We start from the raw sequence: 60948 nt of genomic DNA on the forward strand, positions 1-60948 counted from the left end.
GTCCTAAAACTCAAGCGATCAAAATATCAAATCCTGAGGTTCATTTTCGGATTTACGTCAAATTTTTGAAAATTCAACAAATCTAAAAAAAAACTTAAGGGTGATTTTAAACTTTTTCATGAAATATGTACCTATGTAAATTATAGTCCTAAACAGAATACCAACAACCACTAGTTTTAGGCTATATTTCGGAGCCTCCTGCGATTTTTACATTTTCTCCAAGGACTTCCAATTACTCTGTAAAGTTCAAAAATGAACTTTGTGAATCTCCCGAGGTCTCATAATAAGCTCCTGAAATCGGAAAAAATTGAAAGAGTAGTGTAACTGATGGCTTTTGCAAGGCTTTATTCGGTTTTTTTCTTCTTTTTTGCCTCTCAAATCAAAATGTTCAAAAGCTTTCATTGTTGCTTCGCTCGGGCTTATTTTCTCAACTTTTCGAATTTTGAAATTACGATGAACAGTAAAAAACATTGAAAACACATTGACTCCTCACATCAAAAATAATGTTGTTTTTCTTCTAAGAAATTATTGTGATTTTTCGAGAGCTTTCCCCTTGGCTCCTCTCGGGCTTATTTACTCAAACTTTCAAGTTTTGAAAATGCTAAAGGGTAAAAAATATCGAAAAAGTGAAAAAATTTAGTCCTCACATCAAAAATACTAATTACTTAATGTTGTTTTTTTTCTGAAAAATTGTCAATTTTTCGATAGCTTTCGCCCTCTTTCTGCTCAGGCCAATTTGACTAATGATTTTACAAAATAAGTAGGTACCATAAGTAGGTACATATATTTAGAATTTTCTGAAAATTATTTTTGAAATAATTTTAAAATGTTGAAAGTGTAAAAATCAGCTTCTTGAATCAAGATCATACAAGGATTTTGTTTTACACTCCAAATTATTAATTTTTCAAAGCTTAATTGCCTTCGATTCGCTCGGACTGATCTGAATGAATTATTGTACCAATTTTTTAAAATTTCTGAAGAGGGAAATATTAACATGAAAAATTCCAGAAACATGGCCATTTCAACACAAAAATAAAATTCTGATAACTCAAGATTATTCCACTTTTTTTAGTATTTTGTATATTCAGTGTTTTTGGAATTTTTATTTCCATCCCCACCCCCCTCCCCCTCCAAAAAGAGTGAAAAAATTCTCTGAAAAATTCAAGTTCTAGATTTAAGGGTTGCTTATTTTGAATTTTTGCTTACTCTAATGACACGAGCCTCGTAAAACCCCCACCAGAGTCTCTAAATTTCATACGAGTAACATTTAGGTATATTCTTGTGACCTATGTATTGCAGGGTTTTCAGAAGGTGCTGATTTTAAATTACGTATTTCAAATTCGTTCATTGATCTAACAATCCTCTCCCTCTTCTCTCCATATATCCACCATTCAACAATTCAATTTTATGAAATTAGGAGAGCGTATTGTGAAGTCCGGATATATGTAGCTTGTAAGGTACTTGATCAAACCAAATTCAAAATATAGCGAATCTTCGATGGGACACCTTGTATACGAGTATATATGACTCACGATGGTAACTTTTTTCTCCTGTTTCCGCCAAGTAACTACCTATTTTTAGTGTGCGTAGCACACTATTGGTTTCGCTTTGAGAAATGAAATTTCATTATACATGAATGTTCTCTTAAACTATCCAACTGTTTTTTGTACCTATTGGACACCATTTGAGAATCATTAAGGCGGAGGGAATAGATTATTTTTCATTCAATTCGGATGGGTAATTGCTGAGTAATTGCAATTTTAGTTCATTATTTTAATGCATAAATTCCTAAAAAAGGAGAAAGGGGACTTGCAAAACACCTGCCGCTCATTGTACCCTGCTATACCCCCAGTCTATTCCACCTCCGCTTTTCAAATCAGCTGTCTCATTGTACCCTGTTACACCCCTCATCTGTTAGCTGCAGTATATTCCAAGTGGGAGTGGTTTGGTGGGGCGTTTACCCAACAAATATATTCTTTTAATGCCCAAACCCCCCATGTGAACTCGTAGTCGAATGGTTAGGGCATGTAGGTAGGAATAGGAATTGTAGGGTCACAGGTTCGAATCCCCATCAGGTAGGTAGGTATAGGTGACGGATTTTTCGTTGGAAATATTGGATAGGTAAATGCTGTGGAGTGAGTACATGATGCTGGTGCAAAAAAAAACTAATTTTGAACCCTGTAGCCCCCTTATTTTAATTTATAAAAACAAAGTTATGAAATATGATGATATCATTTTGCTAAATGAATTTTCATTTCATTTATTCAAATACTTTTTACTAAACCTATAGCGCCATAAGTACAGTAAAAATTACCTTAAGATGAGTAATTTTTACTTTTTATGATATAAAAATTACTTTAAAATGAATAATTTTTACACAATTTGGTTTATGTAATTTTTATTATCATGCTTTAGTAAAAATTATTAAAACAAAATCATTTTTACTAATGTTATAGTAAAATTTATTAAAATGATGATTTTTACTATAAGATTACAGTAAAAATTATTATTGTAACTGAACAGTTAGAAATTACTGATTTTCAAAACAAATTTTATCATACTTATATTATGTATTTTTGAATGGGATCCGGTTATTGTGCTAAATATGTAGTCAACATTTTTTGTAAAAATTACCCATATTTTTTTTGTGCAATTTAGAGGCAATGCGAATTCTTAACATATTATATATGATTTAATAATTTTAGAATCAAAGGCAAATTCTGAAAATTGGTTTGAAATTTTATAAATTTGAAGACAATGGAAATTCTAAACAAAATATGAAAATTTGTTATTTAGAGACACTGAGAATTCCAAAAATTGATTAAAAGTTCTATAAGTTGTAGATAATGTGAACTTGAAAATGATATGAATTATTGTATGTAATATATATGAAGATAATGAGAATTCTGAAAAATTAGAGGCATGCACTACTTAGATATGTACGAGTAATAGCGGTTATAGCTGTAGAAAAGGCAGCTAGCTACGCACACTTTGCAGCTAAGCTTTGCTTAGCTGTCTAGTTTTTAATCACTTTACGGTGGTAAAATTAATTAAACGAAAATTTCCTACACTTTGGTCAATCTCAATTTGTACCTACAGGACAGGTGTAACACTGGCACGAATTAATCATCTCGTCGAGACCTAGGTATCCCACATATGAACGGTTTATTATTTTATGGTTTTTATTCGCGAGTAAGAAAAATGGAAACATTTCTTTTTACGATCTGTACGTGTTCGCGTTTGCATCACATCTTCATCTTCATCTTTAATACTTAGTACCTATTTTTCTTCTTCTTCTATACATTTTCTTCTTTATTTTTACGTGTACTTAGGCTGCAGTATGTCGTTAAACCTCGTATAAATGATGTAAACTTTCGTGAAAAAATTACCTACCTTGGGTCGTTTGATTTCGAAAAATTGTGCAAGTTTTGCAGAATATTTGCGTATTATCGTACTGGTGTATTTTAATTCGACGATCGACGATCGACGAGACGCGATGATGATGAAGATGACACGATGCAAACGCATTTCTTCTTAATGGCGTAAAAATCACACTCTAATTAGCGATTCTATTTCGAATATTGTAACGGCCATTATTATCATTGGTGTTGAACTCTTTGATTAAACTTGTGTATGTATTATCAGTATGCTTTTGTAACCTTACTTTATCGACATATTGTATCTAGGTATACCGAAGAAGTAGGTAGAGGTACATACACCTAATCGGTTTGACTGTATGTCAAGTCGAAACAATAAAACGTATGTACAAGTAGGACGATAAATCATACAGCTTACGTTATTTTGCGTGAATATATTCATTTTTTTTCTTTCTTTATTTTTCGCGTTGTCATAGGTAGGTAAACACATGTTCGTACACGTTGTAAACTGTTATATTATCACTATCAGACGACACGTCTAGAGTTTTGACTTGTGATAAAACTTTACGAGACGGGTGAAGGCGAACGAGGTAAATTTCCGATCAAATTAACCTAACGTAATTGGGGTAAATGTGCAGATTCGTATTTTAAACATATGTACAGTTGTGGAATATTTGCAGAAGGTAAACAAAATTGCGATATTCTCCATAATTATTATTTGAATTCTCTCTAGATCAACACGCATAATCTACACAAGTTTCCAAGAACTAAGGTCTTTTAGTTTTAAAACGATTTCTCGGATTTCAAACAAATATTTACTCGAAGAACGCTGATAAAGCTGATGGAAAACTTACCTATTGAAAATATCGGTGCAAATATCGGAATATTCCTGATTGATCCAGTTGCTCAAAATAATCAGAAAATTGACAAAATAGACATAGAAATGGCTGAAAATTAAGAAAACATTTTTTTAAAACACGAATTACGCTGTAAAAATTTTAGCAGAAACTCCATTAGTAAAAAGTGATGAATTAAATTTAAGGATTGCGGAAAATATAATGATTTTTTTTTTGAAATCAAAGAAACTTCAAAAAAGTTTCAATACTTAGCCATTGAAATTGAAATTTGAAAAGTGAAAATTGAAACAATGTAATCAACATTTAGACCTGATGAAGTTAAATTGAAAAAGCGTCCAAAATACACCTCTATAGACTAAATTTTAGGTGCTCAAATACGTTTTATGTTTTTTTGACGATTCTTTTAAAATTCAAATTTGACTCATTTTTCATGAAAAATTCCAAATTTGATCAAACTGAGGAAGGAAACTGAAATTTGGTTTATGTATTATTTTTAACCCCCGAAATTGATTTGCGATGGTTTCGAGGTGCACTAAAACCCTCTAGTGGATTTTCGAATTTTTCAGTTTTAAAAAAGACTGCAAGAAAATTCAATTTCCATAAACTTGAATACACTGCTAGTGTGACCTTATACATAGATTGATATTAGGGTAAAAATTTTCGAAAATAATTTATGCTGGTTCAAACACAAAATTCAAATATTTACTAGAGGCTTCAGAATCAGACTGCACGTTCAAGAATTGCCATCAATCTATTGCTAGAGAAAATGTTCTGATTCGAGCCAACAGAAACAGATTTTGAAACTTTAGCCCTTTTTAGGTATGGCAATTTTTCCAAAATTGGTAAATTCAAATACATTTATTAAGGGAGGCTCCAAAACAGCTCAAAACCATCATCAATCAATTTTGAAGGTCAAAGAAGGGTATGAATCAAATTTAAGCTTTCGACCTCGAAATTATTTCTTTTTTTTTTTCGTGAAGAATTGAGTTAATTTGAATTTCAAAATTCGCCAAAGTTGAAAACTGAAATTAAACGCTTAAAAAGCCTATTTATGTACCTTTGGGTGCTCTTTTTGTTTTCAACATCTCCAGCTAGTTTGCATAAAAATGGTTGGAAATTGAGAATAAGTTATCGAAATATTATTAAAATTGAGTGAAGTGATGAAAAACTCATAAAAAATTAACCATTGAAAATTATTTAAACATTCATTAAACACGAGAAGTGCGCAGAACGCCAAAAAAAAATTATACAAAACAATCATGAACATACAAAAATTTTCGAATTTCGCTCATCTTAATCTGATTCCATTGCCTGGCCAAAAACCTACTCAAATGTTTGAGTTTCACCAGCATTTACCTACCTACTGATAAAGAAATTCTTGGGGCATCAATGATATTAAAAAATAATAATTAATTCATATTTTTATCAACATTTTGTTTGCGCAGATTTGTATTTTTTTTTAATTTTCTAAAATTTATAAATCGGTTAAAAAATATTTACCTACATCTGAACTAGAACTCCTAGAATTTCGCGAGTGACTACCTACAACAGTCAAGAAGATGCCAATAAGCGCTGCGACTGAAGTTATAGATTCCAAAGATCATTTTTAGCTTTTCCAATGAGTGATTCAAAAGTTCCAGGAGAAAATAGAAAATCGCTCGAAGCTCCAAAATGGCCCAAAACTAGTAATAGATTTATGTGTGGTAGTTGAATCGAAGGGATTATTTATATTGGTTCACTTTGCTCCCAAAAATTTATAGATACTTGATAAAAAAGTTTGATAATTCGAGTTTTTTTGAATTTTCAAAAATTCGCCAAAAATCCAAAAATGAACTTTAGGACCTGAAATTTTTGTTACCAGAGTTTTAAGACATGCACTTTCGATTTAGCTTGATCTCGTTTAAATTTGGGAATTCAAAAAGGTTCCTTTATAAGGAATGAAATCGGTAAAAAAAATCTCCTTCGGATTTCATTGATTTATTTTTAATTTCATTTGAATTTCCGTTTTTTCATTCAAAATCTTTTTTTATTACAAAATTAAATGAATTAAATTCAAAAAAAAAAAAAATGAGAAATAATTTTAATACTTAAGAGTGCAAGGTAAAACACGATTCACTCGAGGCGTAAAATCGCGTCAATTAAATAAACGACTACATAATGAGGTGTAATCATTAAATGAAACGATTACCTGACACAGGTACCTAGACCTACGCATTCATCTGTACGCAAGTCTGCCTGCCTCGTTACTCGTTTCTTCTCGTATACAATGTACACCAACTCTAAAAAAAAAAGGACGGATACACTTACGAAGTTTAAAAAAAAAAAGTCAGTAATTTCATCCAATAAGTAAGCAGCGTACAAAAATATTTCGAAAACTCAACTATTTTACACGTTGCTAGAAAAACGCCTAAGTATATCTACCTATATCGACAAAAAATTCGTTATCTTTCATCGACGAAGTAAAAAAAAAAAATTAAAAGAGGAAAAAATGTAATTAAAATTTAATAACTCATTACACAACGCTCCCTTAGGGACTAAAAATTAGAAAACTTTTGAAAAACTTTTCGTAAAAGTCGTTAGATTTTTATTTAGTGTATACGACAACCGGTAACGATTCAGAACAGGGTCGAGTAGGGTTCGCAGAGGTACACGAGGATGTATTAGGAAAAAAAGCTGTATTAAAAATTAAACAAGCTCGATTCATTTTTTTTTTTGCACGCTTTCGCTTGTTATTCGGTAGATTAATGCGTTTTTAATTCGGCTTCCGTTAATTAATTCGTAAACGAAAGAATTAAAAACTGGTAATCCTTATTGGGAATTTGTTGAGTATAAATTGATCGACGTGTACCTAGTTGGATTTTTTAGAGGACTGCCGATGTGGATAGGTAGGTACCTTTCTATACCGGTGTTGTTTGTGGAACAATAGACGATTGTAAAATTCAATATGGAAGATTGCGCGATACACGCGGATCCTGTAAATGATTTAATAAAGAAGTTTAATTTATTTACATTGATTAGAATATACGCTACTGCGAAATCGTAAAGGTAATTTATTTCGGGTTCTTCGTTAAGTACCCCGAGAGTAATGTACTTAAGTTGCGTCATTTTTCCCCATCTTTATTTTTTACGAGTGCACTATTGCTTATTTCGGAACGATTTTATGCATTAGGAATCGCAACGACGACGATGGTAATTTAACGAATAAGAGTGTTAAAATTTGAAACTTTTCTATCTTTTTGCGACAATCTGATTCACGTAGCTACTGTTTATTTTCCATAAGCCCGCAGAATACCGTTCATCTGCCATTATGCTCACAGGGCACGTAATACCGACTTACTCTGAATGTAGTGTTCAAAAAATTTACCAGGGTAGAAGTTCATAATTGTTTCACCTTCGGCTGCTGCGAAAGTCGTCATCGTCGTGCCACTGACAGCATTGCATGTTCATTGCATCTATTGCCTATCTTTACTCCTTACACATTCGTGTATCCTTCAACTTGTCAAACATCGTTGGTAGGTACGTATGTTTATGTACGCGATGCGATGGATAGATTAGTTTTGAATTTATAACCTATCTGCTTATTCACCTAATAGTTGAAGTATTTGATTATTCTCATTCTTGCCCCATTCGCTATAGTAAAATTTGAATAAACAAATTTAGGCTACTTGGATATTTAGGTGAACTCCCTTCCATCTCGAGAATTTTTTTATAGTTCGATCGTATATAAATTGCATAAGCTGATTTGAACATTTTCGAATGCGTATGTGTGAGATGAATAGAGGTGTGTTATACCATTTTTTCTATAACGTACTTACCACGTTAAAGTTGTCGATACTTTCGTACGATAAAACGAATTACATTTGAAACACATCGAAAATGATCAAATTCTATTGCTTTCTAACGTCTTTTGTGATTGATGTGCTGATAAAAAAAAGTCTGTGTTAAGTAATCGTAGGGTTTTGTAAAATTTATTTGTATAGGTATGACATGTTTTTACACTCAGAATGATGTCAGGTGGATCATAGGTATTTGGCATTGAGATATTTGAAAATATTGGCAAATTGAAACGTCCGGATGGAAATTTATTGACGTGAAGTGCAGTGAACTTGAATGTATAAATGAAACGTAGGTACTCGTGTTCGTCAAATCGCTATAATTATTGGATCTGTCTCGACAGAAGAGCAAATTTATCTACGTTTTTCTTAATTTTATTAATCTAGTCTGACTGGAGATTAGATATTTAAAATACCTACCGATTTTCAAAGTAGGTATTCGTAGTTGAAGAATCGAGTAAAAGAATTTTTAAGGTGATAAAAATGAAGATTGAAAACGAACCTTGAAGAGAAAAAATACCTATTTTCGTCAAATCAGTAAACATTTTTATTGCAAAGAATTTTGATGCTCAGCTATTTTGCACTTGAACCTTCAATGTTATAAAAAGTTGAAAAAACTCAATTTTAGTCTCTCATCATTTGAAATAAAGAGGAAGACACTTCAAATTGGTGAACTGGCTAAATCCAATCGCTGTAGAATAAACACCCCCCCCTCCCCACCTTTGTACTCAAGTATTTTGACTCAATCGTAAGAATTAAACGATTAATTTTTAAAAAATTCGCGTTCGCATTTAAAATTGTTATTTTTAAATATCACCTCAATTTTTTTTTCAAGTTTCGGAAACTGAATTAGGTACCTAGGTACATCTTATTAGATGAGCAGATATTTTTTTTTGAAAAAATTTCTGTAGATATATGATGACGATATGTATTTTATTCAAATGCATGAATATCACTGAAACGAGATGGTTTTGACTTTGAGGATGAACATGATTGAACATCCTATGAAATTACGAATTACCACCGAATTGTTGCTCTTCTTCCTCTTGTTTCTTTTTTTCTTCCTCTTCTTTTTTCTTTTTCTCTTCTTTCTTCTTCTTCTCCTCTGCTTCCTTTTTCTTCTTTTCTTCATCCTTTTTCTTCTTTTCTTCCTCCTTTTTCTTCTTTTCTTCTTGTTCCTTTTTTTTCTTTTCCTTTTGCTTATTACCGGATGAGCCACCGCCAGATCCATGAGTCCCAGCAGCCATAGCCATTGCAGGTACATGTCCTCCTGTGGAAGCAGTAGGTGAAGGCGAACTAGGACTTTTCACTCCACCTCCACCACCCGAAAAACTACTTGTAGTATGTGAAGTGCCGTGTGAACCGCCGCCGCCGTGCGAGCTACCATGGCCACCACCACCGCCACCACCACCCCCACCTCCATGACCACCTCTCAATTCAGCTTCATTAATCTAAAAAATAGATCAACAGTTGAAAATTGTTGACATTGTTGAAGTTGATTTTTTTCTTTTTAATTACTTAATACCTACGTTCAAAAGACACTGTGAGTGCAGGTAAGCCTCACCCCCTACCCCAACAGAATCATGATCCGTTCAGCAGGTTATTTCGGAAATTAAGTTACTTTTCTGACCATGTACTTGTACTTGTACTTGTATGTACCTACTTACCTTAAATGTTGAATTACCCATGCCCTTTATATTTTTTAAAAACTAATTTTAAGACAAAAATGAACCCAGTAATACCTACGATTTTCCATCCACAAGAACCAAAAATGAGTGAAAATATTTTTAAAATGTAATTTTATACATAAAGAAATCACACATTTTATGTTTTGCTCTTTGTAGTGCTAAGTTTTTGAAATTTGAAATAAGTACGTAATAAATATTCATTTTCAAAGGATATTCCAACTTGTTTGAACTACATAGTATAGGTAGATTAGGTACCTACCTACTTATTTGCTTTTAAATAGAAAAAAAAAATCATCAGATTCGGAATAAATAAAGTACCTACAAAATACGAATTTATGTGCCTACTCTCATAGAGTACCTACCTACCTACCTAATGTTTCTCATATTTTACTACATATTTTTGTAATGAACAAAAAAAACTTACCAATATACTAAATGGAATCATAATCACAGGCAGTATCATGAACCACGAAATCATCATGGTAGATTTTAAAAATCGTCAACTGCACTTGTACGATACTATGTCCAAATTTCTACCATGGCAGTGCAGATGTGATTTTTGAATTAAAGCATGCTTAGCCAAACAATTACGACCCACGATGTGAAAGCTCTGACGTTAAAATTCATTATGTATACCTATCTGCATAGGTAATGAACGATACAGTCAAATTCATCATCTGTGTAAATACATACATAATACACACTCATGCATTTGCAAATTGTACCAATGTGTAAGCATTATAGTTAATCAAAATGTGGTTCCGATTATGACAAATTTTGTTTGTATAAATTGTTTTGGCCTTATGTTATGGACTGAAAGACCGAGCCAACATGAATGATAGATTCCTAGTCAATAATTATGACGACATTGTGTTTCATTCAATGAATCAAGGATAACATAAGGTAATTTCTGTGGCAAGAAAAAGAAATTTCAAATGCTCATAATTAATATTTTGTTACAAGCTCAACTCGAATTTTAGCTGCCCAAATTAATTTCCACAGCTTTTAATGAAATTCCGAAATTTTGGAACGTTACCCAAAGCATTTTGTGGAATTTGACCCTTTCGAGGGGAGGGGGTGCTGGGGGATTCAGATGACGCGCAATCGAAAAACCAAAGTGATATTCGTGTTCAGCACTTCCGAAAACATAGCAGTTTGTAGAGGTAAATTAGGTTTCTACCTTGCCTCCCCAGGTAGAACAAGATAGAAACTGGCAACCTCCCTTCCGCCTCCGCCGAAGGGCATAAAATTCCCTAGTATGGCGAGTACTTTCGGTCCTCGAATACCCTCTACAAGTTGATATGCTACACGCCCATACTTTTTTTTTGAAATTTGGCCCCAGATTTGAGGTGAGCAAATCCTCTCCCTCCCCAGTTGAAAGTGCCCATTTTGAAAACAATATATTTTGAAACAGCACAAAAAGTTACATCTACGATGATTTTTGCGTAATTTTAAATTATAGCTTGCATTGCCATTTTGAAATTTCATTGAAAGTTCAACTTTGAACTTTTGAAAACTTTTATGAACGTTTTTGAGTCAGCTTTGAATGCCCTTTGAACTGTGAAATTAGTTTTGAGCCAAGTTTCATAGCGACAAAGATTACCATACGTATTATATAAGAAGCAAAATGAAATATTCCAAAATTATTGACATGCTGGCCTATAACCTTACCTATTGTATTTTCCAAAATCCAAATTTTGGAGCTTCAAAGGCCCCGGGTCATAATGTGTGAGGCATTGTTAGACAGGGGAGAGAGTGGAGATTTGAAACCAGTAAAAAAAAAAAAAAAAAAAAAAAATACTTACCTACGAGTATGTTCTCAAAAATCTACTATTTGCTCCAAAAGTTTCGAACAAAATTTACATTTTTTCTGACCCCCCCTTTCAATTCCCCAAAAAGGGTTGATAGCTTAGTTTTCCCTCAATGTGCCTCAATTTTTGAATTCTTTGAACTTCCAGTTTTTCAAAAAGTATAAAATCATCAATTTTGTATTAGCCGATAATTATTTATGATTTTTTTCCAAAACCTATATCTTTAAAATATTCAATTGATAGAAAATTCACGCGGTATTTAAGGCATAGAAAAGTAAATCGATAAAGTACCAGATGGGTTAAATTATGTAATAACCTAGCAACCCATAGCTTTTTTTGGAAGATTGGGGGAGAGGGGTAGAGAGAGGTAAAATGCTTAGTTTTTTATGAAATTTTGAGTTGTCGAAAAAAATGAGGAAAAAATAAAAACTTTGAACTCATCTTCCTCAAAAGTTAATTTTTTCAAAACTTAACTTTAAAAAATGTATACCTTTTTAGTGTGCGTAGCACACTATTGGTTTCGCTTTGAGAAATGAAATTTCATTATACATGAATGTTCTCTTAAACTATCCAACCGTTTTTTGTACCTATTGGACACCATTTGAGAATCATTAAGGCGGAGGGAATAGATTATTTTTCATTCAATTCGGATGGGTAATTGCTGAGTAATTGCAATTTTAGTTCATTATTTTAATGCATTAAATCCTAAAAAAGGGAAAAGGGGACTTGCAAAACACCTGCCGCTCATTGTACCCTGCTATACCCCCAGTCTATTCCATCTCCGCTTTTCAAATCAGCTGTCTCATTGTACCCTGTTACACCCCTCATCTGTTAGCTGTATGTTCCAAGTGGGAGTGGTTTGGTGGGGCGTTTATTACCCAACAAATATATTCTTTTAATGCCCTAACCCACCATATGAACTCGTAGTCGAATGGTTAGGGCATGTAGGTAGGAATAGGAATTGTAGGGTCCCAGGTTCGAATCCCCATCAGGTAGGTAGGTATAGGTGACGGATTTTTCGTTGGAAATATTGGATAGGTAAATGCTGTGGAGTGAGTACATGATGCTGGTGCAAAAAAAAACGAATTTTGAACCCTGTAGCCCCCTCATTTTGATTTATAAAAACAAAGTTATGAAATATGATGATATCATTTTGCTAAATGAATTTTCATTTCACTTATTCAAATACTTTTTACTATACCTATAGCGCCGTAAGTACAGTAAAAATTACCTTGAGATGAGTAATTTTTACTTTTTATGATATAAAAATTACTTTAAAATGAGTAATTTTTACACAACTTGGTTAATGTAATTTTTATTATCATGCTTTAGTAAAAATTATTAAAACAAAATGATTTTTACTAATGTTATAGCAAAATTTATTAAAATGATGATTTTTACTATAAGATTACAGTAAAAATTATTGTTGTAACTGAACAGTTGAAAATTGCTGATTTTCAAAACAAATTTTATCATACTTATATTATGTATTTTTGTATGGGATCTGGTTATTGTGCTAAATATGTAGTCAACATTTTTTGTAAAAATTACCCATTTTTTTTTCGTGTTATTTAGAGGCAATGCGAATTCTTAACATATTTTATATGATTTAATAATTTTAGAATCAAAGGCAAATTCTGAAAATTGGTTTGAAATTTTATAAATTTGAAGACAATGGAAATTCTAAAAAAAATATGAAAATTTGTCATTTAGAGACACTGAGAATTCCAAAAATTGATTAAAAGTTCTATAAGTTGTAGATAATGTGAACTTGAAAATGATATGAATAATTGAAGAGCTCTATTCCAAAGTGGGTTAAGGGTACACTTTACAGGCCGATTTTAAGGTTCCATCTATGCAACCTTCAATGATGTGAAAACATCTACGTCACTATGAGCAACGGAATCATTATATGAACGACTTGAAATCACGAACTGGTGGTGCATAGTGCTTTTTTTTCCACCCCAAAAAAATGTATTGTTCTCCTAGTACTTAACTATTCTATTATACCCGTCGATGTCTATACCTAACAAGGGATACAATGGTCAGGTTTTTTTTGCATGTATTTTAGAAAATGTTCTCGTAGTACACACACTATACACGACATATGAGTACTCCTACAACGCGACGTTACATTCTTGCTCACTGCACAAGAACTGGTTTCTGTTTTACCACTACAACCCTCTACACTATCATTGATTTGATTTCGAGTCTGCAGATAATAGATAATGTATAGGTCCGTATAACACATTCACCCACATGACTGCATCATAGGGTATTTCCTATGTCTGGAAACTCAGCTGATTGAGAGTCTACCTAGTTTTTCATAGTCGCAAGCACCCGAAGGAATTTTCATAACTACTGTATTATAGGGCTAATTTTATTATCTTGCTCTTAGAGGTAATATTTGTCTCACAAGGGAACCAAACCCTCTGGAGGTGTCACACTCCGATTAGAACGGGACCGCGATTTTTGGAAAGGGCATAGTCTAAAACCCTCAACACCAAATTTTCAGCTGCCCAAGTTTATTTTTCGATTTTTGGCGGATTTTTGAAAATTCAAAGTTGACTGTTTTTGGCGACTTATGCTTTTTTTTAAAAAGTATGTACTTGATCAATAAAAATGGTCAAAATAAGTCCCAAAACTAATATTAATAATCCAAATTTCACCATTTCCAGCTATTCTGGAGCCACCAGCGCGATTTTTCAATTTCTCCAGAAGGCGTGAATATGAAGTTGGGCAGCTAAAAATCGAGTTGTACATATATTACACTCGACCTGTTTAACGAGTTTATCCACATTTGAGCCGATTTTGAGAAAGACACCTCAAAAGTGGCTTTTTGACCAGATTTTTTCAAATTAAAAAATCCCAAAAATCAAAAGTTTCCCTTTTGTGTGGAAATTTTTGAAATTCACGCGAATCGGTGTATTTTGTCCAAAACTAACCCCCCAAATCCAAATTTCACAATTTCCAGTCATTCTGTAGCCTCCAGCGCGATTTTCAATTTCTCCAGAACTTTGAATTTTCTCCAGAAGGCGTGATAAATATGCAGTTGGGCAGCTAAAAATCGAGTTGTGTATTATACTCGACCTGTTTAACGAGTTTATCTACATTTGAGCCGATTTTGGGAGTGACACCTCAAGAGTGGTTTTTTTACCAGCTTTTTTCAAAATTAAAAAATCAAAAAAATCAAAAGATAACCGTCCGTGAGGAACTATTTTTGAAATTTGCGCGAATCGCTGTATTTTGTCCGTAACTAACCCCCCAAATCCAAAATTTCACATTTTCCAGCCATTCTGGAGCCTCCAGCGCGATTTTCAATTTCTCCAGAATTTTGAATTTTCTTCAGAAGGCGTGAATATGAAGTTAGGCAGCTAAAAATCGAGTTGTATATTACACTCGACCTGTTTAACGAGTTTATTCACATTTGAGCCGATTATGAGAATGACCCCTCAATAGTGATTTTTGAGGTGTCATTCTCGCTCCAGAATGGCTGGAAATGGTAGAATTAGCGCTCCGGGAATTAGTTCTTGAAGAAATACAGCGATTCGCGCAAATTTCTAAAAATTTCCTCACAAACGGTTATCTTTTGATTTTTTTGATTTTTTAATTTTGAAAAAAGCTGGTAAAAAAACCACTCTTGAGGTGTCACTCCCAAAATCGGCTCAAATGTAGATAAACTCGTTAAACAGGTCGAGTATAATACACAACTCGATTTTTAGCTGCCCAACTGCATATTCATCACGCCTTCTGGAGAAAATTCAAAGTTCTGGAGAAATTGAAAATCGCGCTGGAGGCTCCAGAATGACTGGAAATTGTGAAATTTGGATTTGGGGGGTTAGTTTTGGACAAAATACACCGATTCGCGTGAATTTCAAAAATTTCCACACAAAAGGGAAACTTTTGATTTTTGGGATTTTTTAATTTGAAAAAATCTGGTCAAAAAGCCACTTTTGAGGTGTCACTCTCAAAATCGGCTCTAATGTGGATAAACTCGTTAAACAGGTCGAGTGTAATATATGTACAACTCGATTTTTAGCTGCCCAACTTCATATTCACGCCTTCTGGAGCAAATTGAAAATTCTGGAGAAATTGAAAAATCGCGCTGGAGGCTCCAGAATGGCTGGAAATGATAAAATTAGATTTGAGTAATTAATATTAGTTTTGGGACTTATTTTGATCATTTTTACTGATCAAGTACGTACCTTTTTTTTAAAAAAAGCATAAATCACCAAAAACAGTAAATTTTGAATTTTCAAAAATTCGCCAAAAATCGAAAAATGTACTTGGGCCTCTGAAAATTTGGTTTTGGGGGTTTTAGACTATGCTCTTTCCAAAAATCGCGGTCCTGTTCAAATCGGAGTGTGACACCTCAAGAGGTTCCCTTGTCACTTGTCAGGGTGGTTATTGGGAAATTTTTTGAATTTTTTTGGCTCCTACTACCAAAGTAATGTAGGTAGGTAGATACCTAGGTAGTTGAGTTTTACGTAAAACAGCGAGTGGTTTTTCAAAGCTTTCAAAATGGTAACATAGACAATAGACATACCTACTCGTATAATATGAAAAATTCAATAATTTTTGTTTCAAGGTTTCAAAAGTCAGCATAATAATGCGGATCAACGTTTCACAATTTTCGAAAATTTCGGAAATCCCTCCGGCGCAAAAAACATACCTAATTCATGTCAAAATTACATCCCCTCAGCCTAAACATTCAAAAAGTAGGTACCTAATCTCAATAATTGTCAAATGAAACTTCAAAATTGCCAAAAAAAAAAACTCAGGTTTCTTACCAAATTGTCAAAGTCTTATTTTTGTAAACATTGTCAAAATACTTACTACAAGTTTTTTTTGAATCGTGAGAAATTCACATTTTTCAACAAAATTGTTAAAGAGGTCCTGCTTTTTTGTTAAAGTTGATAGAAAATAAAGTTTCGGCATTTTTTGTCAAAATCGTCAATAAGTTTCATTTCTTTTTGGAAAAATTGTAAAAAATCCCAATTTTTACCAAAATTGTTAAAAAGTTGAATTTTTATGCCAATAAAGTTGTCAAGATGCTCCAAGTTTTTCCAAAATCGTGAAGAATCTCATTGTTGGACAGGTCCTGTTTTTTTTTGACAAAGGAATTTTTTGTGAAAAAACGAAAATATTTTGTCAATAAAAAGTAAGACATAGACATAATTGTAGCAGAAGACCGGACTTTTTGGAAATTATTGGCGCAAAATTGAAAAAATAGGTATATAGTTTTGCAGTCTTTGTCTAGAAAAATAAGACTTTTTTGAAAATCGAAAGTTTGGCTCAATTTCAGCAAATCAATAATTTTTTTCAAGTGGGTACCCACTTAGAAATTGAGATTTGATACCTATCTTGGTCCATTTCAATGCCAGTAAAATGATCAAAATTTGGTTTGATTTTCGCATTGGTTTGATTAGAATAAAAATACCTATCTGAGTTATATACATACATAATTACATATTTACAAAAATCTGAATTTAAAGTTTTTTGCACTCCTAATTTTGAAATTTGAGGGAATCGAGGGCTTAAATCAAAGTTTTCCTAATAAGTAACTAAAAACATTCTAAAGCTTTCAGCGCATAACGTCTTCTGTTTAAAATTTTTTCATTAGGTACATATTTTATCTATGTAAAGTCATAGGTAAAGAGAAACCTCTTTTGGAAAAGGAATAATCGAAGACATTAGACCTTTTACATAAACCATGTGTAAAAATCAGGTAAAAATGCGAAAATACCGTATGTATACAAATAATTGAGTAAGGAACGATTTTGCACAAACTCAACTGGAATTCCTATAACCATGCGCTCTACATATTTTTGCCTGAACTGCACGTCCGCAAATAACGTCGTCACTCCTACCTCGTTCTTCCGCGCCCGCCCATCAAGTATCTAAATTTACAAGGTAAATATCTCGATGAGTTTTAAATTTTCTTCAATTTTTTTTTCACCAACGTTTTCAGAGTAAAAAACTCAAGCAATGACTTTTTCAACTTTTCCAATATTGTGATCCGATAGTAAGTTATGCTTGAAAACGGATTCCTACAGAAAAACCATTTTCACGGATTTTCTGATCGATTAATACGAAAAATCTCAAAAGTCATTGCTTAAAAAATGGATTATCTTTCGAATAAAAAAAAAATTAGCAAAATCCATTGAATATTTGCCGAGAAATTTACCTTGTAAGTTGACTATCTTAAGCGTAAAAAAACGTTACTGATCAAAGCTGTAAAGTGTACCCTTAAGTCATTTTTTCCTCCAAAAAATGCGTTTAAAGTTTTTGATACTGAAATTTGTTCTGTTTCCAAAGGTCGGCGCACCTTTCCTTTCTTTGGACATAGAACAATCACTTGTAGAAAAATTTACTTTGAAAAATCCATCCCACTTTGGAATACAGCTCTTCAATTATTGTATGTAATATATATGAAGATAATGAGAATTCTGAAAACTTAGAGGCAAGCACTACTTAGCTATGTAATAGCGGTTATAGCTGAAGAAAAGGCAGCTAGCTACGCACACTTTGCAGCTAAGCTTTGCTTAGCTGTCTAGTTTTATCTCATTTTCAGCAGAACTTCATCTAGAAATAATTACCCCACGTTTTGTGGATACTTTTTTTCAAGTTGAAGGTCATCTTACGAGTTGAAAAAACAATTTAGCTGCGCAAGTTTCACTGAATGGGAGATATTGGTCTTCAAACAGAGGGAATTTTCGAACAAATCGTGGTTTCTTCGCTCTAGCTCTTACCCAACCTGTTTTGGAAAAAATGACCCAATTCTACAACATTATATTTGAGATTCTGTGCCGATCTAGGCTATTGCCACCAATATCCAGACCACTTTTGGGCTTCTACTGAGCGGCTGAAAATTCGCAAATCACTTATTTTAACGTAAATTCGTGTTTTGAAAATATTTTTTCTTCAAATATTTTGCATTAATTATGACACAACTTCAAAACACATAAATAAGTAGGTATCGTTTTTCAAGCTGTGGGAATATTTTGGAATACCTATACAGTGATGTTAATTTTTGGGCATTAGGTATATACAAATTTCCAATTCAATTTAAAAGACTAGACCAAAAAAGCTCTAAAACGATGCAATGTTTTAAAAAAGTGATCAGTGAGCATTGAGTCAAGTTCTCCTTTGTTTTCTGTTTTGAGAAGGGTCGAAAAAAATTTCGCCATTGAAGCAAATTCAATGCGTAAGAAGTTGAAAGATCTGCGATGGACTTTTCTTAATTTACTTACCTACCTACCTACCTACCTGTTAAAAATGTCAATGTGAAGTTTATAAGCTGAAAAATTAGAAAAATGCTTCTTCAATGTTGCACCGAATTACGTGGATAAATGACACATTTAAGATTAGATTAGAACATTTCATTTCACTGTGTAGGGTATACGAGAAAAGAATTTTCATACCTAAGTGTTTGGAGGCTGAAGATTGATCATTGTTTGCTCTCTTCTTGGTCAAGTACTATGTCAAGTATAAATAGCCATTCATCAATTGTATAAACATATGGTCGTCGAAGAGAAATAGTAGGTACCATATACCTTAATGAATGATGAAAAATTCTGATTTCTCAAAATTCCGTACCTATTTGAAAATATATTTCTTCTAATTGTTATACATAAATATTCTAAACATTATTTTAAAATTAAAACAATTTGATTGTTGAAAAATCGATAAATATTGGAACCGATCAAAGTTAAATCTCAAAATACACTCATCGTACATCTGTAATTCCTACTTAACTACATGCTCACGGAATCAATAATCGATTACGTAACCGATCATCAACGTCAATCTTGATCAAAAATAGATCTTCCAACTTCCTTTTCATGATAGGCGGTAAACTCCTGGAAGATCAAATCTGTATACACTTTACAACTAAAAGTATCTAAGTCTACCTATTTATCTGAACATCAGTAAACACTCTGTAGCTGTACAGCACTCGAGTATTCGAACACATTAACGAGCCTGAAAAATTCTTGCCATCAGCTAATTAGAGTAATTTTATCCATCCATAATCGTACTAATTTATCATTATAATTTCGCATCATCGCGATATTATTAGCAATTGTGAAAAATTATAATTTACCTACATCCGAGACGTCCGCGTCCGTCAAATATAATTTTCCAGCTGTTTAAAACGATGAAGAAGAAGAAGAAATAAAAAAACCATTTAAACAAACAGACGAAACGTAGCACGATATACATAGCTCGCGAACAGGGTACACGATGATGCATTTAATCGTGCATTTAGTGCAACCTTGAAGTGTCATTTACATTGTAATTTCGTCCAGAATGAAATAAAAGAGATGAGACTCCGTTATTGAGTTCTCGTTGAGTTACTATACCTACTATGTAGATGTACATGGCAATGTAAACCTTTTCAATCATGTCATTACAAATGGAAAATTTTTCTACGAAAATATTTACCTTAAACACTCGACAATAAAAATACATATAAAAAAACCATGTATACACAATGAAACGTTAATATTTTATCATCCTGTCAACGCTATTCTGCAACTAAACGTACACGAGTCCGATAAAGTGCATTTTTTTTCGTCCATCCCCGCTTCGTTGCCTTTCCCCAAATAAATCTCGCCGATAAAAAAGTGCATCTTGTAAACGTCACGTTAATAATCGTGGGAATACCGACAATTATTATGCACAAGCTTCGAACGTGCTCGCTCGATTTAATTATCAATTCCGAATAGGCGGCTCGACACGGTCATTAATAATTGAAATTAATACAATTAGTCTTTTCGCTAAATCTCTCGCGTTTGACTAATCTGTAACATCACCTCCACATACCCTCCTTCCTGCCCTCATAGTCATGATCGTGTTATGAATCTCGCCTACGCGAAGATAGGTACACATTTGTCTCAATCCTCACATCTGTTCCGAACCGGTTCACAGTTCACACATTACAAAGTGTATAGCACTAGGATCTTTTTGAACAAGATGTTTCATCGTTAACGAGCCATCAAAATATGTACCTATATTATGACGATTACAATGATTGTCGTCATTTTTTATTAAACGATGCCGTTACTACATAAATTTCTACTTAAGTCTTTAACCTGGCTACTATGTGTATTTTAAATATTATTATTATTAGGTATTATTGTCGTTGTTAAGTAATTTTCTTCTTTTCGTTCGTGTTCACCTTATATTTGACTTATTCATGTTTGAAGAAATTCTAGTTCAAGTGTAAGTATACGAGTATGTCCAAGAGGTACCTTTTTTCTGTAAGCTCGTGTCCTTGTTCGATTTTTTTTTTTTTTTTGTACCCGGCTACCTAAATTTGTCCGTGAACTGAGCGTGTTAATTTTCTTAATATAAATAGAAATGGTAAAATTTTGTAATTTTCGGCAACCGTTGCGTCGTTTACACACTATACCTACCTATGCGTATTTCTACGCACAATGTTTTACTCCAGGGCCAAATTTTATTCTTCTAAAAACAATAATTGTGGTTTTAGTAATTCACGAAATTACTTTACCTATCTACCTACCTACCTACCTACCTACCTACCTACAGTTGGAGAAAATTATAAGCAGACTACTAGTTTACACTTAAGTCGTATCTAGGTAGCTTATTGAATTGACCAAACTTTAAGTAAATAAAAATGTATTTGTGGTCCCTTATTTTGAGCACTCACAAGGTTATTGAACTCGAGCATTTTCATTTAATTTGGAAGACTGACAATCTGTCCGAGGTTTGCTTTAAAATTGGAATTTTACCATTTCCTCCTCCTCCGCCGAGTTGTGATTTTGAAGATCGATGTCATCTGCTCTCAAAGTTTTGCAATTTTCTCCTTTAGATGAATATTTATTCGTTGACTTGAGAGGTAAATCAAGGCTGCTCCAAGTCATATCCTTTTTGTGAATCTATTGTAACTACTTTCAAGTCCATAACTTTTTCTGGTGGTTCCAAATCGATAATGTGAAAGTGGTTGTAATCGATTCAAGGAGTCAGTCGAGGTAGAAAACCCCATTTTTAAATTTTCATGTTAAAATTTGCGTTTTTTGCAAAAAAAAAAATAGGTAGTACTTTTGAAATGAGTGGGGAAAAATGTATATGAATTTTTCAAAACCTAATTATTTATTTTTGAAGAATGTCCCAAAATCTCGTAGTGCACGATTGGTCATTTGAAACTGGAAATATTTCTTCCTGGCAGCTAGACTAAAACGTGTTTTGAGGGTCATTTTCGACGTGAATGAAAAAAGTGTATTTTTTAACCCAAATTCTCACAAAAAAATTCGCTGAAATTTCAAAACCTGTGACTGTATGGCTAAAACTCTATAAAACTTCTTCTTAGGCCATTACAAACTACGTACTAACGCATTTTCAAGGCCACACTTCCGACACAAATGAGGAAAAAAATGCATTTTTGAGCCCAAATTTTTTAGAAAAAATTTTCAAAACGTTTTGAAATGTGCAATTAAACAGCTGCAACTCCAGAAATCATCTTATCAGTATGAGTTTATATACTTATTTCAACTATTTTATTATTCAAAAGTAGAAACATTTGGGTTAAAAAGTGTTTAGGTACCTATTTATCTCTTACCTTTATACTTTGTACGTTGAAAATGAGCATTTAAACTTGAATGCTATATTCAAAGTGATTTTCAGGGATAGGATCATTTTGGAAAATCCACAAATTTTAGGGCCCTCAATTATTTGTTTGGGTTAGATTGGCCTTTCACCCAATAACCTTTCTATGTTTCAACAAAAATTTGAAGTAATTTCCAACATATGTATTACGGCCTTCCAAAATGACTGATGAAGCACAAAAGAACCATTTGAAGTTCTCTCATCTTTGATTTCAGCATTTTTTTAAAATAGCGTTTTTTAAAACTAAGTATCATGACCGTAAGCTCAATAACCAAATTTCAATTTTTGTCAAGCTTCACCAAATTGGAAATCGCTGCCAATGGGTACTTTTTTTATTGTTTATTGATGAGGGTCATTTTTTAACGAGAATGTAATGAGCAAAAGTTTTGGAACATCAATAATATTCTGAAGTTTATAAAAAAAACTTGATTTTTTTCATGTAAGGGACAAATTTTCGAAATTCTATGAAGTGGAAATAGACTTGAGCTGCTGAAAATACCCAGCTGCTGTCGAGGTCCTGAACACAACAGGACTCATATATTACCATTTCCTCAAATTTCAGTTCAAGATCTCCCGGATGAGTTTTGACTACTTTAAAAATTTTGGAAAAAATTAAATATATTAAAAATAGATTCAGATTTTTGCCTTTTTTTTTTTTTTTTTTTTTTTTTTTTTTTGAAAAAGGTTGAAATTCAATTTTAGAGCTTTACAGCTCAAGTAGGTAGATAGGTCTTACAAGGGAATGTTTCAAACTAGCATTGTCCAAGTTGAACGAAACCAAGCTAGCTCAAGGGAGTTTATCCGAAAGCCCTCATAACCAATATTTCAGGTTCCAAAGTTTATTTTTAAAATTTTAGTGAATTGTTGAAAATTTAAAAAAAAAAATTCAAAAAAGCTGCTTTAAATACGATTTTTTTTATGAAATATAAATTTCTTTAAAAATGGTGAATTGGTTCACTTTGCTCTAAAAAATTTATACTTCATGAAAAAGCTCAAAATTTCCCTCAAACCTGCTTTTTTTAATTTTTTTAATTTTCAAAAGTTCATTGAAAGTCCAAAAATGAACTTGAAGACCTTATATTTTGGTTACGAAGGTCTCAGGACATGCTCTTTTGACCCAGTTTGGCTTCGACAAATTAGAGTGTCAGCTTAACAGATTTCTCTGTTAGATGCAAAGATTTTGTGTAGAATGGCCCCCGGATTTAACCATCATCGGGGAAAGTCCGACTTAATTCTGCAAATTCGGTGCATTTTCGATCGAGTAAGTATTTGCAAAGAAGATGGAAAGTCAGTTTTTATCCAGCCAAGTTCATTCTCACATTTCAGCTAAAATTAAGATGCTAAAAATATTTAATGAGGAAAAATTATCGACTCGTAAAACTCACTTGGTGGATCAAGATCGACCACAAATAACGACATTCTCTATTAAAAGATCAATTTCGGTATAAAGGGGATTAATTTACATAAAAAGTAGGATTTTTGCCTTTTAAAGAAAAGGATAGATTGTTTTTTCAAAAATTATCTCAAAATCTAAATTAATTGAAATAGGTAGCTCAAATTTTTTCATATTATAAATGTTATTGAATTTTTCTCTTGATTTACCTCCATTTTAAGAAATATTAAATTTTTTTCAATGGAATTAATATTTTTAATAACTTGATATATTTGAACAAAAATTCACTATTACGATTTTTCCAGTCATTGCTTTCAAAACGAATTTATTTTACCTTGTTTTCTAATATAATAATAGACACATACACGCTAGAAATTGGAAATTTTTCAAGTTGAAAAAAAAACTCAAAAACCTCTGAAGACAGGTAAGGTTAAATCCGACCTAAATTCACAATAGAAAAAATCTCATCCAAATACAACAAAGAACTGCCTATTCCAATAACGCGGACCATCTTATACATGTTCCTATACCTACCCTCTCATACACCAACTCGTCCGCACACATTCTCGAAATTTTTTCCAATATACATGTTCACCTATAGGACCACGTACACATACATAAGTTACAAGAAAATAAGAAAGAAAAAAGCTGCGAACGATGAAGCGGAATGAGAAAAAAAGCCTCATCTCGTACCACACGCCAGCCATGCCACACACACAACCTAATCATCTGTTGTGAAAATCATTATTATTACGGAACCCCTCGAAAAACGAAACTCGTTCGTATCTTTTCCAACAAATAATCAACGACACACTAATGAAAAGGAAACGGCGAAATTGAAAAAGAGCCTACTCTAACGCAATTCCCATTCTCGTGCCATCTTATCTTACAGCACGCATTTCACGCTCAACCACCATCAAAGTCCCCCCCAAATACTCACCCAACCAACCGAATCGTCCGCGGAATCGTAATATACCAGCCATTAGTATCTCCATAAATGGAATTTTTTTTCTCCCCGAATACCGGACAAATTTAGGTATACCGTATTGCATCGAATCTTGGATCTTATTTCACTCGCGCTCGCGTTACACAATTCGTCGCCAAAAAAATTGATTCTCTAGTAATAAAAATCTAATCAGATGTACAGATTACTTCCTTCGGGATGACGATAGACGTATAGAAGTACTTGTTGTATGCAACCGAAGCATGGTACTTCACAACGACGACGACGATAGACGATGGGTCATAATGAGAGCGCATAACGGCCAAGTGGTACCCCTCCCCCGCAATCAATGCCCCTGTCCAGCCGTTTATTAGGTAAGAAAAGAAAAATAAACGCTAACTATGTATACATTGGTATACCTACCTCTACCTCTACTGAAGAGCCACACATACATATATCGTAATACTTTAGGAACAAGACCCTCTTCTACTTGTACATCTGCATTACAAGGTAATAGCATCAATTTTATCATAATTCACACACCGATCCTCTCCTCGGCTCTCTTTACCTCTCACACGTCCGCGGCACCTTTCTCCTCTTGTATGTACTCTCGCATTGCACCTCCTTATCATTTACCTACCCGAACATCATCCTCCGAATACCATCCGTATATAAAAGTAAAACCGTTATAAAAAACCAGCCATTCGCATTTTATGATACTCTCAGATACAGGTATACTGAAAATTCACCAAATCTAACTCGTGAATTAAAAATTCTTCCCCGAGATATCTAGATCACTTTCGAGCCGCAGTACCTAGACCTAGACGGAGATATAAATCGTGTTCGTTGAATTTGTTTGCGCGATATATTGTTTCGATTTTAGCCATTTATTATATTATTTCAGTGATCGTGCTCGGTGTTTAATTTATATTTCATTGTTGTTTTATGAAAGTGAGAGCCTTTCCGGGCCACAGTTCACTTTTTAGTTGAAATTTTTTACTCGAGTGGTGGTTTTGTACTTCAACCTGTGCTCTGGAGGTTCGTATATTATCTGTATTCACTATTATTCGTAATTCTATCTTTCCACCCTTACTTGATAATCTAAGCACCTACTTTAATATTTTTAAAACCCGTTAGCCTTTACTTTGCTCAAAAATATTCTTACGATGTCACCTGCTTTGCATTAAGTACTCGAGCCCCAAATCGAAGCCTTGGCTTCATGTTGATTTAAAATCCTACGTAAACGTTTTTTTAGACATAATTGACATCCACCCTTTGATACCTAATGTACTCACATGAAAGGCATTTTTCTGTCTTTCTTTCTATTTTTCCCCTCAAAATTACGTAAAAAAATATGTTTTTTTTAATTCTCATAAGTTTTTTGAAATGGTAATGATCTAATGAATATTAGATATTTTTTTTTGAAACGTGGATCCTTATTTTGGCCCAAAATAACGAAAGGAAAAAGGGGTCAATCCAAGACTAAAAATATCAGAATACTGTTGACAAATTTATAATATTTGATTGATACCTTGATATGGAAGTGGGTACCTATTTGAAAGATATTATTCAAAAGAGTTGAAAATATCTGATTTTTTAATGAAAATATCATAAATTAGGCACATTTTCGAGCTACCAGTCTATTCGTAAATATGACATAGACAGAGAGCTAAACCTAGGACCCAAACATGAGAACACTGTTGACAAAATTTCCATTATTTTATGAAGTTTTTATAGAAAGGTCATATTATTGGATATAAACTGGGGTCTGCTTGGGGAAAAACGGGTAGAGGGGAAGGTAGTTTCATTTGAGGCGATAGTGACTTTGACACACTGTGCAGCAAAATGCTGGAGAAAAAGGAATAAGAAATTCTATCCAATGTTTTATGGATTTCTGTTGAAAGGACGAAGGTTTATTACGAGTATTTTTATGACTTGATTCAACTAAATATTAATTTTTTACAATTACTATTTTTGATTTGAATCTTCCTTTCACGAAGAGACCTGAACTGCTTCTTTAAAAATAAGTTTCATTTCCTTAAAACATTTGATTAGGACCTTCTTAACACAAATATCTTTTTCAAAATCGAAAAAAAACCTCAAAAACAAAACATTTTGAAAATTAGTTTCAAGATAGATACTTCAGTTGAATTTTAATTTTTTCTGGGGGGGGGGGGTAGTCAAAATTTCTGTTTTATGATAATTTCTCACAAAACAGAGGCAATTTTTGGAAATTCTAACAAGTTTTTATAGTGAGAAGTCTTTTTTGAAAAAATGAAATGAAAAATCGATTCAAAGTATATTTTATAATTGGAATTTGATTTGTTTTTTCAGTCTTCGTTTCAATTTTCAAATTTTATTGAAAAAAGTGTGAAATTCAAATCCTATTAAAGAGTATAATGTTTTATAATCAGTATTAGTTTGGGGGATGAGGGGGGTGTTCGAAATTATTGCATTCCAAAATTGCAAATAATGCGATTGAAAAAATACTTTAAAAACAAAATAAAATTCTATCTGATAAACGATGAAATTTTTTTAAAAAATTGAGAGGAAAACAACGTATCTACTTTTTTAAAAATTCAAAATGTTTACTTAATTCACAAAATTATTACAGAACGTTTAAAAAATCATCCTCATTTTTTGACATAATAAATAAGATTTCAACACTTTTTTATGTAGGGACTAAAATAAATTGCAAGTCAAAACCCAAAAATGAAAAATTTTCTACCTAAAAAAAATTTGAAATCATACACACCTATCTACTTATTATTTTTCGAATTGAGTAGGGATCATTTCGAAAAAACATAAACAATTTTACTTGATTTGAAGTTGCATAAATTTTTTTAAAAATTGTACCTATGCAAATTATCTTGTTTGTTGAATTCTTTCTGAAATGTTCAGATTTTACAAAAAAAAGCTCTTGAAAAAATATCGTAGGTAATGATTTCGAACTTGATATAATATATTTAATATATGTTGACAAGCAACGAAATTTGTGAGCCCCCCCCCTTTCCAATAAACTGAGAAAATCCCTGAAATCAATCGAATTTTGTCAAAAGATCTTTTGAAAAATCCTAAGAAATTCAAAAAAAGAAAAAAAAATCATTGAACTTGGTGATATATTCAATGTACATAACTTGACAAGAATTGATAATCAACGACCCCCCCCCCCCCACCACCAAAAAAAGAGAAAGAAAATTCCAAAGTTTTTACAAAATATTTACCTCTCTTCTCTCTTTCCAAAAACTGAGAAAATACCTGAAATCATTCAAATTTTATCAAAAGATCTTTTGAAAAATCCTAAGAAATTCAAATAAAGAAAAAAAAATCATTGAACTTGTTGACATATGCCACGTAATTTGACAATCGACAATCAACGACCCCCCCCCCCCAAAAAAAAAAAGAGAACGAAAATTCCAAAGCTTTTACAAAATATTTACAACAAACATGAAAAAATATCATCTTGTAAAATACATTTTGTACCTATCAATAAAAATTAGATCATAAAAACCAAATTTTAAAAAATTTGAAAAATTATTTGAAATGTGAGAAAAAACAGACTATTATGGCATGAAAATTCATGGAACTTTATGATCTTATAGACAATAGACCTAGGTACTTATTTAAATAATTTTGACTGAATTTTTCAAAAATGCTCATGAGTGATTTTTTTGTCAACCCCTCCCCCCTTCCTCCTTCCCACTGTAATTCCAAAGTTTCTTCTTTTTTTTCTAAAAATGTATTTTCGCCTTCAACTATCCATAGCGCCGAATTCTACGATCATCATGCCTTCGACCAACCCAACAATCCGGGCCATGAAACCGGAGTTAAAGGAAACAAGTGAATCGTGATATGAGAGTAGGCTACTTACGCTGGGCAAGTTCGTTCGGTCGGGTCAAAATGAAAATAATCCTATTACGAAATCGCAGCTGAACCAAACGTAACGATGTAATTACACGTTTTAGATTTATTACAGGAAAAAATTCCCAACTAGGAAAATACCACTAAAAGTCCATTTAGATAGCATCAATTATAAATTCTTAGTCAATTTTGCGAGATCTGCGCGCCAAAAAAAAAAATGCCGAAGGGTCACTAGTGGGGAAAAATTTTTCGAATTTTCTTTAGCTCTCGTCGCATTGTCGATTGAAAAAAAAAGTGAGCAAAATCAAGACTGTAGGTACCTGGTTCTGTCGACTTTTAAACGCAGCAGCAACAAGAGACACTCGCGAAATAAAATTAATTGCGAAGCGTTTGCTATTAAAATGAACAAGTAAAATACACTGACAAATGTAAAGCCTTTATAAAGGGCAACTTCAAAAGACAATTTAGGGGACAGTTAATGAGGTTAGTTTCGCAGCAGGTATTGTGAGAAGTTTCTTGCTTGAAAATTCTTATACTGTTAGACAATTCTCAGGCGCTTTTAAGAACATCATTATGGTCTTGGCTTTTTGCTGGCCGACGATGATGCTCACCGGTAGCTTGTTATTTCATTAAAATTCATCCTTTATTTTTTTTCAACGTCTTCTGTTGTTCCCATATGGTTCACGTAGTTATAATATTTCTCCCTTCTTTTTATTTTAAATAAAATTATAATCCGATTACAACGTCTGGTAGAAAATATATACGTACTTTTAATGGGCTTTTTCTCTCTCTTTCGCGCGAACGTGTACCTAAGGAAGATTTTAATCTTAACTACGCAGGCATGCGATAATACATTTTAAAATACTCGTTTACCTTCTCATAATTTTTAGAACTTTTCTTCTTCACAACATCGCGCGCGTCTATTTAGCATCCTTTTTATCTTGATCGCGAATCGCACCATCAATGAAATGTAGGAGGAGATCGAACAGCGTTTAGCCTATTGCTCCATGAATGCATAGTGTCTGAGACTGTGTCCGCATCTATGTAGGCTCTATAGGCAACACACTGTACTGCGTTGGGTGAAAATTCTCCGGCACTTGGTAGTTATACGAGCCTGTAAATCGATATGCAAATTATGTAATTGAAAGATGTAAACATTGATAATGCCGCATTTCAGTTGATGTATTTGTTTTTCGACATCTTCGTCTCCATTTGTACTTGTATTCTATAGTTTAATTTGATGTTACGTAGTATTGGGCCATTTTGAACCATTAAGCAAATCGTAATAATCTTCGGAATAATTTCACGTGCCATGTGGTTTCAAGGGTTTTGAATCGGGTTAATTGATATTACTTTTTTCTGCTTCGATTAAAATGCGATTGAATGGGTTCTATTGAAGATGTTGGGGTGCAAAAAAATACGGAGTAGCGATAAAGTGAATGGAATATTTGTTTAAGAATTGGAACTATGAATTTTTTAAATATTTAAAATGGTTATTTGAAATGAAAAAAGAAACAAACTTGCCACGAACCCATTATAGGTGTTTGTAAATAATTATTCAGTCTGCCATTTTCTCGGAGGGGGGGGATTTAGTTCAGTATTTTAATCTACAAGAGTATTTTTCTGGGCACTAATTTAACCCCATTTTTTGTTTCATACATACATCCATGTTCATACTTACATTCTCTGTACAAAAATCAAGTAGGTAGGTACCAAACTGAAACATTCAATGAAGCATTCAAATTGGGTAGGCACTTTCTTCAATCTTCATAGGTACCTTTTTTTTTTTAGAAAATTCGGAGGATTTTTCTCAATTCAATTTTTTTTAGGATTTAATGTTTCAATCCAAGTTTTTTTTCATCGCGCCACCTGCCAACTAAGTTTTTAAATGACTCTAAATTAATTTCTCAATTATTTTTTTTTACTTTTGTAAATTTTTCAAAAGGTGTAAAATCCCTTGAAATGTTGATCTGTAGTTAGAAAATATTCTCCGAAAGTACATAGCTCTGTAATAAACAAAGTTTCAGCCAAGCTAATAAAATAAAATTCCAAAAAAAATATTTTTTTTTGCAATTCACTTTATTTGATATTATTTTAAATTATTGCTTTTTTGAGATATGGTAGGTACACATTCATGTTGCAAACTGATTTTTGGCAGAATTGCCTATTTAAGTAATGGTTCTGTCGATTCCATTCAATTTCCCAGTTGATCTATTGTTTAATGATTTGTACCTATGTATTTTGAATTCTGGTCAATTCAGTCTAATGATGAACTCTTAAAAAATTGATCCCCCTCCCAGAAAAAACACGAAGATAACCGGTAAAGAATTATTCAATTTTGAAAAATTGATTTTTTTTAAAGATAAGTAAAAAACAAATCTATTTTAGAAAATTGGAGTTGAAGAATAAAACGTTTTGAACATTGTTCGTTCTTTTCTCGATGTTCAAAACACTGTTTTGAATATTAAACATTTTTCGTAATGTTTAAAACTGTCAAAACGCTAACTCTGAGAATCCTCTTTCACGATCACATTCCAAATCCCTTCGGTTTTTTGGACTACTTTCAAATTGAGTGACAAAAAATTGTGAGTACTTACCTATTTTTGGGTATTATGGAGATGGAAAGCCGAAATTCATTCTGCAAACTAATTTTACTACCCTACGAAGTCGACTGCTGCTGGATTTCAAGTCGTTTTGGAGCCTCCAGCAACTTTTTGAAAGGTTGTATGGCGTTTTTGGGAAAATTGAAATTTCCAAAAAGTAGCTGGAAGCTTCAAAACCATTTTGAAACCACCATGCAGTCCACTTCATATCGTATTGAAATTAGTTTGCGGAATGAATTTTGGATTTCCATCTCCATTTGATGAAATTTCGGAAAATTTCAAGTTTCAAAAATCTACTGGAGGCTCCAGTAATTTTCAAAAAGTTGCTCGAGGCTCCAAAACGACTTGAAATCCATCTGCGGTTGACTTCGTAGCGTACCTATTGAAATTAGTTTGCAGAATGAATTTCGGCTTCGAGTTTCAAAAATCCACTGGAGGCTCCAGAACTGCTCAAAACGGTTTGAAACTTTTTGTAATCAATTTGCCATGTCGAAAACAGAGTATATCCCAAATTTCAGCTTTCTAGGTCAATTTGGTAAAATTTTGATTTTTTCCCTCATTTTTGGCCTGACTACTTTTTTTGAAAAAAAATCCAAGATCTCTGAAAAATACTACAATTTTTCCCAATTTTGTCAAACTGGGCCTCCAAAACGTCATTCAATTTGAATGTGACTTGAAATGATGTTTTCTGGAATAATGCTTTCAGCCATTTGATTTTATATCATCAATTTGTGCCATTTATGAACAATTTCGAAACATTCAAACCACCTAAAAGACTTTCAATTTTCTATTTGAGCTATTGAAATTTTATGAGAGCCATATACTGAAATATTTCCATGCTCTAGTTGAAATAAAATGATGTGGAGCAAAACCAGTGCCTCTATAGAGTCTAAATTGTCAAAAAATTCTCAATTTTTTATCATTTCGATATTGCTTTTTGCTTTATCTATTCAGACGTAATGCAACGAAATATTACTCAAACTTCTTACTTTTTTCTTGCCCCTCTATCCTTCGATGAAAAACGTGACTTCGGTTTTTTTTTCCTTTCAAATTTGGCTCATTTCTTGAAAGAAGAAAAACAATCCATCTGCATTGATGTCAATTCTTTCTATGTATCAGTTGGTAATGAAAAATAAGGATACTTAAACATTGTACACGGAAAAAAAAATTATGGATAATTTTTACTATTTCATACAGTAACCGGATCCCATTCAAAAATATTGTGATTTTTACTATGAGATTAGTAAATTTTACTATGAAGAGTAATAAATTTCACGTAATTCTAGGTAAAATGTATTTTTTTGGCTGAGTGAAAATCACTATTATTTTTGAATGGGATCCTGTTACTATACTTAAATAGTAATTTTTATTAATTTTTTTTCCGTGTAGGTACCTACCTACTCAATTTTAATCTCAACTGATGGCTTTTACATTTGCCTTTTTATTCTTCACATGCTTTACCATCAAATTTTGACGCATCTTATCGTTAGGAAAAGTTAGAATTATTTCAGAATGTTTCGATCACACATTTTAAAGTGTTATGGTGCAGACCTCCAAATATATTTTAGTGTATAGGGAGATTTTGCAGACAATTTAGAATAACGAATGGATCGATATTCGAGATGGAAGTTCGCGTGACTTTTGAGACCTTGAATGAGCTGTTATTTAGAGTAGGTAACCTACCTCTCTATAGTGGTGTATTGTAATTGGAAATCTCTTTTGATTTGATTATCAAACGTGTGCGATTGTTGGCGGTTTCGTAAGTATAAATTTTGCAAAATACGAGTACCTATCTCTGTAATTCGGAACATACTATACCTACTCGTATACCCTTCTATACCTGCCTATACACTCTTAGATATCTTTTCGTATAATTGTGCGCGATCACGTAAGGGATAAAATTTGCTTTAATTCGAGCATCCAGTGTTTCGAAAGCACAGCACATGATACGAATACACACTATAATAAGTAAAGTTACACGTGTAAACGATACAGGATTCCTTTATACCTATCTTTCCCCGGTATATACTCGTACAAAGCATGTACAATATGTAGATTGACGTCGTCGATGACGAGTAATCCGCCGAGATCAAGCATTTATAAACAGAAAGCATCAACAAAGTCTACCAAAAGAGAGACGAGGGCAACAGAGACGAGTCAAATTAAAAGCTGGGAAATAGTATACTAAGTATAAGGAAATCTCGGGCTACGTAAACGCGTTACTTTAAACGTAATTATCATATTTAAGCAGTCGAGTATAAAAACGAGATCAAAACGGTGTTTAATTTTCGTCGTCGTCGACGTCGCCGCCGCCGCCACCACCACCCTCCATGTACAAAAATATTATACGTAAAATGTCTAAGCAACTTTTCGTTTAACCGACTCCGACGTATATACGAGGCGAATAACTATGGTGGAATTTTGTAAACTTTTACAACCTTTTGAGCTTCAATCCTCTGGCTAGAATAATTTACGATGCTATTATTCGACGCACGAATAACGCTTCAGGTTTTTTTCTCTTCTTATTTAAAAAAAAAAAAGAAGAGTAAAATCTAACAAAAAACAACAAGGAACTGGAAAAAAGTTTATATAAATTCGGAGTAACGACATTATGGCTCAAAGATCGGATTTCGATTTACCGAAATGTCGTTGCATTTCGTATCATAAAACCAGACTTTACCTATCTTCTCACAAAACTTCAATTTAGTCCGTTAAATTGACAATCGAAAAGGATTTATTCAAATTAAAATGGCAAAAGTTGTTATATCCTATATACCAGGATGAGTTTCTAGCGGCAGCAAACTCGCGAACAAAAACTTCGTCTATTGCCACCGCACCCTCTTCCATTGCCTTCGCCATTTCTCGTATTGATCAATTTTTGTTTACCTTGTTTGTTTGTCAATAGAGAGAGAGAGAGAGAGACGAGCTCTGAGCAAATTCGCGTGTTGAAAAATTTTCCCTCTGGTAGTTCGAAAAGGCCAACTGTGCTGAGTTTTGCAACTTTCCAATGAAATATACTTGGCTGGCTATGTACTCGTAGTTGGATTCGTTTGCACGACCAAGAATTAAAAGTTTTTTTCAGCGGATTTGGCGAGAGACTCGACGCGACGAACGACCTGACGTTTGTTTTAATTAAACCGAAATATACACAAAGAGATTTTATCGCGGATTTGAATTTTCTGCCTGTAATCGAGTTTACAGCTCTGGTTATAAGGCCGGCGCGGCTCTCTCATTTTGCAACGTGTTGAATCGATGCGATGATTAATGTCCATCGTATCAGCGTCGAGTAGCGATGGTATTTCGATACACGTCGTGTTCACTTCCGCCATTACTTACCCGATGAAAATTACGCTTATATCCTGAAATTAAGCATTTTTCATCTTCGTGTCTTCTCGCCTCATCTAAATCTCCTCTCTTTGTCCGTTTTCGAGACATTATTATACGATACGAAGTTTGATTTATAGCTTATGGTATGCGAGAGAGGGAGAGAGATGTGTAGACGTACCTATACGTCCTATACAGAGAGACGACGCGACGTGGAGATTCTCGTCTTATTATAATTCTTCAAACGTGTATATTCGCAACGTTATGAGAAAAATTAGAAATGAATGAATTAATTATGCAATAATTTTCCTAACATCTCTGTTTCGTACGAGGCAACGCACCAGTATACCCCCGGCCCGCCTCACCCGCCGTAACAGGTAGACTAGACGCATCGCGAGTTGATAATTAGTGTGAATGAAGTGATACTACAATCAAAACATGATGATATACATAGTTAATCATGAATTCGTGTGAAACAATACACACAATATGGTCGTCTATTGCAAATTTGATCGAATATTTCAAATATCTCGCGTATTAGAATTATGAGAAATTTCGCGTTAGCTCGCTTCTATATTTTCTCTGTGTGCTGTGTGTGCAAACAAAGGCAGACCAAATGGAGTAAGGATTGACATTGAAAACAGGTCATGAAGTAATTCGCGCCCCATTATTGATGTAGGTAGGTACTATAGTCGCGGATTTGTTGTGCGAGTTCGATATTTCAATACCTACCTACAGATGTTGAAGTACCATTTTTTTCCATCGTTGGATTAAAATCGGACTAGATGTTGAAATTTTTCCGTTTGTTGATTCAAATGTATCGCGTTGTTTGTGTGAAATGAAGCGATGGATTTGGGATGGTTTTTTAAATGTATTTTTGAGTGAAAGGAGGGGAGATGAGGGGAACGTGTGAAACCTTGAAAATGAATTTAGAAATAGGTAGGTCAAGAATTCACTTCTGAACTCTCACTCCTGGAGTCCTGAAATTTCATAGTGACTCTCTAATACGGTGGAGAGGGTGTTCAATAAGTACTGATCAAAGTTAACGGTATTTAAGCTCGCTTTTGTCCCTTCCTTCCAGAACAATTCGAACTTCCTGAAGAAATTTGAAAACTCGCTGGAAGCGTCAAGAAGATCAAATTACAATTTGTTATCGAGTTGGGTGATCGTGTAGACACACCAGACGATATTGTGCTAAAAAACTTGCTTATCTTGTACCTTCTTTGAAAATTTGATTTTCTTAAATTGAGTAGGTACCTATTTCTGGAATTTAAAATTCTAGTTACAAATTTATTTTTGAACTCACACTCTTGGAATTTCGTGAAAACAACCGAAAAGGGTTGAGAGGGTTTCCAAAATAAGCATTGACTGAAATTAAAGGTGTTTAAGTGCATTTTTGCCAATTTCAGGGCGTTTAAAGATGTTTTGGAGAAACTTAAAAAATCGCCGGGGGCTCCAGAATGGCTCGAAATGAGTAGGATACCTTGTTGATTAAAGAAATTATTCACATTGGTTTACTTTTCTCAAACAATTTGTTTCATGAAAAAGTTTCAAAATCACTCTTGAAACAGCTTTTTTAATTTTTTTAAATGTTCAAAAATTCACCAAAAATCCAAAAAAAATTATCTTCAATTCCTGAAATTTTGACTACGGGTGTCTGAGAGCATGCTCTTTTTATCCAGTTTGGTTTTGTTCAATTTTTGGAGTGTAAGTCAAAGAGCTATTGCTACAGAAATGAGAAGAGTAAACTTTGTCATGAAGCTCCAGATCAACTCCAAATGGCGGGGAATCTATTGGGGAGCATCAACTTTGGGAGGTACAAAAATTTTTGAGTGAATTTTTGCAAAAATTGGCAATATGATCATCATTGAACTTTGACCCAGGTCGAGCTGTTCAGCCTATCTGGGAAACTGTAGAAGAATTGCTAGCTGCGGCGCGATGAGTCATCAAGTTTTTTCTTCAGTCTTCCTCTGCTCCTACTGCCAGTTGGAGTGTATTCTTTGAGTTTTTGAGGGGGCCATTCGTTAGGCATTCTATCAACGTGTGTTCGCCATTTCTTTCTGTAATCTTTCACCCATCCAATGATTGGCTCTGCTCTTAGCTCCTTCAGGATGTCTTCATTCCTTTTCTTATTGTGTCTCATACCCTATTGACAAAAATTGTGTGTACAACATGCTGAAATGCATGCTTTTTTGCATATCACGCGTATGCTTGAGCGTGAATTTGGACTTTTTTAAAAAATCGCATGCTATTCAGCCAGTGAATAGCATTAGCATGCTTAAAAGTAAACCAAAAGTATGTACAAAAAGTGCCAAAATTTTCGCAGAAAAATTGCTCAAACTCACAGGCAAATACTATCTACTGATTAATCATGAATTTTAAGACATTCTAATAGATTAAATAGATAATTTTTTTAAAAAAATTTAAAAATTTCCGACGGGTGCGGGGATTGATCTCAGGTACCTGCAATGTGCGACTGCTTTACTCACTCGGCCACCTCGCAGCTTAATAGACTAGAGGTTATTTTTGCATAAATCAATTTTTGGACTTGAAAAAATTTTTACTCACTGGCGAATTTTAGAAAATACATGGTTGCTAGATTGCTTCTGTTTAGCATGCGAAAATGTATATTTTTAACGCGATAATGCACGCTTTTACACCAGTGTACAATCACGCACTGTTATGCATGCTTTTCAGCATAATTTTGTCAATAGGGTATATCCTGCCATGGCTTGCATGAATCTGATTTCCACTGTGGTTACTCTACTTTTTATATCCTTTCTCATCGTCCATGTATTGCTTCCATACAGTAGCATTGACCTTGCCAGCATATTGTAGATTCTTATTTGAGTTTTGGCTCTGACTTTTCATGGAGGGATGACTCGGTTTATCACCCCACTTACCCTCAGGAATTCGTTGATCTTAAGTTGTGAGTCGACCTCTCCTTCATAAGATAGTTTGCACCCGAGATATTTAAAGCTTTTGTGACTTGTTCCACTGGCAGTCCATTTACAACAATTTCTTTCCCCTCAATGACCATCACCTTTGTTTTTGACAACGAGATTCTCATTCTGTATATTTATCCAATACTTTCTGAAGGTTGTACCCTACTGACAAGAAATATGCAGTTAATCACGTAAATCTGAGACAGCATTTTTTGGTGCGTTTAAGCCCGGTGTAATCCTGTAAACGCAGTGTGGAGTTGTATTTATGAGAGACCCCCTGGAGTGTGAGATGGCACAAACGCAGTGCGGATGCAGTAAAAAAACGCGGCCTACTTCAACAAAACCAGTTTCAGGTAGAACATCGTGACAGTGGATTTGAAAAAACGTGGGCGTAATCGCTGAAATGTGAGACTAAAACGTGTATTTCTTTTCAATAGGGTATATACATCACTCTCTGCAAGTCATCTTCATTTTCAGTGAAGACCACCTGATCATCAGGGAATAGCAGGGTATTGACTTAGGTGTCATTGATGTCTAGTCCTATTGGCTTGGTTTTCAGCCATTCCTTAACCATGTTGTCAAAGTAGATGTTGAACAGGCTTCACAACATTGGGCATCCCTGTCTTACTCCTCTTCCTATCTTCTTCACTTCCGACATGTTTCCGGATCTTACTCTTATTACATACATTATCTGTGCATATTTCTTCAATTAAGTGTACTACTTGTTCATTCACTTCAATTTTCGCAAAAATTGGCAATTTTTCATTTTTTTAATGATGAAAATTTTTCAGGAAATTTATAGGCCTAAAGATTATATCAGTTAGCATTAGCAATGACATAAATAGATACTTATTCAGATAAATTTCATTAGAAGTGTAAAATAGGTAATCAGCAAAATTTGTAATTGTTTACCATTACTGAATATTAATAAAGAACTTGAGTTCTTCTAGTAAAATATTTTAGAGTGTTTAAAAAGTTCCATGTGATTATTTTAAAAAAGGAGCCTCCTAGAAAAAAACAATGACCAACTAACGCATGAAAATGTGATTTTAAAAACGTTTGTCATCTTCATTTTTGTCCTAAAATCGTCCACTCAGTCTCCAGAGAGCCTTTTGAAGTTTTGAACGTTTCATTTTCCAAATAGCCCTACAGTAAAACATGAAAATTCACATGATTTTGGCCAAAATCAATGAAAGTTGAGTTTAAAAAATAAGAAAATTGATTACGGATTTAAATTTTTTCCCCATAAAATGTAATTTTTCTGAATGAGTTGGCCTAATAACTTGGAATTAACATGTAGGTAAATGAAGAGAAATATTGATGATTTGGAAAATATTATCTGGATATAATAAATCGTTCAAAACTTTTTTAAACACTTTTTAACGCCTAAAATAAATTCAAGCGATAAATTTTGAGAATCTTCATGAGAAGTTGGACGTGAACAGTCAGATTTCGATACCTACCTATTTCAAACCAAAAGAAAGTGAATTTGAGTTGATCTCTCGATCATTCTGAAAATTGAGGATCTTCTTCAATGTTCTCCTAAAGAGTAATTATTGTTCATTTCCTGAGAGCTATTTTGCCCGGAAAATCGAAGTAATACTGACACAAATTGAGTTGCACATAATATGATGAATAAGGTCTTCAAGTATTCGAAAAAATTACCTAATGAAATTCATTGCTGCTGGCAATTTTCTACATCTTGTCTGCCTCCCTCCATCATCATTACAGAAATAATGATATTGATTTCCATTAGACTACCTATCTACTTTTGGAAAAATCATTCACAAAGTCATCATCAAAACAAGCATCTTAATTCTTATCGCGGAAAAAAATCAGAATTCGATAATTCATTAATTTTTCGATAAGTAGCTGTAAAGATGTTTCGAGTATCGTGACGCTGAAAAAATCTCGCTAACAAATAATCGTAATTTTTAATGCGACTTTTTTTTCACGCGTAACTGGAAAAAAATATATATAAAACGAGTCGAAAATAACCATTATAAAAGAAAAGATTAAAATTTAAAAAGCTAGGTTTTTTTTTCAAATTACAAAGGAGTACAATATGCTCTAAGGCGTGGGTTTCTTTTGCCTTTGGCTTAAAGTAGGTACATAGCTCGTTGTGTATTTATATGTATTCGACACAGCTGATCGAGAAACAGGTCACGTAATAGTGAAAAATTTCAATTGAACGTTTAGTCTTGCTCGCAGGTGGAGGAATTTAGCTGTTGAGAAATATTCATTTGTATTGGTACATCGAAGTTGAGATGGAAGAGCTAATGGCCTGTATGTGTATTTAACCATGCGGATTACACGATGAGGATGATGAGGTAGAAGAACTATACGAGAAGAGAGGAGCGACTTGAGAAGAGAGAAATCGAGGAGGAAACAGGACGAATTGTAAGTTGAAAAAAGTTTACGAACGTTGAAAGCGGATTTAGGGTACGTTTGGTAATGACAATACATCGGAAAATTGCAAAAGCAACTGAAGAATTATCGTCTAAATTCCATTAACGTTTTAATCCCCGGTGATATTTTAAAACATGGCATCGAATTTTAAACGTGAACTTGCGGTTAAAATGAAAAAGAAAATTTTCCATCGTCGTATAAAATGTGAACACCAGCCATCTCTTATGCCACAGAGGAAAAAACTTATAAATGAATTTTTGCCTCGGAAAATTGATTTTTTTTCTTTCCTCTCTCGAATCTCGATGTAATCGAAGGAGAAATTTAATCAATAGAAATTACTTTTTTATTGATAAGTATCTATCGAAATGGAAACGGAATGGTTTATAGAGGTAGAATAGTAAACTTGTCCTAGATTATGATTTGTTCTTCTCGACTTTAATTAATGTTTAAGTTGTGTACGGAAGACAGAAACATTGGCAAACTTAATCAAACTACAAGACGTTTCCTTCATGCTAATTCAGATTCGTTCAAAATGTAATTAATGAATTTTACCAACAATATCTATCCCTGAAGCGGCGCTACCTACTCCAAACACAGGGGGTGAAATTCCACGCCAGCGTGTCTACTGAACGGCGTAATGAAGCAGGGAAATACAATGTCGGCTAAGTGCCAATCACGTTTTTTACGGGAGAGCGTAAACGAGTTCGCATAACAGGTACATCTTATAGAAAGTGCTATCTCTCGGTGTTCCATAGTACAACTTGGAGTCCAAGTTGTACTATGGAACACCGAGAGATAGCGCTTTCTATAAGATGTACCTGTTATGCGAACTCGTTTACGCTCTCCCGTAAAAAACGTGATTGGCACTTAGCCGACATTGTATTTCCCTGCTTCATTAATTTTTGAAAAATGATATTCGATGGTGTTAATTTTTCGTTTGTTTATACAAATTCGCTAAGATAAGTCTACGTGTATACAACCGTCACGCTGCGAGATTAACTATAAGTAGGTATACCAGACGAGAGAAGCTTTTTGCATTTGTCATCTTATCGTACCCTTCTATTTATAACTAAGTGTATAACTTGGTACTGTTATTATACATAGAAAAGGTGACGCTTGTCTCGTCTCTTTGAAGTAGTTACCCTAGCTCCTATACCTAGATATAAAATTTTGCCATTCAACTTCGTGGACTGTACAGTACAACGTATCAAAAACTTTCTTCGGCTTTGTGCAAGACGATGTCTTTGAACCCTAAGGAGTAATGACTTATTAAAGTAGGTATTCGATTTATAGTCCAAAGAAAAGTTCAAACGAGATTGTGTTATTTTGTAGATTCGCGTGCTGTGATTATTATTATTCGTCGATGTTAACGAGTTGAAGTTGGGTCGGGTATTATTGCTCATTATAAGTTAAGAATATATTATAAGTATGATACCGGAATGAGAAAAATATTTTATGTGAAATTTCTCTCGGTGTTTTTCCATTTGTATGAGATGGTTGGGTGGTTTGCACAAGTGTCTCTGGGAATGGTGAAATTCTTCGAAAATATTTGTGGCGCGGGCGAGGTTGAAATTTGTAATGTTCATTGCATTAGGAAGGGCCATTTGAGAATGAAAGTTTTGAATTTTAAAAACCTTCTTTCATCCTTTGAAATTCCTGTTTACATTTCGGCAGATAAAAATTTTGAATACAAGCTACTGAGAAGCTGTTCTAATAAACCTTCATCGAAAATGTTATTCAGAGTTCTTATCTAATAAAAAAATGTATTAGCTGAAAAATGCTGACTACTTGAAGAAAAAAATTTTTAAATGAGAAACGTTTCCCTTTCAATGCTCCATAAGTTTTGTTTTCGTTTGAACAGGTTTTTCGAAATTTATGTTTTAGAGGAGTTACAATTATTGGTTTGAACAAATCAAAATATTTTCAGGAGAAGCCCTACCCCCCTTCTCCTACACTTCTAATTGCCATTTTTCGAACTTTTTTCCTGGTTACTGAATTCATGAATCTGATTTCCTGAATCGATATTTCCGGAATGATCATTCCTCAAAAATAACCCCCCACCCATGCAAAAAAAACGTAATTTCCTTTCCAAATAATAATTATAAGAATTTCTTGCAGTTTTACTCGTAGCAACAAAATGAAACTACGCAATTTTAACAAAAAACGATTCTTCAAACCTGTGATTTTGATAAGGTCAAGCGGGATTTTTTCGTAATTTTTTGGGACAAAAAGGAAAACTTTTTTGTCAAGACAAAACAGCTCTTTCAGACAATTTTTTCAAAAAACGAACTTTTATATATGTAGTAAATGACAAAAAATATGTCTTTTTCACAGTTTTTTTTATAAAAAAATAATATTTTTTGAAAATTTCAATCCAAAAAATGTTTTTTTTTGCGATTTGGCCAGAAAAGGTGAAATTTTTCGATAACTTTGTTTGAAATTTCAACAAAAAAGCAGATTATTTTTTTGTGACAAAATAAAGTTTTTTGGAAACTTTGGCCCAAAAAACTTTTTTCATGCAATCGTTTGAAAAAAAAACAATACCTAGGTATGTTTTGACGATTTTGACAGAACAAAGTTTTTACAATTTCTAGCAAAAAGTCGAATTCTTCACAACTTCACCAAAAAAGTATTTACCAAAGTTTTTTTTGCTCATTTTAATTTTTTCAACTGTTTTTTTTTTTAGCAAACTTGAGTTTAATAAAAAAAGCAAGACTTTTTGGAAGCTTTGAGCAAAAAAAGAGGTTTCTGCAATTTTGAAATTTTTGATAATTTAGCAAGATTTTTTAGAAATTTTGACCAAATAAGAAATTGAGATTTTTTATCTGCAGTTTGGGAGAAAAAAATTAACACCTTTTTAACGCCAATTCTTACAAGAAAAATCAAATTTTTTGATATTATGACAAAAAAAAAGTAAGTAAGCAGATTTTTTGTGACAAAAAAAAGACTTTCTGAAATTTTTTTGACAAATTTGGATTTTTCTTTGCCATTTTCATTTATAGAAGGATTTTTTGCAATTTTGACCAAAAAACTGAACTTTTTATTTCATTTTTGTGCATTTGGGATATTGAGTTTGGGAAAAGAAGATTCGGAAGAATAGTCATTCGGAAAAATGGCAATTCTGGGGTTTTTCTTTCGGGAAAACGTATTCGGAGGAACATCCGGAAAACCCATTTTTTTACAGAAGAACTAAGAAGCCTATACCCCTGAAAAGTTCTTCACCGTTGAATAAAAAAATCAAAGAATGAAACGGAAGGGCAAGAGAAGTGAGGAAGAGAACCAAAAGCTATCAGAAAACACCGTGGACTAAGCCCTTTGAACATCGTTCATGTTCACACTCACACCTCGATGTTTAACGATTTGGAATCCCGATTTACCTCCTTCAAAAATCACATTCCCCCTCCCCTCTCCTCGTTCCCTCCATTTTTCTAGGGCAATGTTCAGAATATCAGTCCAACTTCACTGTCTCTCGTTTCTTTTCTGCTCGAAAAGTACCATAAAATATTAAAATATTCATCCAGCTGCAGGTTTTACAGTTTCAATGTAATATCTAAGGATTACATTTTTTTTTTTTTTTTTTTTTAAAGAAAAATTAATTCACTCGTAATATTTCAAGTCGTCTATTTTTTTTTACGATTCACTTGCGTAACAAATTATACCAACAGAAGAACAAAAATACGTTAAAATCATCCCCTTGTATTAAAAACATTTCCATTTCTCTAATTACTTTCAAAAATTGTTTTTCCTTCCATAATTAAGTCCAAGCCTGAAAAATTCTCCAAAAAAGGGGTAAAAAAATCGCACCTTTTCGCGTATCTATATGTACGTAAGTACTAGAATAATTTGACGTTGACTAATACTATTCGTTTTATTTTACAGATTCATGCGGGTAACATGAAACCGCACCCTATCGGCCTATGTAAGTAAATTATTATTTATTACTGTTAATTTTCAATTTGAACTTGAGCAAATGCCAATGAGCAAGCTGCTTTATTAATTAATCTAACCCTAAGTACTTGGATGACTCGAGCTCCGGCGAATGTAAGAGAAAAAGAGAGATGCGAAACGAAATAAATCATTTTGATAAATGTACGCAACCTTCTACGCTACATATTCAAGCTTGAATCGAACAGAGAAAGAGAGAAAATGTGAGTAGAGAAAAAAAAAGAAGTATAAATTCCAAACTCGGTTATCTTCTTGACATAAGGGGGAAAAAAGCAGTACGAAAATTTCAAATAGTATAAAAGTTCTATATTTTAAATACTTGGCCAGTAAATTTAACTTTTAACTTTTTAATTTTTTTTTCTACCCCGTTACCAGTTCAATAAAACCATTTCAGCGAAAAAGGTAAAAGGCGCACCGTGCACCGTGACGCAAAACCCAGCAACCGTTTCAGCTTGAAATTCATATAGAAATCTCGATATATTGAAATTTTCTGCGATTTGAGTGGCCCGTAAAATACCCAAACATAAATATTATTTAAGACCATAATAACACGTATAATTTTATTTGCCTCGCATAAGTTACTCCCTCATATAGCTTATACGTTATAATGGTGGCAAAAAAATATAAAAAAAGGAGTACCCCTGGCGCGAATATATACGTTCGAAGTCGATGATACTAAAAATCGATAGATACTTGGGAAATGATATATGTATTTTCACGTTTTCTATATCTTGGCGCGAATAAATCTCGCTGAGAAGTCGGCATATGTCGTATTTTATTCTATAAAAAGACAAAGCAGCACCCCCGTCCAACCTTACCAAATGTAACTCGAATAACGTAAAAATTTTTACGATAATAATAAAGATCAAAATTCGCCCAAGAATACAGACAGCAATTTTGCACCCATTAAATGTCACATGAGGAGCAATAAGAGGGGTAAAAAGGTAAACTGATATACCAACCGAGCCAACAAATAAAAATTCGTCTATAAAAAAAAACAAAAAAAAAAACAGAGTACGACTATAATACTTATTCCAGATCAGATTTCTACCATGAAATGAATTTTCCATCTAAATGATTTATTAACCTTATAGTCGAGTTTTCTAGAAAAGCCACCACGTGTTAAGGCCGTGATTATACCTTGGTCTATATATCATATTTTTTCTTCTCTTGCCTATACCCCTTTACTCTGTTCATAATTTAGTTCCGAAATTTGGCTCGTTTTGTTAAAAATATTCCTATATCTTATAAATTTTGCAGCTTTTTTCGATACCTACCTATACTAAAACTACCTACAATAAATCATACCGTACGCGGAAATGCACTCGGTACAATTTTTCAAACTTTCTTCTGTTTCTTTTTATTTTTTTTTCTCTTTTTTTTGGAGGAAAAATAAAAAAAACACACACGATAATCGTTTTGTTCGAGGTAGATACACGAGTTGAATTTTTATTAAAATATTTTGAGATTATGGCAGTGGTTTTCAGACATTTTTATGAAAATAGAGCCCCGGAAGACTTGCTACTTTACCTCCACCTCCACCTCCAATCCAAACTGCATTTGTGTATGAGTTTCGCCGAATTATGCTCCCTCTTCTGGTTCTAAAAAACAGACTACAAGCCTTCAATACGTCTTTTACACCTTTAGAGAAGTATCCATTGAGACGTAAACTTCTTTAATTAAATTTAGTTGCCTTAAATTTTTTAGAAATGTGTTTTTAGGACCTTTTTTTTTATTCAATCTGAATTTCAAACCTTGAAAATATAGTAACCCAGATTCAAAAATTGGAAAGTCATTTCATTTTTTATCAATTTTTTTAACCTTTTTTGAGAGTGTTATGTACTTTTTGAAATGTCTATTGACGGATATGTGCCTGCCTATATCTTCTACTCGTATGCTTTTTTTCAATCCTTCAAACTAATTTCTAGAGGCAACCAATTTTTCCCCATTTTAAAAGGAAGTTATAAAATTGAACTCTTCATATTTTTCCATTTGCTGTGCAAAATTTTGAGATGGTGGTCAATATTTGGAAAAATTTTAAAGAATACTCATCTGAATAATTGAAAATCAGTATCAAATTTGTCAATTTTGCTGTTGAAGAGGGGGGGTACGAAAAAATATCACAAAGGCCATGGTGGGGTAAAATTAACAAATCTTCACTGATAGGGGCGTGATCTAATAACATGGAATTTGCGAACTTTTCATCTAGCAGAAGAGTGAGCCTCTGAGTTCAACTTTTGTATTCATCAGAGTCAAAACTTTTTTGTGCTTTTCCCAATAAAAAATCAGCTCAAAGTCTATTACACTCATCTAAAATTTTAACGTTTTTCTTGGTAAAAAAAAATCGAAGGTGAAGGTCGAATCATGTTTACCATCACGACTTCAGATCATTAAAATTTTCCCAACATTTTGGAATTTTTGATTTTTTGAAAAGTGCAATTTCTGCAGCTACTTCGCTCAAACAATTAATAACGGTGATTAAGAGCTTTCAGAATCTTCTTGAAAAAGAGTAAATTTTGACTTTGAATTTTTTAAAGAGTTTTACTTGTTTTGCGAGGAAAATTCCAAACAAAAACGTCTATATATTGGTAAAATATTTCAAAAATATTCATTTTTTAGGTGTCTGCTTTTTATCTATAATGGCGGCGACATTTTTTCAATGTTTCACTCTTAAAATTGTAGCATGTAAAATGGTATTTCTCGTCAATTGTCAATTGGTTGACAAATTGAGGGGGAGGGGGAATTTTTCACATGTTCACACATTGGTAAAAAATCTCAAAAATGCAAAAATTTTCATTTTTTAGGTTAATTTCTGATGGTATTTTTGCAATATGTAAATGTAAAACTTGTAATTTTTTTCTCAAAAATGAAAAAAATGCCAGTCCAATTTTTTGATAATGTTGTTCTACATAAAATGGACTAAAACTGTGAATTTTTTCATAATTTTTACTCGTGAAGATCATGGTTATATTTAAATTGTAAGTTTTTGAATCGATTTTTTAGGTTTTTGAAAAAGGCAACACTGATTTTGACATTCGTCAATTATCCTCTCAAAGTACTACAATTTGAAAAAAAGTTCAAAATTCTATACCACGTATAACCGGAGCAATTTTCAATTGAAATTTTCCATTTTCGGCCATTTTAAAAAACTTTGAAACCCCACAGCTCCGCAAAAAAAAAATCGAAAAAATGTCCGGTTTCCGTCATTCGCCATCGTTTGATGACCTCTACACATGATCTGATTTTGAGAAAAATCGAAGACCCCTCGTGCAAAAATCCGTCGATTTGGCATGGAATGACTCCTCCCCCCCCCCCCCGTTTTAAGCTGAATTCTTCTGCTTCTTCAGCACGATTGCTCAATTTTTCCCTTTCCATTGAATTTTCAAAAATCAGAAAAATCTATTTGCTCGTAAATGTTTGAGAGTTTTCATTTCAAAAATGCAGAAAAATAATGCGTATTAAAATGAAAACTTGGAAAAAATGTTGGGAAAGCATGAAATACTTGACATTAAGTATTTAACAAAAAAAAAAAAATGAATTTTGAAAGAAAAATAAATGAAGTCAAAATAAAAAAATTTTAAAATGAGAAACTTTTGCCAAATACCTAAAAAAATAAAAAGCCCTAGAAAAAAAACTAATGACCTTGTAATCGATTGGAAATTTAATTTTCTACAACTTTGATTGCTATGATTTTTGTTGTGTGCTCCTAGCCTCCAAAGTGTTTCAAAGTTTGCAGCGTTTCATTTATCCGTCACACTTTCTTTCGTAGGTACTTACTCGTAAATTATTAATTTTTAAAAAATGTGTTTCAAGTTTCTAGATTTTTTTATGACATGGCGTAGGCCTATTAATCAAATCGACAAAAAAAAGTTGTACTCTGTAGAAGGCAATGAACCAAAATTCACACTTGTTTATCCACGCCATCGGTAATTTTTCCTACCGGAGCGTTAACATCATAAGTACATACAGTAGCATCAGGTGAATTCATTAAAAAACCATCAAGTCTGCCCGCCTTCTAATCCCACGTCTTCCATTAATCACTATAGTGGCAACATTTCCATAGAGTACAACACTAATGTAGTACTTATAGGCTTACGTCCACCTATAGCACCTACCAGTTGCAACCGAATAAATTTTTTCGGCAAAGCTCTATAAAAACCATACGCGATGCTCGTTGCAGATTGATAAATCCGCAACCGCAGCCGTGGTAAGTTTCAAGGTTATTAAATGGAACCGTGGAAAGACTCTCACAGACGTACAAGTTTATTACCAGCCCCTTCCGACCCCTTCGGCCCAACGTACAACATCTGAACATCTCCGCAGATCTTGTTTAAACAACGTGTATAACAATGCGTTAATTACCTTTATATTTAAACTAATTTAACTAGGTCTTAAAAAAATTATTAACAATGGTGTTTTTTCTATCTCTGTTTCTCTCTTTTTCTGTTTCAGATTTATTATGCGTGTTATTGGCCGGCTATGCGTCAGTAAGTATATTCGAATTTTGTAATTTGTTCGAAAATTTATAAAACTACTTACCTAATGGAAATAAGGAAGTTGAAATACGAGATGATTGACATTTAAGATGAGAAGGAATATAAATAATTATATCGTCTCGACTTGCTGATACGAAGTTTAGATAACTAGATATTGGTCGAGAAGAGAGTCTCGAACGAGTGAGTGGTGTCTGGTGTAAAATGGGTTGTAGAGTTTATGGTTATACTATACGTATACACGTTAATTTAGGACCTATATAGCTAACGTAATGAGAAGTTATAGCCTTATAGCGTTGAATCATCGAACATTGTCGGTTGAATATACTCGCCTATAAGGTGAAATGATAACGACTTTTCTTATTAATTAATTTATTTTAACGAGCATTACGCGAACAACGTTTGCCCCGAGTGGAATTCTCATCTTAGAAAAGGCTCCCTGTATCTAACCTTTCTATACATGACATAGAATACATACTTCAGCATATGAAGATATGTTTTATACGACTATATATTATGTTCTTTTACATACGTACAACCGAACACTCTTCCTTTCCTTTTAGAGTTGCAATTTCATGAGATTCGTGTATACAATAATAATCCTCTTCGAGCAATTAAAATAGATTATTTAACAAGCGTCGAATCGTCGATATAGTACCTATAGAAGATAGATACTTACATAGGTACACACGTCGATTACGGGAAGTTTCCATTCAAAGATTAGATAATGATAAAAAATTAGGTAAATAAAATTTTACTATTTTCCTTTCCTCTGTTTCTCGAGCAATCAAACCAGAACCCAATATGATCTTCGCAGAAAATGCCTACGTAATTACGTTGGTGTTATTTAATTTACTGAGCACGTATCTATAATAGGAACATATCGTACACGATTATGAAGTGTTAATGTATTTTTTCAGTCAGCGAACTCTTAAAACAGGGAATCTGTCCAGCCAGAGGGATACACAACGTAATGCACTATACCTAGTTCATAAACGTTGGGCATAAACTAGTCAAAATACCATAAGTTTAGGTACCTTGTAAAAAAAAAAAAAAAAAAAAAAAAAAAAAGAGGAAAGTCAGATCTACATTATTATTAAATTCGATGGCGTTGAAACCGGAAATTGAATAAGTTGTTAAAACCACAAATTTCACACGAAAGGCACCATAAAAATCTTTTAACACATTTTTGGAGGCGCCAAGCAAAAAAAAGAGTTGGCCATTACGTACCTACCAATAATTCACACTGTATAGGTATCTGGTGTGTGTACCTTCAATTAGTAAAAAATATTTTCGTGGTGCTGTAAAAAAAATGAAACATTTTCCCAACAAGAATAAAATTTTCAACGAAAAAATCCAAATTTTGTCAAAATATAATCAATCCAAAATCAAAATCAAAATACGCCTTTATTCTGAGTTAGTTGTGTACAAAGCAATAAGATACAAAAATACAAAAATAAAGTACATAGCAAAAAAAATGATAAAAGAAATAAAAATGCACACACACCTTTCCTCTTTTAATCTAGCAACGTGACCCGCCCAATTCCACAAGTTTCTCCTAACTGTGGACGCGATTTTTAAATTATTTTTAAACATATTTTTAATTTTTGAAAGCGTAACCTTATCCCGTAATTTAATCCCTAACATGGATCATCTCCATTGAATTTTGAGTAATCTCTAATTTTTTCTCTAATTTCTTTGTCAGTGACCAGGTTTGGGAGCCATAGGTAATTGTGGGGAGGACACAGCTATTAAAAATTTCAGATTTATGTTTGTTTTTGTATGGATTTTTGAAAATTGATTTTAAAGACCAGAATTTCTTCCATCCTAAGGTGATTCTTCGGTGTACTTCTTTTTCAGATCTGTTTTCAAAAGAAATTAACTGTCCTAAATATGTAATATCTTCAGAAATTTCCATAACATTTTCCCCTATTTTAGTTGAATTGCCGTAGCCCTTCCCATTAATAAGAATTTTTGATTTATTATAATTTAGTTCAAGTCCCGATTTGGTTCCAATTTTTTGTACATCCGTAATCATTTTTTCCAGGTCTTCCCATTTATCTGCAACTAGTACAGCGTCATCTGCAAATCTATAAGGTTGTTTAATTTTTCACCCAGAATTTCTATTCCCAATTTTGTCCAGTCCACCACCCTAAACATTTGTTCCGAAACTCCATTGAAAAGAAATCCATTGATGCAAAAATATCAAAAAATAGAATTGAAACATTTTTTTTCAATTCCGCATCTTATAATAAATATGTATCTGAATTTGGAAAAAAAATTTAGATGCTCATCTGAAACCAAAAAAAAAATAATTAATAAAATATGGTTGGTAAAACAAAGTAATTTTTTCATAATGAAGATGTCCCAACGAAAGTTTTGAAAAATACTGTTAATATTTTATTAGAATATCAAAAAATTATAGTATTAGTTCAAGTACTTACCTAGGTACAATTTTGTGTCTTCTAATTTTTTATTTTATTATTTTTTTTGTAGATTGCTTGGCTTTTTCTGAAAATTGAACTTTTGCGATGAAAAATTGAAAAAAAAAATTGGTCCCCAACCGTCATTATTATACTTAGAAAAAAATCTATTCTAAATTTTTTCAAAATTGGCTTAGATAAACATCTTAGATTCTTTCCTCTTTTTTAAATTTCCAATGTTTCTACTTATTTAATTACAAAATCAATTTTTGGGAAAATGTTTTTGCCAAAAAAAAAATCAGGGAAAACAAAGTTTTGAATCATAACATTTCTTCATCGATATAGTGTGATTATGCAAGTACTTTTTTTCAAATCTTTCGAGTTGTTATAGTTTTTCAATAGATACCAATTGATTCTTTTTTCAATTTGATTACTTTTTATTTCTAGGTATGTACTACGTAAATTATATGAACTGATAATAAACTATTCCTCAAATCTTGCTCACTATAAAATTTGAAAATTGTTACTTGTTAGTAAAATTCGATTCCATCAGCTTGTGAAAAATTACAGACATACCCAGTTTAGAATACCTAAGTAGGTTCTACTTGGTTTCAGCATGAAAATTATTTGCGACACATCAGAAGAGCTCTTTTGCAAAATTGTCAAAATTCAGAAACGAAAATACCACAGCCACATCTTCATCTCGGCTATACGATCGAAAAGGAACGAGGCTAAAAAAAACAACACTTGTACGCAAAACAAATTAGTATTACTCGTACAAAGTATGTACTATCAACGCATACAATTTTCAAATTACGACTTAATTTTTCCTCTAATTTTCTTCGCAATTACTTAACAATGCCTTTTCCAATTGCTGAGTAAACTTTGAACTCGCGTTCTTCTCGAAACTGCTAAACAAATAGTTGAAAAGTTGATTGTTGAAAAAATTTCGTCAAGTTGAATTATTAAAGGCGTGTTCACTCAGCATGTTGACTTTCTTTATACGCGTAAAAATGACGCATACGTTTATTCCTTCTTTTAAAAGAATTTTATACGCGGAATTGAAATTTTCCATTTCAAAGCTCGCTCAATTTATGGGTACCTATCTCATAGAAAAATATCGACTTGCTGTTTTGCTGCATCATCCTGTTCTTATTTTTCAAGTTGATGAGGGATCACACACAATTATGTACATATAGCCACAACAAATCAAAAAAATAAAATTATTCACTACTTCGTAGACGAGCAATAGATGTACCTATTAAGTATGAATCTATAGGGGTAATTTAGACAACGCAAATATCTAAGTTGGTATAGTAACTCGTTTCCACACATAGAAAATAATTTTCCATAAAATTTACATCAAGTGAAAACCTCCATTCTATGTATATAAGGGTAGAAAAATTTTCTACGCTATAGATAGGTACCTTACCTATACCTTCGTAGACGCAGACGTAGACATAGTAGGTAGGTACCTTTCTACTTACCCTGGTTGTTACATCTATTAGTCACGTAGTATGTTTATATAGTAAACAAAATCAGCAGTGCAACGAAAGGAAAGCGAAGAGAAACCCCAGAGCAGGCAATTTCGATGGTATCATAAGGCATCGCGTTACTTCACTGGTACACCCAACCCACCGTACAAAACTATATATGTATAGAGTCTTAAATGCGAAGCGTCAAAAATGAAATACAATACTCTTGTGTATTCTATCATCGTCTTGGTAAACTTTAACAAGATGAATTATATTTTTAACGTTTTGTTACCATTCGCACTATAAAATTTTGAAACGTTAAAAATATTTTTGATAAAAATAGAGAATTACGTTTTTGCTGATATTGACAAACATTTTCCCACTCATTACAACCCCTTTAAGAGAATTACCAAGTTCAAAATTGGAATTACTTTAAAAATGTTAAGAAAAATATCGAGTGAGCATCACTTTTTTTTTCAAAAATATCAATGTTGTAGTAGGGAAGGAAAATGAAAAAAAAATACCTATTCTATAATAAAGTCCAGTTTGAATATTCACGCGAAAAATTTATTGCATATTTAATCCGCCTTAAATTTCAATTATAAATTGCGGCGTAAGAGATAGGCAACTTTGTGAGCGGTTGTTCATTTGACGTTGAATAATTTGCATACACGATTCGCCGAAAATACTAGCATTCGTGTAAGCCAGTGTTCGATTATGGCTGTTTTTGACGTATAAATTCACACTACATCTTGTTGTTGTTGTTGTGGATTTGAAAAATCAATGGAACGTATAACTCGGAAATGATATTGTTAATAATCCGAACGAAGCTATTCTCTAGGGGGTAATAACGCGAATATGAGACTATAAGCGATGATAATATTCAACATTATAATTTCCCGTTTAAAATAAATATACCGAATGTTCTAAGTACCTAGCTAGAATGTTAATTGTTGAAATCTCACATTTTGAATTCCTATCTATTTATTTACCATACAAATACAAACATTGAGTACCTACTCTCCTTCTTTGCAAACATATCATTTTATTTGTACTGCAAAATGTTGACTCGCAATTGTAATTTCCTGCGCATGAAAATCGTGTACTAAACTTAGGTTACTTTTTACAGGCACAGAACGGATACCAATATAACCGACCAAACGGGCAATCAACTTTGAAACCGTCGAATGGAAATGGCAATGGCAATGGAAACGGAAACGGAAACGGTCGAAATAGCGCTCAGAAGAACGGTTTCTCGGGTCAGAAGAACGGTGCTCAAACCAACGGTTACCAAAATGGTCAAAATGGCCAAAGTTACCAAAATAGTCAATCACCATCAAATGGTTACCAATATAGCAAACCTTCGGTGAACTTCCCACCTCCAACTGCTAGTCCAAATGGTGCTCCAGTTACCACACCAAGTGCCGGATACTCATCTCCGGCCAGTTTTCCTCAACCATTCAGACCAAATGGTGGATCCACACCAGGAGGATTCCCTCAACCATATTCTACTCAGTCACCTACCAGTTTTGGATCCACTGAATCTACCAATGGGTTCCAAACATCGACTGCTCAAAAACAAACCAATGGTTTTGGTGCACCCCAACGCACCAATGGTTATACCCCTAGACCTCAGTCATTCAGCAGTTTTCCAACCGCTTCTACAAATGCAGGTTATGGATCTAGTCAAGTAACTGGTGGTTTTAGTGTAGAACCAAGTAGTACTCCTGCTCCAGGTTTTGAACCATCTGGATACAGTGGCCCAAACCAAGGTAATAGATTTGGTAATACCGGATATGGTGGTGCTCCAACACCAGATCAATCCAGTTTCAATGCCGGAAGCACTGGACCATCTGGCCCAACTGGTTACTACTCACAGCCAACACAAAGGCCAGGAGGATTCCCAACTGCTGGAAGTCCGGCTCCTTCAGGACCTAGCAATTTCCAAGGTCCAGGTAGCACTCCATCTTCTGGGCCTACTTCTTACACTCCTGGAAGTCCCGCATCTCTCGGACCAAGCAGTTTTACCACAGGAACTGCTGGATCTCAAAGACCGAGCTCATTCACCACTGGAAATGCTGGAAGTTTGGGACCAAGTAGTTTCAATGCTGGAGGTGGTGCTTCTCAAGGGCCAAGCAGTTTCAATGCTGGAAATGCTGGAGGACTAGGACCTAGTAGTTTCAATGCAGGAAATGCTGGAGGATTAGGACCGAGTAGTTTCTCTGCTGGCGGCGGTGGTCTCCAAGGACCTAGTTCGTTTACTTCTGGAGCTCCTGGATCTCAAGGTCCAAGCTCTTTTAATGCCGGAAGTACTGGTCCTCAAGGTCCTGGTGGTTTTGTTCCTAGCAAGCAGACTGCAGCTCCGGATGATGGCAGTTATGATAATGGCGACTATTCGGCTATTCCAGGATCTCCTAATACTGATTACCCTGTTTTCGCTGAAATACCAAAGACTTCATTTAGTTGTAACGCTCAACAATTCCCAGGTTATTACGCGGATGTTGAAGCTCGTTGCCAAGTATTCCACATTTGTGCAAATGGATTGAAATACGATTTCTTATGCCCTAATGGAACTATTTTCAGTCAACAACATTTTGTTTGCGTTTGGTGGAATCAATTCGAATGCAGTACTGCTGAAAGCTTCTATAATTTGAATGAAAAATTATATCAAGCTGGACCAGCAGCTCAACAAGGACCAACTGCCAACTTTGGAGGCTTATCTGGTCCCCAAGGACCTTCAGCCAATTTCGCTGGAGCAACTGGCCCTCAAGGACCAACAGCTAACTTTGGTGGTCTGAGTGGCCCTCAAGGACCAACTGCCAATTATGCCGGTGCTCAAGGTCCTCAAGGACCAACGGCTAACTTTGGTGGTCTGACTGGTCCTCAAGGACCAACTGCCAACTTCGGAGGTGCTCAAGGCCCACAAGGACCAACTGCCAATTATGGTGGTGCCCAAGGGCCACAAGGACCAACTGCAAACTTTGGCGGTGCCCAAGGCCCACAAGGACCAACAGCCAACTTCGGTGGTGCTCAAGGCCCACAAGGACCAACTGCCAACTTTGGCGGTGCTCAAGGCCCACAAGGCCCATCTGCCAACAACTATGGTGGTTTCCCTGGATCCCAAGGACCATCAAGTAACTTCGGTGGCCCAATAGGCCCGCAAGGACCAACTACAAGCTATGGCACTCCTACTGGCTCCCAAGGTCCAGCTGGTGGTTATGGCAGTCCAGCAGGTTTTCAAGGCCCAACATCCAATTTCCCAGGTTCATTAGCTACACCCAAAACTCAAAACAATTTCGGCGCACCAACTGGCCCATCTGGACCGACTGAAACCGATCAAGCATTAAATTTCCCTAAATACGGAGCTCCTACGAGTCAACAACTCGATTACGGAACTGGAACCACTCTGGCACCAGAAGACAACTTGGATATTCGTTTCCAACCAGTTCAACCTAAAGCTCCATCATCACCATCGCGACCTGCTGGTGGTTATAGTCAAGGTGGATTCCAGACTGCCGGACCTGGAGGATTTTCCAGTTCACCTTCAGATAGTTTTTCTCCAGTAACTGCCACTGAACAATCAGTTACTGAAATCAATCCATTTAATATTTATAGTGGACCTGATAATACTTTCTCCAATCTCGAGACTGAATCACCCACCAGTCAAAGTTTCCCATCGCAAGGTGGCATACCACAACCCAATAGAGAATATTTACCGCCTGCTTATGGCAAAAAAAGATGATCCAAATAATTTATTAGTGTTTATGTGAATTTGTAAATAATTTTATTTATGTTTTTTTCTTTTTTTCTTCTTCTTCTTTGTTTTCCCCTTCTTCTAGACAAAACGCCAGTAAAATTAATTTTATACGAACCTTTATAGAATATTTGTACTATTTGGTAGAAAAATTTCAATAAATTTTTTTCTAAAACTTTGACTTTATGCTCATTTTTGATAATACCATTTCTCTATGCGTTAACTTGAAAATAGAATTGACTGATTTTTTGACAAACGCTTCTTGAAGAATTTTTTCAAACAACCAACGAAAAAAATCAAGGCCACACTAGTTTGTAGGTATTATCTCTTTTGCATGAATAAAATAAACCACATACATTTAGTTGAAAATTTTTGGTTCTTTTTGTTACAAAAACATTGCGAGTATCTAAAGTACACTTTGATGAAGGTAAAAGATTATTAATTAAATAGGATGAAATGATTTCAAACTCAACTACACCAGCTTGCTTTGAATGAACAAAAATTCATCTGCATTTCGTTTGGATCGTCTAATGTGTTTCTTTGATTAAATTCCCGTTAGCAATTTGAACGAAACTCAAAGCGCTTTTTCGTCATTAAGCACATTGAAAGAAATTTTCTTTCACACAGAAAATTAGCGTCGTACGTTAATTCTTCCCACGTTAATTTAAGGCGGAAAAAATTCCTGAAATTCTATCCATTTAATGCGCTTTATACCGCATATTTCGCTATAATATACCCTGCGGAATATCCAATCGATATAAAACTGCCTATGATATGGAGTCCAAAACGGGTAGAGGAGTCTTTTGAAAATTATACACAATTAAGAAGGGGTTGAGAAAATCGATTCGAGTTATTTTATAATCACTTAAGAACGATATACGTAGATCAATTAATAAAACGCTATTTATAAAAGTACCTACCTGCCTACTTTGTTAATTTGCAAGTATAATTCCATTAACGTAGGTACCTACGTACATTTTATTTGAAAATAACATGTCGAAAAAATATCGCTGGTATTTTGCGCCTTAAATGTCAAGTATTCCTTTCACTCTTCGAGCTTGAGTTTAGAACGCCCTATAAAAATGCTAAAACCTCGATTAATAATTTTCATTTCCAATATTTCACCTTTGTTGCGCGGCCCATTAATTCTCACACGGTGGCCTATAAGAAAGGAGGCAAGGGAGGGTAGGATAACGCAGCAGAGTAACGATAATTCATTAAGATTAATATATCTTGACGCCTTCCATAATTCATATACGCTACTCGCGCACATTAATGTACCAGGTAACATAACACACCGCATGAATGAAGTAATATTTCAAGGAACAAAATCCACATCCAATAATTATTTTACACCGAGTAGGTGTAATTCAGCTCCCAGCTCGTAAAGTACTCTTGAGAAGATTTTTTTTCGCTAATTGTTGTTTTTCGAATGAGCAAGTATAATCAAATATATCCAGGCGTACAGGAAAATCAAAAATACACGCGAGAGAAACAAATCTCAAGATTTTCTCAACTTTACAAACCAAATCTAACATATACAGAATTTTGCAACACGTTAAACCGTTAACGTAGGTAATTACAGAGAGCTCGCAAAATTTGCAAATTAAGAGGGTGCCTAACTTTGTAGCTAAGAAAAGTTTTCAACTCTATACGCGACGTGTTTTATTGGAAAAGTATAAAACTACACCAACAAGAGGTACTGTAGATACATTTGTGTGACATCAAAAGATATACCAGTACAGTACATACGAATGCTCGCATACGGGTTTGGGAAAAGATGCCAACTAGACAGTCGACACTGGAGTTTAAATGTTTTTCAACATCGAATGAAAAATTACACTGAAAGGCCCCGAAGTGTTGTGTTATCTTTTTCAAGGGGAACGTCGTGGAAAATGCAATGCATGCGCTCATCAGGCTCATTTTGCAGGTAGATAGGTATTTATTTTTAAAATTGAAACTCAATAGGTATACCATTTGAAGAGTAGGTACACGGAGAGAACCAGATAAGTCATATTTCTAACATTCGTGTTAGGTAATGCCCCAATTTTGTAAAAAATTTGAACTGTATAAAAGTAATGACTGCAGGACATTTATCACAAAATCCCACAAACACAACTCGAGGCATAAATAGAAAAAAAAATCAAGAGATACGCAAGTTACGAGTTGAAAAGTCACTCTTATCGTGAAAAAAATTATGCAAAAAATCGAAAAATTATGTGTAGTGTTTTGCAACAACTTGAATTCGATTAAAATCGATTATCAAGATGACATTATGGTAATGAAAACTTCTCTCATTCTAAATAATTATTACCTAATGTTGAAATTTTCTTCCTTTGCCTCAGATTTGGTGTCGGATCATTAAAGTCGGGGAGCCCGCTTAAGGATCGATTGCCCTCCCTCACCGTCGATCCTCCGGAACAACTTTTTTCTTTAAGGGGAAGACCTAAGGAACATTTCTAGCCCTTCTCCCCCCCCCAAAAAAAGTGGGCCTTCTTACAAAATGGCGGCCATTTTAATTGACAGTTCAGCTGAAATCGCAGATTTTGCGTTCCAACATAGGACTTGCACGAAATTTGTTAAAATGTGCAAAGGTACATAGATCGAAAGATCAAACAAAAATTTATCACCTGTCAAAATATTAATTGCTTAAGTGCCTTTTTCGGTTTTTGGTGAATTTTTGCAAATCAAATTTAGGCCAAAAATAAATCAAAATTTTACCAAATTGACCAAAGAAGCTGAAATCAGGGATACACACTATTTTCGATATGCCAAATTGATTGGAAACTGTTTCAAACCGTTTTGAGCAGCTCTGAAGCCTCCAGCAGATTTTTGAAACTCGAAATTTCCCAAAATTTCATCAATGGAGATGGAAAGCCAAAATTTATTCTGCAAACTAATTTCAATACGCTACGAAATCGACTGCAGGTAGATTTCAAGTCGTTTTGGAGCCTCCAGCGACTTTTTGAAAATTACTGGAGCTTCTAGTTCTAGTAGATTTTTGAAACTTGAAATGTGCCATAATTTCATCAAATGGAGATGGAAAGCCAAAAATTCTGCAAACTAATTTCAACACGCTACGAAGTCGACTGCTGGTGGGTTTAAAGTCGTTTTGGATCCTCCGGTGACTTTTTGAAAGGTTGTATGGCGTTTTTTGGAAAATTGAAATTTCCAAAAAGTACTTAGCTGGAAGCTTCAAAATATTTTGAAACCACCATGCAGTCGACTTCATATCGTATTGAAATTAAGTTGCGAAGTAAATTTCAGCTTGCCAACTCCATTGATAAAATGTTGTGGGAACTTCAAGTTTCAAAAATCTGTTAGAGACTCTAGTAATTTTCAAAAAGTCGCTGGAGGCTCCAGAACAACTTGAAATCCACCGGCAGTCGACTTTGTAACGTATTGAAATTAGTTCGCAAAATGAATTTCGGTTTTCCATCTCCATTTGATAAAATTTTGGAAAATTTTGAGTTTCAAAAATCTGCTGGAGGCTCCAGAACTGCTCAAAACGGTTTGAAACCATTTCAAATCGATTTGGTATGTCGAAAATAGTGTGTATCCCTAATATCTGCTTTCTTGGTCAATTCGGTAAAATTTTGATTTTTTCCCTCATTTTTGGCCTAAATTTGATTTTCAAAAAATTCACCAAAAATCGAAAAAGGCACTTTAGCACTTGAAATTTTGACAGGTGATGATTTTTGCCTGATCTTTCGATCTACCTTTGTACGGTTTAAAAAAATTTGTGCATGTCCTATGTTAGAACGCAAAATCTGCGAATTTGGCTGACCTGTCAATCAAAATGGCCGCCATTTTGTAAGTGGCGCCACTTTTTTTCAAGGACATAGGGCTAGAAATATTTCTTAGGACTCCCCCTTTAAGAAAAAAGTTTTCCTGGAGGATCTGGAGGATCGATGGGTGGGGGTGCAATAGATTCTTATACGGGCTCCCCGACTACTCCTCTCCCCTCCTTTATTTTTTAAAGGCTATTTTTACTACAAAAAATATGTAGCATTTTTTCAAAATCTAAGTGGACTAATTACATACATTTTCCCACTCTTCAGTGTGAATTTAATTCGACCCCGAACTCATTTCTGAAAATTTTCGACTTATCTGATTCTTTCTGCGTACTCGTCATTTAATCGGGTAAAATAAGTCACAATGAATAGATCCCTCTGCCATACACTGAACACTTTATGCAAAATGTTATCTACTTTGGCAGAATTTCTTCAATTTTTTCATTCGTTTCAGTTTGTATTTCACAATTACGTATTCGGATCAACGTGGCAAAAGTTGAGGAATATTTTTTTTAGCGAGTTCATTTCCACGCTATTTTCTATGCGCGCGTCGTAAAACATTGAAAATCTAATTCTCGCGCCGCATCAGTCAAGGTTAAAATGAACAATTGAAGAAGAGAAAGAGTATGAAAAAAAAAATGGAAGGCTAAAAGCGCGATCATCAATCATGTAGAGCTACGAGTGTGCTTTCGCTAAGACGACTCGTACTTGATGAGATATGGCGTTCGCCTTTTAAAACTCATTACGTTTGAGTAGGATTTTAAGTTATTAAAAAATCAACAGCGAGATTAAAATTGAGGAACAGATGATAAGGCATTGAGGCGGTGTAGAGAGGTGTTCAGGGCACCCAGGCCAGGCTCAGATCAAGAGCGAGAGCACAAATGAGAACGTCAGCGTACTCGTATTTATTGGTACGTAAAATTCGAGTATTGTTTTCATTAAGATTTCACCGACGACGACGACGATGACTATATTATAGCGAACAGGAGGTGAAATTTTGATTAAAGTTTAAAATATATGCAGGATCGAACACGTTGGTGGTTAAAATTTGAGGTGACGCAGTTAGATAGCGGTTAGAATTGCGAGCTGTTTTCGTACGAGTATGGTGTATATGGAGTAAGTATGTCGTCTGGTAACGAGGCATAAGGCTTTCGTTCAAGGTATAGCAGAGCAGCTCGGCGAAAACGACTACATACGACCGACGAATGTCTATAAATTAGCAAATAATGTTATCACATAGGACGGAAAATCCGACAGGATTATAGCACATACAATGTAACGGCGGCCGCACCGCAAACCGGATAATTTTTCAACTCGTTCGATCAATAAGTTGAAAGCTTTTTCGCCATCTATTGTTCGTATCGAACCTCATACATGTGTATACGAGA

At 33.9% G+C, this 60948-nt stretch overlaps 2 protein-coding genes across 2 annotated transcripts; one reads left to right on the top strand and one right to left on the bottom strand.

Moving 5' to 3' along the window:
- Positions 1–8979: 8979 nt before the first annotated feature.
- LOC135849023 (uncharacterized) lies at positions 8980–10383 on the bottom strand. Its single transcript, XM_065369152.1, has 2 exons — positions 10180–10383; positions 8980–9518 (listed from the first exon to the last, which is right to left on the bottom strand). Exons 1-2 carry the CDS (start codon positions 10234–10236, stop codon positions 9078–9080), a joined length of 498 nt encoding a protein of 165 aa, XP_065225224.1. The 5' UTR covers positions 10237–10383; the 3' UTR covers positions 8980–9077.
- Positions 10384–25178: 14795 nt separating this feature from the next.
- Positions 25179–55927, top strand: LOC135847261 (spidroin-2-like). Its single transcript, XM_065366718.1, has 4 exons — positions 25179–25572; positions 43556–43595; positions 48074–48108; positions 53142–55927. The coding sequence occupies exons 2-4, from the start codon at positions 43571–43573 to the stop codon at positions 55752–55754; spliced, it is 2673 nt and encodes an 890-aa protein (XP_065222790.1). The 5' UTR covers positions 25179–25572; positions 43556–43570; the 3' UTR covers positions 55755–55927.
- The last annotated feature ends 5021 nt before the right edge of the window (positions 55928–60948 follow it).

Source organism: Planococcus citri, chromosome 5, assembly GCF_950023065.1.
Source record: "Planococcus citri chromosome 5, ihPlaCitr1.1, whole genome shotgun sequence".
NCBI classification, from domain to species: Eukaryota; Metazoa; Arthropoda; class Insecta; order Hemiptera; family Pseudococcidae; genus Planococcus; species Planococcus citri.

Bases quoted from the DNA above. Each gene is read 5' to 3' on its own strand.
- LOC135849023 (XM_065369152.1), bottom strand. From the start codon at position 10,236: ATGATGATTTCGTGGTTCATGATACTGCCTGTGATTATGATTCCATTT. The intron at 9,519-10,179 runs GTAAGTTTTTTT...TCTATTTTTTAG, and splicing joins TGATTCCATTTAGTATATTG to ATTAATGAAGCTGAATTGAG.
- LOC135847261 (XM_065366718.1), top strand. From the start codon at position 43,571: ATGAAACCGCACCCTATCGGCCTAT. The intron at 43,596-48,073 runs GTAAGTAAATTA...TTTCTGTTTCAG, and splicing joins ACCGCACCCTATCGGCCTAT to ATTTATTATGCGTGTTATTG. The intron at 48,109-53,141 runs GTAAGTATATTC...TACTTTTTACAG, and splicing joins TATTGGCCGGCTATGCGTCA to GCACAGAACGGATACCAATA.